Source organism: Thermobia domestica, chromosome 7 (assembly GCF_964235325.1).
Source record: "Thermobia domestica chromosome 7, izTheDome1.hap1.1, whole genome shotgun sequence".
NCBI classification, from domain to species: domain Eukaryota; kingdom Metazoa; phylum Arthropoda; class Insecta; order Zygentoma; family Lepismatidae; genus Thermobia; species Thermobia domestica.
In genome coordinates this window covers 162849859-162921947 of record NC_137460.1, presented here as the reverse complement: position 1 = coordinate 162921947, position 72089 = coordinate 162849859, and the positions used below count along the sequence as shown (strand labels likewise).

Genomic DNA, 72089 nt, shown 5'->3' with positions numbered 1-72089 from the left:
CCATGTTTGTACCCGAAAGAACACAAGTTCTCCGCGTTGTTCTCATCACCAAACGCGCAGTCCTTCTCCGCGTAGTTCTCGTTGCCGCAAAACGCGAAGCCGTTCCCCGCGTCGCATTCAGCGTCGCCCAGCGCGAGATCCTTCTCCGCGCCGTCCTCAATGTCATCGCCCAGCGTGTGCTCATTCTCCGCGTCGCACTCAGCGTCGCCGATCGCATAGTCATTCTCCGCGTCGCACTCAACATCGCTCAGCGCGTAGTCCTTCGCCGCGTCGCCCAGTGTATGTGTGTCCTCAGCGCCGTACACCGCGCAAACCTTCTCCGCGACCAAAACCGAATAATGTCTCACCGCGTCGTCATCCCGCCTTTGACACGTATGATTGTGAATTGAAAGAGAAATGCCGTGCTGACCACAGCACCAAGCCAAAATCTTGTAGCAAGAATAAGTCTTTATGTTGTTTATCGAGACACAACTCCTCCAGAGTTAAATTAGAGAAACGTTTTGATAGTAATAGAAACCAGAATGATAATGTTAAGAAGATTTTCCTTTGTTCCACTGAACAAACGAGTAATAATTGTACGAAGGTGTCCCCACCTCAGAAACCTGATCGAAATTCTGTTAAGTCTGATACAATTGGACGTTACGCCCAATTATGCGAATGTTCCACTAAGAGTATAATCGATGAAAAGGGTAAAATTAAAGTACGAATGACGGATTTAAATAAGAATTACGTAATGTTATTAGATTCAGGCTCAGATCTATCGCTTATTAAGTATAGCCATTTACGTGAGTCAATGTTGAGAAAGATACATAGATGTGACTCCACTCCAGTGCATGGATTCAATAATTTTCATGCCCATACTTTAGGTACATTAGATCTTAGATTAGAAATAGGCAAGAATAGAGTGACTCATACTTTTCATGTAATGCGTAGTGATTTATTACCTCCTAATGTAGCCGGTATAATAGGCAGAGATTTTCTTCTTGAACATCATTGTGTAATTTCGTATGACGGACAAGCTGAATTGAAAATTGATGTAGGAACTAAAGTAAAGATCCCAGCACGTACTGAAAAGCTAATTGAAGTTAAGACTGAAAATAATGGGATAGGATTTTTGTCCAAACGTACTTTGGCAGACGGTGTATTCCTGCCAGACGCTATAGTTAAAGCATCCGATAACAAATGTGTTACTAGCATTTTGAATTTGACTGAAAATGAGGTAGACGTACAAATTCCTCCAATCTCTTTAGATTTTGAACCACTTCTTGATATGACAAAATCTCATAGTGTTTATGCATTGAGCAAATCTGACAATGCAAGTCAAACTAAAGGATTAAAATCGCGTTTAGAATTACTTAGGCAGAACTTGCGATTAGACCATTTGAATCCAGAAGAGAAAGCGTTAATACTGTCGCATTGTGAAGAATATCATGATTTATTTTATTTAGAGGGAGACAAACTCTCCTATACTGATGTGATTCAACATAGCATCCCCATTCATCCCGACAAACGAGGTACAGTCGTGACTCAGAAACCGTACCGTATTCCCGAGGTACATAAGGCAGAAGTACAAAATCAAATAGATAAGATGTTAGATGAAGGTATAATTTCCCCAAGCAAGAGTCCTTGGAATTTTCCGATATTAATAGTGCCGAAAAAGATGGATGCATCAGGCAAACCTAAGATTCGTATATGTTTAGATTTTCGTAGGCTTAATCAGATTACTATTGGAGATAGCTTTCCTTTACCGAATATTACAGAAATACTAGATCAGTTAGGGCAATCGAAATACTTTACGACCTTGGATTTAGCCAGTTCGTACCAACAGATTAGAATTAAACCTGAAGACCGTAGTAAGACCGCCTTCAGTACACCATATGGTCATTACGAGTATAATCGCATGAGCTTTGGATTATGCGGTGCCCCCGCAACATTTCAGAGAATGATGAATATTGTTCTATCCGGATTGCAAGGATTAAAGTGTTTTTCGTATTTAGACAATTGTTGTATCTATAGTAGAGACTTAAAGGAACATATGTCAAGATTGAAACTTGTATTTGATAGGTTTCGAACCTACAACCTCAAACTTCAGCCCGATAAGTGTGAATTTCTTAGAAAAGAAGTAACATATTTAGGACATCAAATAACAGATCAAGGTCTGAAGCCAGACCCTCGCTTAATTGAGAAAGTGTTACATTTTCCGCATCCGAAAAATGTCAAGCAATTGCGTGGATTTTTAGGATTAAGTTCTTATTACCGTAGATTTATTGAAGGCTATAGCAATATAGCCAAACCTCTCACTCTTTTGTTAAAGAAAGATGTTCCATTCAAGTGGGAAACTAAACAAGAACTATCGTTCCAAGCTTTGAAGGAAAAATTGACATCACCACCTCTCCTTCAATATCCTGACATGAGCCGTCCCTTTATTATTACCTGTGACGCCTCAGAAGTCGCAATTGGAGCTATCTTGTCTCAGGGCCAAATTGGTCAAGACAAACCAATCGCTTACGCTAGTCGTACACTTAATAATGCCGAAAGAAATTACTCCACAACCGAACGTGAATTACTTGCGATAGTTTGGGCTGCCAAACTATTCCGCCCATACATCTTTGGAAAGGAAACAACCTTTGTGACTGATCATAAACCTTTGCTTTGGGTGTTTAGTGTAAAAGATCCTAGTAGTAGACTTTTAAGATGGAGAATTAAGTTAGAAGAATACAATTATAAGATTGTTTATAAAGCAGGTGTCCGTAATACCAATGCTGATGCATTGAGTCGTATTGCATATTTAGACCCCGATCCAGAAGGTCAACCTTCTACCCTTGACGAAGAAACAAAGAGTAGGATTCTGAAAGAGTTTCACAACCTTCCTGCCGGTGGACACCAAGGTATTCATAGAACTATAGCTAAAATCAAAGCGTACTTAGAATTGAACAATATCGATCCGAAATCTTGGAAAAGACTAAACACCGATGTCGAAGAATACATAAAGAAATGTGAGTCGTGTCAAAAGAACAAACTCACCCAACCTAATGTCAAACTTCCCATGGTTTTGACCACCACTCCCGAAGTAGTATTTGAGAAATGTGCTTTAGATCTTGTAGGGCCGTTTCCTGAGAGTTCTCTCGGAAACAAATACATCTTAACATGCCAAGATGAATTATCGAAATATTTAGTGACCATTCCCCTACAGCAACAAGATGCAGAAACCGTAGCTGAAGCATTTGTGACAAAATTTGTTTGTGTTTTCGGTATACCTCAAACCATTTTAACCGATCAAGGAACTAATTTTATGAGCGATACCTTTAAGAAAATGTGTCGCATGTTCCAGATTCAGAAACTACATACTAGTGCATTCCACCCTCAAGCTAACTTCGTTGAAAGAGTTCATAGATCTCTTGCTGAGTATCTGAGGCATTATGTGTCTGAAAACCAACTGGACTGGGACGTCTGGTTGCCATACGCTGCTTTTGCTTATAATACAACTCCACATTCAGTAACAAACTATACTCCACACGAGTTGATGTTTGGCCGGATGGCTAACATCCCTGGTATATTACAGAAACAAACTACCGACATTAATTACGCGTATGATGATTACATCAAAACCCTAAAGCAGAAGCTTCAGAACAGTTACGAGTTAGCTAGATCAAAACTGAAACAAGCTAAGGTTAAAAACAAAGAACAATATGATAAGACCGCCTCTCATAAAGAACAATTGTTTAAAGCAGGCGATCAAGTGTTACTTAGAGATGAATCTGTTAGAAGAGGACGATCCAAGAAATTGGGTTCACAGTGGATCGGTCCATACAAAGTAGTTAAAGTTAAAGGTGTTAATTGTACTATTGCTAATCGAAGAAAAACATTTGTAGTTCATGCTAATAGGTTAAAGTTATATTATTAGTAGACTATTAGTAGGTAGTGTAGTTTCCATTTTTGTTCGCAGCCATCATGAGACATCCTCTCTCCTTGTCTGCTTGTTTGATTATATATATATATAAAACTTTCTTATCTGTTCTGAGTATTCTCATCTAGAACTTTAATTAAGTGTAAACACCCGAAAACTCCACAAGGTTGAGCAAATGTAAAAATACATACATGGTGAAAAACCAAAGAGGAATATTTAATTAACTTCATAAATTTAATTTGGTTGTTCGAAATCTAAAAATTCTCATTTTGGTATTTCAGATGTTAATTATCAATGACTCTTATTTAATTATTTACGATAATTAAATCAGATGTCATTTCATATGTTATTTATTATTAAATAGTCTTTTGAAAACTATTCATGACACTGTGTTGTCTATTAAACGTAGTCAATACTCGTAGTCAGACATATATGAATTTGCATGTCATACATTAATAAAATTATCTTGGTCCATTATTTTTATCAATCAGAAAATTCTTGGTTATGTTATTAGTTTACATTTGACTGATGGTTTAAGATTTAATATGTATAAATTAATTCCATTTTCAACTGAGCTTAAAGACAATAAGTATTTCTTTATACAGCCTCAAAATCCGTAGTTGATTATTGAAGTATCAAAGCAATCTTACCATAATATTGTAAGATTGATGAACATATGTTTAATACTTGTAAGGAATTAACTTCATTTTCAAGGGTTTGCAAACAAACATTTCCGTTAAAACCTACACATAGTAATGAAGACTGTGAAGTAAAACTTATTGATTTTGTTAAATCAATTCCAGCAGATTGTAACAAACGTATAGTAGAATTAAGAAATATTTTATGGATTTCATTAGATAATAATGAATGGCTATTTGCTTCGCCATTCCCAGAAAAATTAACAATAGTTTGTGGAAATGATGTGTCGAAAACTGTTTTGATTCATAAAACTGGAAAATTAACTTTAAAGCTTATGGTCCAAATTCCTTAATCAGTTCTCAGGAAATATATGTAAGTAACAGTACAAGTAAAGATTTGCTTCCACTACTAAATGATAGCATTGATTGTTGTATATTCTCAAACTCAAAGATCAATATTAAGAATATGGAATTTACCTGACCGTTAAATCATATTATACACAAAGTAACAGATTTACAATATGCCAGCCATCGTGTTGAGGATGTTGAAAAATTAATTAATGAACAAGAATGGCAGATAAGACAAAGTAATCATGTGTTTTCTTATTCTATTTTGACTTATATAATCATGTTTACTATTTTGATATTTCTTTGTGTGTATTGTAGTTTTAAGTTTAATTGTTGTAGACATAGAAATAAATGGTGTAATTCAGACTGTATCAGAACCATATGTTTTAAGCCAACTATCATTGCAGGTGTACAATCAAATAGTCCAGCTCTTAATGCTACTTATCGAGCTGCTTCTGGTGAAATAACTTTTAACGAGGAACCACAAGATGATGATTCACCTCATCTCAATCAGAGAGTTACTAGGTCTAGGAACTATCGTTAAAATTTAATTTTGTAATTTTTTTTTCAAATTTTGATTGTAGTTAGTACGAAAAATTTTTGCCTTACAGTTAAAAATTGAAATTTTGCCTTACAGGTAAAATTTTTCTTTCCCTAGGAGGAAGGACTGTAGTGGCCGCAAATTCGCAAACTATTTTTTTTGCGAATAAATATTCTTTTTTTATTTTTAAACCTGCAACAGAATTCGTATTCCATTTACTTCTTTTAAAATACAAATTCGTGTTGAGTGTTCTTTTTTTTCTCTTAGTTAGAACGAAAGACTTCTTGTCTTCCCGTTCTGGAGTAACCGAGTTCCCCCTTCTTGACCTCAGGGTCAACCGTCTGGTAGATAACGACATTCCCTCTGTAACAGGGAGATGTCTGGCTTTTTGTCTGATATATATATATATATATTCTTGTTATTATTATTATTATTATTAGTGGTAGAATACTGTTAAGAAAACCCATATAGTTTGTGTATCTTTAAAATGTCATTTTTGCTTCTGAAAGAAGATTCTTTTTCGTTCTTCGAAACATTAAATATATATGTATGTCTTTGGTTCAAAACGAGCAGATAAACTGTCAAAGGGTCTTGAGTTCATTATGTATAAAACCTTTCAAGTTTATTACTTGAAATCTTTTATGTTTAATATATGTTTTATAGTTTAAGATACTATTTGTACAATTCTCTGTAACATCTCGATGTAACCTCATTCTTCCAGAGAAAGGGGCTCACACACCTAAACTCAAGGACTACACATCACATGCACACGCATGCGCACACACAAAATCTTATCTTTTGCCTGGCTCCGCCCAAGGCACCTTGTTCTAGCCAATCTAGATGTTAATGGCATGGCTCGTTCCAATAGCTAGCAACTCCACCCCTCAGAGTGGAACCCTTCCGAGTACTTGTGCACTCGAAGTCGTGTGCAAAGCCAATAATCTTTCTTTTCAGGATACTGGTCCCCCTCGGGCTCCGCCCTAGGTACTTTTTAGATCTCCACGCATGCTCAACCTCTGACCTTACGGTCCTCGTGCAACGTTTGCTCACGTTACTATTTTGCACACAGACCGTAAATTGGTGCCGCTTGCACCTCCGACCGAGGCCCTTAAAAACGCATGTTTTGGCCTCTCTCGTCGGACAACGTCCCTCTCCTGAACCCCTCAGAGACGTGCAGACTACGAGGAGTACGCAATTCGTTAGGCACGTTTCAGTTCAGGAACTTATCACGAAGAAGTCTCTAGTTGTCCATCCCTCTGCCTTCAAACCTCTCTGCCTCTACGGAGGCCTGCCTACTCACTCTATTGGTTACCTACCTCACTACCTTGGTTTACCCAGTACTTGGCAATCTGTTTCCGAAAGCTCGATGGCTCAGCCAGGGTTCTCCCATAATTGCTGGTCGGCTTAGGAAACTGACGGTCAAAGTACTACCCTACCTAATCCTCACAGTAACTTGGCAATCTGTTTCTGAAAGCAAGATGGCTCAGCCAGGGTTCTCCCATAATTGCTGGTCTGCTTAGGAAACTGACGGCTAAAGTTACTTCCTTCCGAACTTGGCAATCTACTTCCGCAAGTTTCGCTTCAGCCCGGACTCGCTCCAGAAACTGCTGGCAAGCTTAGGAAGTTGACGGCTAAAGTTCTGTCGCACCCCTATTTGATGTGTGTTTTGACAGACTCTAAGTTTATTGCTTAGCTGGCCTAAAACGCACCGGTAATCAAATAGTGACTCCCTGTTTGATGTCTGTTCGCAGACCGGTAGATCAAACGGTAAACCCTTACACCTTCCTTGTTTGATGTCTGTTCGCAGACCGGTAGATCAAACGGTAACCTTAATTCCTTCTGGTAACCAACTTTGTTTGATGTCTGCCTAGCAGACCGGTAGATCAAACGGTAACCTTTACACCTACCCTGTTTGATGTCTGTTCGCAGACCGGTAGATCAAACGGTAACCTGTTCCTAACCTCTGGTAGCCTACCCTATTTGATGTCTGTTCGCAGACCGGTAGATCAAATAGTATACCTCTTACCTACCTACCCACTAGGACTGATTCGTGCCCTCCCAGTCTAGTGCAGTTTTTGTTTTATTGTGAAAAGTGCTACAGTTAAGTTTATTTTTATCAGTGACATTTAGTGAGTTATTTTTAAACTACCTATTGGAACGCCGCCACGTAAGTTAAAACTCTTTTATAAATAGACACAGTACTTACACTATCGCCCCGGCTCTGGTTCTTGTAATTTGCTTAGAGCCAATAAACTGCAGGCTTACTGCAAGGAACATATTTGCCGAGTTTTGTTTCAAGAGATATCCCAAAGGATTGTTGGTTATCAAACCTTAATCAGGATAACGATTCCATTGTTTCCATTAGAAGATAAGTCTTGGCCACGGCCAACGCTACCGTGTAATACTAAGATTCTTCAGACTGTTTTGTTAGCTGAGTTCCTGTTTCCAGTATAACTTTGCCGCTCGAGTTATAGTTGGTGTTTTGCAGAAACTTTGGTTGACTAATTAGAAGTATTTTGGTAAATTACAAAACTCTCTTGTGTGGGTGCCGGTCTACGCAAACGCATACCGCCGGCCCGCCACAGTAGGTAAAAACATGATCTTATGGATTATTACATGAGTGTTCAGAAAGGTAGGTAATTTAAAAATCGATTGCCTGTGCAGTACAATATACAAATTGGTTCACTGAAATATTTAGAAATGAGATTTTAGATTCATATTGTTCTTCCTTTCAGACTATGTAATATAAGTAATAATTTTGAACAACTTTTCTATTTGTTTTTAAAAAAGGTAAATAAACAAAGTTATGTTTCTTAACGGTATAATTTTGCTTTCAATCGCTACTCCGAGAACAACGATATCCTTCTTAAAAGAAAGTTGAGAAGTGAAAGTAAATATATTTCTGGAACTCCCGGATAACGTGGTCAATCCAGCTTTTCATTTCCTTTTGTATTGTTTAATACATGTGTCTTAAATTAACTTCAATAAATTTTAACAACAAACACTTGTACGTTCCGTTATTTTCTTTTCCAAAATTCGAATATAGCTAGACGTTACTCTTCTTTGTCGCAAAATTAATCTAATTTAAGTTGTATATGACATGCTTGATTCAACTCTAGATTTTGACATTGTACAGGTTCAGTTATGAACAATTATTTCTATTTCTATATAACAAAAATATATTATTTGAATACACCCAATGTGTTTCACTTTCATAATGAAATACGGAAACAGCGTTTCATTCATAAGTGCCATGAAACAATAAAGAAAACGATGATCACAACGTTTCATTCATTAATACCTGAAACAATAAAATATTAAGATATGTATTTGGTTTTATACAGAGATATAAAGAAAGTCGTACATGACTTCGTGTTTCGATCGTGAAAATAACCTACTACCAGAAAATATAAATTTTAGAAAGGAGAACATTTGAAGAACAAACACTAATCTGATGAATGATCGGTAGAGTAGACTATTTAATGCTGCTCAAATATCAGCCAACAACGTTTCTCTAAGACTGAGTATGAGTCAAGTGATTTCGACACTTCCTCTCTCAACTTACGTTAAAGGATCTAAAACACCTTTTATGTTCCGAACAATACATTTGCTAGATACAAAGAGCATAGGTTGGTGTATGTTTCACTTTATTTTCACGTTAGGTTCCCTCTTTCAGCAACTTAAACAAAAGTTAACAATTCTCTCTTTCATTACTCAACGCAAAGCATATGTAGCTCGTGACTCGTGACTTTGGAACCCAGCAGAAACAAATTAACAAATACTGGTTGAAATACATCATGCTTAATCTGTTCATTAGATTGCCGCAGCTTTTAATAATAGAAAATGACCTGAGTGAGTATGTTTTGTACGCTTTGTGCACATAGAACATTTGCAAATCTAATACCTTGACTACAATCCCAAATCTGCAAGACAGTCATGTTTTTGGGATATTAGTCCTGTGTTCTGCAAATATGATCCTGCTTGATCCGGCTTCATCAAATATTTTTATAATTAGCGTTTCAGGTCTTGTATATCTGAGGAATTAGAGCGCAAGCTTCCAGGAGAAGAATGTAATTTTTTGGTTGATCAAAATCTTAAGGCAATTGGGGAGCAATTTGAATCGAGAGATAACGAACTCCAGTCTATTTGGTTGGTTGGATTGGACTTTCCCTTTGAACACAGAGGCTATATGGAACATGGATCTACAGTATGAGATGAATTCAAACGACTGTAATGCCGTGCACCAAAGGCGCGCGCGCTAGCCACGAAACAAACGGAGTGGGGACTTCCACTCTAGAAATCCAGAAACAATAACAACCGGAACCAAAACGCTGACCTCACAGAAGATATCATTCAACTGAAAGCTGCATGCCCTGCCGTAACCCTTCGTGGGTTATTTTATAAATGTCGATATTAGGCTATAGAAACTGCTCCCATTTTCTCCTTAAGGAGCCTAATTTTCGAAAACGCTGAAACACGCATTCCCTTTTTAATTAGAAGTTTATACGTGTATACAGAATTTTACAGCTCTAACTTAATCGAGTTCTCACATTGGCCACTTTCTGAACAGAGGGTAAAAAGTTGAATATTACAGAAATGGTTCCCCTTTCTCCTTCAGAGCCAGGGTTTTCGAAAACGCTGAAACACGTATTAAGTTATTTCTATTTAGGCTTTTATGTTTCAAGCCTCATATCTATAGCTTAAGAGATTTTGAGATTCTCTTCTTGGCAAAAACATTGAACTCCCTTAACTCTTTCCCTCTTAGGCTACTCATTTATACAAATCCATTTATCCCTTGTTTTCGTGACGAAAGGAGTTTTCTGTTCAAGTTTCACGTTTCTACTTATAGTAGGTTAGCCTGGGTGTTGATGATTAAATCAAATTTATTCTTTTATATACAGTGAAATCTCTGAATAACGGACACCGATGGGACGTGATTATTTGTCCATAAATGAGAGGTGTCCATTACAGAGAGGTTACACAAATTTAGATTACTGACAGCTCTTAAATAGATTAATATGCAATACACAGCAAATACATGAGTTAGTAACTGAAATGCCCGTTCTTCACGCGGGGAAAATAAAGTTTATGGGAAATATTTGAACCTTTTCCCCTTAGGTTACCCATTTCAATGAAAGTGTAATTATAAAATCACGTAATGTAATCTATTTTTGACATAAATTTTTAAGTTCCTCACTTTTCCTTAGAATATGTTCTTTATCAATATAACATGATATAAGCTCTTGAAGTTCGTACTAATGTTCTGAAATTCATTTCAAACGGCAATCCATTTTCTGCAATGGAGCTACAAACAGCAGACAAAGTTGCTATCAATGTGGTGAAAATATAGAAATTGTCCCTTTCCCCCTTCCCTCATAACAGGAATTTCGGAAAATGTTGGGTCACATATCCGCTTATTTGTGATGAGGAGTTTAGGCTATATTTAGAGTTCTATCTTTCTAATTTGAGTGCCCTAAAGAATTATTTTTTTGTTTTAATTTTGAATCTCCTATCCTCCTTAGGATACGCCATTTAATGAAAGTGATGATTGAAACCTAACTTGAGGTAGGTACTAAGAATGTTCCAAAATTTATTTAAAGTTTTCTGTCGTTTTCCTATGATACGATCAGAAACAAACGATAACGTCTCTTTCAATGTGCAGAAAAGTATAGAAAAAATAAAAGTAAGCCATGTATAAGCAATAAAATATTATTTAAAACTATTAACAGTTTAGCAGTCTTGCTTATATGAGCCAGAAATTTGGATGCGCAATATTTGACCTCGAGTTCTAACTCAACTATTATAGTAACATTTAAAAATATTTTATGGGAATTTTAAATGGCCAATTTTCCAAAATTACTGTATTGTTTGTTGTTACTTACAAAATTAATAAATAAAATGAGAAAATGTGGTGGGGAAGTTTAACAAAGACCTATAGTATATGCTAAAACTATTGCTTGTATCAAAATAACATATTTTGTAGGTAGCATGATTGACCGTGTACTTTCAAATGGAGTTTACCGTTCTTTTTGTTTAGTTTGTGCTCTTCCCGCTGGTCTAGTGGCTATCACACTTCGCAATCATTCACTTTCATCAATCATCCGTCTCTTTTAGCCTAATGAGCATAACCACGGGACATTACATAAAAGAAATTACTGTATTTAGTTTATTTTGAGTTAAATGTGCCTTTTCAGCCCCGAAGTTATATGTCACATGGACCTACAGTTCAAAGTGGAACTAAACCACATATTTTAGCTATGATTGAGATCATGTTCATCTTTGATTGCATTATAGCGCATAAATTAGCATCAAAATTTGCGGTCACCACTGGACTACGTTGAATTTACATCGATGCTTGTCCAGTGGCTGCTGATGGCAATAGGTGAGTGTTATTGGGTTTTCGCTTTGGATCACGAGACGAAAACCATCGTGGATTCGAATCCTACTGTAGGGCATGGCCATTTTTAACTATCTTCGATGTTTCTGTGTTTATGTCTTTGTCGTAATGGATTAAGTAGAATATTGAATATGATAAATTAGAAGACCATTTAGACAAGTGTACTAAATTATGGCAAATTGAAAAAAATGAAATTTTTCAGTAGAACGTTCCATGTTTATGCCTTTGGGCTAAGGAAGACGGTGAATAAGGCAAGTGAATGATGATGGAAGAACTGGTGGAATGAGCATGTGAGAGAAAACGGGAGTACCTCGAGAAACACATTAGCACGATATTCTTAACCAGAAACTTACTTGTCTGTGGATAAAACCAGAGACCCTACGCACTAGAGGTAAGCGCTCTGCCACTGACTCATTGTGCCCCCAAATTAAAAAGGAAAAGTGGGTAGTGCACGCACTTTTGGTGCACAAGGTCCTGGACCATATAAAGTATTGAACATATTACAGTAGTTCAGATTGCACCTTAAATCACATATTCGTATAGTCTCGGTACTGGAAAAGAACGCTAAACTTCAGAAAATGAGTGTTGATGCTGAGAAGAGTTTGTTACTGCAGTGGTGCCCATCCCCCCTCATGTCCATGACGCACCCCCCTCAATTGCCTCTCCGTAGGTGTTCTTCCATGAAAAAAAATCTTTTCGATTAATTTTTACATCCTCTCAAACATATTTATAGATTTTTAACCCCCCAAATATTTCAATGACGCAGTTTGCGTCATAGCCCCCCTTGTGGGCACCCCTGAGTTACTGATAATTATTATTAAGGATCACGCAGTGAAACTTACGAGATTGTACGTCCATCCTTTTTTGAATATTGTTTTTTCGAGAGGGAGGTAGAGGATTATCTCGACCCCGTTCGGTAATAGAGTTAATACTTTTAACGCCTTCACGGGTAATGGTTATTTTAACGATGGCTATTCATATCCCATTCACAAATCTATAGTATTCACTCCTAGCTTCTTTGCAACCTGCACAATAGCAAATATATGTTGGTTGCCTATGATAAAAGGATATACTGTATAGCTTTTTTTTTTTTTAAATGCAAAATGCCCCTCCGAATATCCGACACAGGGAATAGCAAAGTTTACTGTCTTTAGCAGAGTTTTTGCCATGCAGTCTCTTAAATGTTCACAATAATTTACTTCCTACAATTTAGATGCAGAACGTATATTTTAAAAAAGAAAAAAAGTCATTGTCATCGCTGTAAGAATATGTTAGAGTTCTAACGTGCTGCTCTAATGCGTAGGTAAAAATTCAACTTACATTCTAAAAAAAAAAAAAGAAAAAGAAAGAAAAGAAAAAAGAAAAGAAAAAAGAAAAAAGAAAGAAAGAAAGAAAGAAAAAAGTTTAGTTCCATGATAACATTATTAATTTTCCCCTGTAATTATCTTTGAGAAATTGACAACTTTAAAGAACAGTATTGTTATAAATGTAATTGCGAGAAATTATAATTAGGATCCGAACATTATAGTTGGTTATAAGACTTACAAGGTACATTCGCGAAGTATCCCCTCGGGATTCATGTAAAATTGATTCAGATGCAAAGTTCTCTGCAGGCCAATGTGCATTGTACTAATTTTAGCGGCCCATACGGGTAATTTACATATTTATTAGCCTTTATATATCCGGAATTCAATCATACACTACTATAACACTCGGACACAAAATTGCTTTTAGTTTCTTTAGATGAACTGGCCATGAATGTGGGCATATGCAGAACTAATTGGATCAAGTACTGCTTCTCTGATACATCTTACCCACCGCGGCCGCCATCTTGGATTCAACTTTCGTTTTTAAAAATGGGAATAGGTGCAAGTGATACATCAAATTCATGTAAAAGTTTCTCGGAAATTCATTTGTGTCGTTAGTTTCATCGTAGCTTGTACTGTTTGAAAGATATTGCATGTTAAATGCACTTCGCGAATAGACATTGAAGAGTAATATCAGTTACGCTTACGTTTTTGATGTTAACAAATGAAAACAATTTCTAACTGGAAAAATACTGTAGGTATAAACAAACTCTTTACATTTAATCAGTAGGATTAAGTCAAAATTGTGCATCTTATATGTAAAAGCATGAAACTTTCTGTACCTGATATTTATATAGAATTAATAATTTTGAGCGTTGTAGGCATCGGCGGATTGATCTTTGAGCCACCATATTGGAAAATAGCGGCCAAAATCAGTTTTAGCCTATAACTTTTGAATGGATAGGCCGATTTTAATTTTTCGTTTTTTTTTTTTAATTTTAAAGCTCTTCTTAAGGCAAAACTTTTTTGCCATAACAAAGATTTCTCTAAACTTTAAAGTTTCAGCACAATTTTTAAAAAAACTAAAGATTTTTCGATAAAGATTGATTTCTTCATTCTATAACTTTTATATGGTGCAGACAATCACTTTTGATCTCTGTCAAAGAAAAGCATATTTCATTATCTTTCCATTGATATATGTTAAGCTATAATTTGAACTACGATTTCCTCAGAAGTCGTTACTTAAAATAAGCATTTTAAGGAAATGTAAGGTGCTGAGTTGTAACGAACTTTTAGAATTTCAAAGTTACCCACTAACCAGTTTCATTCTTTTAAATATAAAATGCAAATTTTGACTTAATCCTCCAAACTGTAGTTAGAATCAACACTCAAGTTCTTTGTTGAGCGCGTCAATTTTTATATATCCTACAGCATTTTCTTTTTGAAATCATGTAAACAAGTTTTCTTTTGTTTAATTTTGTTATATTTGTACTAACCTTAACTTGCAGGTCATAAGTCCTTTTGGTTTTCCTTTTTATATCTTTTAGGTCTAGAGATATTAGCAACAGAAGCGAATATTTTGCAATTCCGAACTGGTGAAATATACTCCAAAGGTCTTCGCCCAGAAACAAAAAAAAAATCGTAGATCAAACGAAAGTCAAAAAAAAGAAAGAAAAAGAAAAAAGAAAAAAAGAAAATGAAAAAACATTCAAGTTAATTGAAGGTGGTAGCCCTCCACCCCCACCCCTCACAACTACTAGTACAGATTGAGAAAAATGTATTTTTTGTCAAAGAACTAAAGTTGACAAACTTACTTGTCCGGCGGACTGGAAACCCCGGAATGCAGCTTCTGGATATGAGACAATTGAGAAGAATCTCTTGTCGTTACAAGCGGTTGGGTCTTCCTGAGGAGATAGGTTCACTTGAACGACTGAACGACGGAAGTGGCATTACAGAGGTTGTTCACTCTACATTTGGCCAATTTCGACTTACCTAAAAATTTAAAAGAATCCATGGCGCCAGGTCCGTAAGTGCTCGATGTGTTTCCCTTGGCTCCTAGCAATAGCCCGACAGCGTAATTTCCACTGTAATAGGCTTCTCGGAAGAACTGGGAGGGGAATCTTCTCCCATTTCCTTTGCACGGCTTTCCGAACTCCTTCCACAGTTGTCACACGCCGTTTTCCCAAAGCCCGCTGCAGCAATCCAAATCCACAATAGTCAATAGGACTTACATCTGGAGATTTAATAGGTACCTCATTGAAAGCTATCACCTGTATACCACTTGTCTCCTCCATTTCCCTGTAGAATGCGAGGGACGACCATAAGGTATGTGATGAGGCCTTGTCCATGTGAATGCGCACCAGATTGGCGTCATTTCCGTACATTGTTGGAATCTCATGCTTGTAAATCGGCCGCATGATCTGCTCCTGAAAATACTGCGAATTTATTTTGCAGTTCTTCGCCACCCTACGAATCTTCAGTTTACCTTGGTAACAGTAGCCAGTAACGACCATGAACCATTTTGGGAAGGATTCTTTACAGACACGGACCCACCTTCTGAAGTTCTTGGCGCCTTTCTCTCGGCACATGATGGCTCTCGGTTTGCCGCAGTTGGAAAGGTAAATCCATGCTTCATCGAGAGTTACGACGTACATCCACCTTTGCTTTGCCAGATGCCGTTCGTACAACGTCCGGGCGTTACACTTTCGTTCCTTTTGGTGGGCATCCGTGAGAAAATGGCGGCGAGCTTTCATGAATTTTTCCAACTTGAGTTGATGGTGTAACGTCCGGCTCACAGTCCCCAAAGACACGTCAAGACGATTAGCCATACACCTTTGTGTTGGAGGATTTTCTTGCATTGCCATTTTGCGAAGTTTCCTCTGCATGGTGGAGGTAGCCTTGGCGCAGTCCCGCTTCCTAGGCAACTTCGTTGGTGATCTAAATGATGGAGTCCATGGATGGAGTCCAAATGATGGAGTCCATTGCCCTTGTACTTTTTAATAACATTTTTTATTCCACTTAAACTGATGTTGCAACCATTCTTCTTGCACTGTTTTCTAATGACAAAAACACTAAAGTGGGCATCATAAAGAGCCGCAACATAGCCTTCCCCAAACCGGCTTAGTTTGGGGGGCATTTTGGTCACAGAGCCGGTGGGTGATTTGCGGGCCAGAAGTAGCACGCATTATTGAGGAGTTCAAAACCCATTTAAAACACCCTGAATGTGACGAATGGTCTCATCATGATAACAGGCCACGGAAACAAACCAAGTTTTTAGATAGAGTTTGTAACTTGATCACTATCAAAGAAATGGGAAACCCATTTATAGATACCAGTGACGATTTGTTGGTCCTCAACACCAGGGAGATTATGGAGAAGGACGTTGTTAATTCCTTAAAGTCAATAAAAAAGAATGGGAAAAAATGAGTGATAAGTTTTTCACGGAAAGACTGATCGACTGTGAAAAACCAGTTGATGCCCCTATGACCCGAAACAAATTCCAACTCTTCAACTGCAAGCATAAGAAATCAAATAAATCCAATACCTCCACAATAATGAAGACTTTGAAACGGGACCGGAGTGTATTCTTAAAATTGTAGCGGTACATTGCTTGCCAGATTCGGCAGGGCGATATTGATGATTTCTTCTGCCATGAAAACCACATATATCCTCCATCCCTTTCAGATGGATCGTTACACTGTACGGGAAAGTCTGACTTTATGAAATGTTTAGAGACTTTGCTTGCAACAGAAGATGATAGTGTCGTTAATGCGTGTGATGATCCTGATGTTGACTTGATGATCCTTGATGGTCCAGCTGTTGTGCACATGATTACGCCAGAGAAAAATATTTCTTCCTTAATTATTCACAAAAGATTATCAAGTACATTGCAAAACAGTTTCAGAAACCTGATTTAAACAGAATAGACATCGTATTTGATGTCTACAAGTCAGACAGCCTGAAATTTTGCGTTCGAGCTAAAAGAGGAAAAGGAACTCGTTGTCGGGTTGAACTGTCAAAGAGAACACCAACAAACTGGTCTGATTTCCTAAAAGAATATGTAAACAAGCAAGAGCTTTTCCACTTGTTGGCTACCCAAATAGCATCCGTATCATATGAAGGAGATGTTGTAGTTAGAGGAAGATGTTATTTGCTCCTCCTCAGATCTTCAAGATATTCGTTGCATGAGTGATGAAGCTGATACCCACATAAAGTGCTAAAACCCCTCCACACATGAAGAAGCTGATACCTAAATGTTTCTGCATGCAGCTCATGACGTTGCACAAGGAAGAAAAAGAATCCTCATTAGAAGTGTGGATAGAGATGTAGTGGTTTTAGCACTACATTATTCTAATGTTCTGAATTGTCATCTACGGATTGCTTTTGGCACATTGAAAACCTCTCGCGCCCTCAACATAACAGAAATTGCTGAAGCATTGGGAAGAGAAAAATGCAAAGCTCTACCAGCTTTCCATGCCCTAACGGGCCGTGATACTACTTCGAAATTCTCAGGAAGGGGTAAAATATCTTGCTGGTCAACGTGGAATAGCTACCCAGAAGTGACACATGCACTCAGTGTTCTTGCTAGCACACTTTCGGTAAGGTTTCTTATATTACTATATGATCGTTGTAGCGAAAAAACTAGTGTAAACAAAGCCAGACTTGTGTTGTTTGCGCGGAAATACAGGAATTTGGACAACATTCCACCAAACTGTTGTTCCACGCCAACCAGTCTATATTTTTTTGTTGTACCTTCGAAGTGAAAGATTTTCATTATTACATTTGTTGATATTTGGACTCTAGTGAGTCAGAAACTACAATTAATAGTTTGTTTTGTCTAGTATTCCTGCAATTAGAAAGGCCTTATCTAAAAGATATTTCATTTGTATATGAGAAAATTGTAAAGTTTATTTTCTAAGAATAAAATAAACATTTTCAATGTGAAGCAGTGCCGGACTGGCCACGTTGGCTACTTGGCGATCGACAAGGGCCCGAGACCGAGGGGCCCCACAGGGATCACGAGGATCAAGACCTGTAGGCCTTGGTCGAATCTTCGCGATCGCAAATAGTGATGAGCGCAAGAGTCTTGGTCTTGCGGGTTTTGCAAGAGTCTTGGATGCAAGACCAAGACCAAGACCAAGGGGTGCAAGACCAAGACCAAGACCAAAACCAAGACCAAGACTCTTGCGCAAGAGTCTTGCACAAACTGGCATAACTTGAATTTTTTTATAGAATGAAAAAAGAAGGGGAAAAGATCATTACATCTTTTACTTGGATTTCTTGGCTTCAGTAAAACTGCTACTGGAATGAATGGGTTTCCAGAAGTTTATGCAATCGGTGTAAGTCGATCTGCCCTGTAGCATATAACTGCAGTATGTCGTTCTCTGAATTGGTTGCTCGCGTTATCTGTAGATGTTGCTCGTTTTCAAGCCTTACAGAATTTTCTCGGCGTTTTTCCGTTTCCTCCTGCTTTCTTCATTCCACCATTTCACTCGTTTTTCATCATCACTGTCTCCTTTAGCCTTGGTGCACAATCGTTGGAAGTTAAACTAGATACTTCATTTCATTTCAAACCATATTAGAGTTGTTCTTCTTCCAAAACTAAAGAGAAATGTAGTACTGAACATGGGTAATTTCGTACACCATAGGTGTCGACTACATGGGTATGGCCTTGGCTCTGAGACTCAAGCATCCGTTGGAAATTTTTGATGTGTGCTCATAAAATTAATATCGAAATAACGTTTTCATGACATTGACAAAATCTTAGTGCATTTGACCGCAAGTTTGATTTCATGGGTGGATGCTTATACCTTGAATAATTATTTATCAATATAACTTTTAGCCTCCTTAGGTATACGGCACATCGAGGACTGAGCGATATAACATTATACTACAACAATAAATCTATATTATAGAATTGAAAATGACTATGCTTGTGTCTCCTAATCTCTTGAACCACCTGACCGATCTCGATCAAATTTTCAACGTAGGTGAGGTTCGGGCCTGGGATTTTTTCATCATTTCACTTTGACGGTAAAACTTAGGGGAGGGGAGAAGAGGGAGTTATAAAATAATAAATAAAACTTAATAACTCTTGAACCAAACGACCAATCTTGATCAAATTTTCAATATAGATGAAGTTCAGGCCTGGAACGATTTTTATCAATTTACTTTGATGGTGCAGCTTAGGGGAGGGGAAGGAAGGACATAAATAAAAGATAAAAATAAAAATATAAGTGACTGTCTTTTGTGAGTGACTTCACCACTCTTGAACCAGCCGATCGATATAAATCAAATTTTCAACATAGATGAGGTTCAGACTTGAGGTGGTTTTCATCATATCACTTTGGCGGTAGAACTTAGGGGAGGGGGTGGAAAATGTACAAAAAAAATTTAATAACTCTTGAAGCGCCCAACCGATTTCGATCACATTTTCAACATAGATGAGGTTCGGACCTAAAATGGTTTATGTCATATCACTTTGGCGCTGCAGCTTAGGGGAGGGGAGGGAGAGAGAGATTTTAAAAATGATCGAAAATGACCGTTATTAAAGTGGCATCTATAGTTTTGGGGATCGCTGCGATAATCAGTGACACAAATTCAACCCCGTAGCTTGGCGGAGGGGCGAAGATATACAAAAATGATCGAAAATGACGAGTGTTAGTGTCGAATCCATTGTTTTCGAGGTCATTGAGTTGAATACTGACACTTTTAATACCGTTTATGACCAAATTCAGACCCGTAACTTGGGGGAAGGGGAGATACAAAAAATGATCAAAAATGACCAAATATTAGTGTCGAATTCGTAAGTTTCGGCGTCGCTAAGGTGAACAGTGATACTTCTGATCCCGTTTAAATGCAAATTCAGCATCGCAACTTGGGGGAGGGGGAGAAAGGAGATATATAAAAATTATTGAAAATGACCATTATCAATGTCGAACTCATGGTTTTCGAGATCATTGAGATGAACAGTGATACTTTCAATGCCGTGCCTCGCAACATAGAAAAGGAGGAAATATATAAATTTATTGAAAATGACCGATATTAGTGCCGAATTCACAGTTTTCGGGGTCTGTGAGACGAACAGTGACACCTCTGATGTCGTTTAAATCCAAATTCAGACCTGCAACTTGGGGAGGAGGTGGGGAGAGAAATATAAAAATCATCGAAAATGACCGATACCAGAGAGCGCTTTACTAATAGTAGAAAGTGACTGACTATCGAAATATATGATTTTTTTTTTTTAATTTAACCCAACGAAGTGGGTAATTGATGCTAGTAATCTATTTCACAAGTGAGATTTCAAATAACTTGGAGTTTGATGCCGTTATTCTGCATTTCTAATATAGGTCAAAAGTATTTATATTAATCGAGTTTAAACAAAAGACATAGACAGTTTAGTCGTTTCCAGTTCCCACTCAAATTACTCTAAAATATTAAAAGGTTTTATAATAATTATTATTATTTTAATTTTTCTCTCTTTTTTGGTAAATATTGCCAAACATATCATCATCATCATCATCATCATAGCTATTCTGCCATTATTGGCAGTTTACTTGCTGCATCTGAGAAGCTTCGAATTACGGTGGTCCTCAACTACTCTCTTCTTCTTTGACGTAGCAATTTTCTGTTTTAAAACCTTCCTTCAACTACAGTCTCCTTCGCTCCCTCCCTCTCTTTCCTTCCACCATACCCTCTAGCACGTCCCTCATAATGCAGTTTCTCTTCAGCCAATATCCCAACCAGTTCCTCTTCCTCCTCTTAACAATATCTAAAATTCTTATTTTTCCCCTACTGCTAATATTTCTAACACCTTCTCATTCGTTTTCCGTTCAACACAGCTAATTCTCTCCTTTTTCCTCCATGCCCATGTTCCGAAAGCCTGCAATTTTTTAATCGCTTTTGCGTAATGTCCATGTTTCTGCTCCATAGAGTACGTACTGGAATCAGTAAAACAAAATCTCAATATTTAATTTTAACAAAACCATGGATAGTCTTACTATTTAATTTTAAGTTTGTTTAATAAGGATTAGCTAATCGTGGTTGAAAAAGAAAAAGCTGACGCCTTAAGAGTGTAAAAATAATTTTGTAATTCATGGTATTTCAATAATCAGTGCCGTCTTGATTTTCTTTCATGAGTCTCAGGGGTAGCCTCCCCAGTTTGGGAACCAATGAAGCGTTGGATCTCTTAAAAAATATAAACAGATTACGAAACGTTGTGATTTATCTTATAAGTAGTGAAGCGTGGGCACCTATTAAAAAAATAAAGGTCATCACCTATGTTGTACACTATCATCATACTTACACGAAGGTAAAACTATATTACATTTAGAAACATACATTGTATTTCCGTTACTATTGGCGCATTGTAGAGTTTATTATCCCTTATATCCAGAGTAAAATTTTCCTATGAAAAGGATAAGATTTCTTAAATGCAAGACTTGCAAGACTCTTGCAAGCAAGACCAAGACCAAGACCAAGACCAAGACCAAGACCAAGGGTTCCAGTGCAAGTCCAAGACCACCCCGGTCTTGGTCTTGGTTTTGCATTTGCTCATCAATCGCAAATGATTTCTTGAGTCTTCCTACCAAAAAAGATTGCCTAAGCCCTTGCGCTTATTCGCTTTTACCTGTTGTCTCAATCGTACAGTGTTCATATCAGAGCCCTGAACGGGCCGGGCGCGCCCGGTTCGGCCCGGAATATGCCCCGCCCGGCCCGGCCCGTTTCAAACTGGACCGGGCCCTAACCGGACAGAACCGGGCCGAACCGGGCCGGCCCGGCTCGGCTCGGACACTCTGAAAGACGGATCGGAAACTAATATTAGCCTATGCTAATCGTAATGTGTTTGAGAAAATGACTCTTTATTCAAGACTGCAAAGTACTGTAATACTACTACTATTACTACTTCTACTACTAATACTACTACTTCTACTATTACTACTACGACCACTGCTAATACTACAACTACTTCGCGTCAGAGTTGACATGTCTGGTGGTACCGAATTTACCTTCTAAGTACAGAAAAAAAGGAGAAATACTAGTTACTATGGCCGGTCTGCGTAGAATGTGAACCGATGCTTGATCTACGAGAGACAACGGTGGCTCATTAGGAAAAACACTCACATCTGGTGCTAGAGGTCGTCGGATCAATCCCTGCTCGTGTTATGTAAGCTTTGTGGTGGACAAACACCGTGTACGTGGGAGTTTCCGGGGTGGTCCAGCTTCCTCCCACAGTTTTCATTCCACCAATTCATCCCATCATCATCCATACGCCCTGAGCCGTAGTTACCTAAAGAACGTATGATAAAGTCAAGTACTTGACCTACTAAGTAGAATTTGGTACGCTACAATTAGACCACGGAGGCCAAAACCGTGAACTGGCATCAGTAGCGTAGCTAGAATATTTTTCAGGAGGGGCCAACGAAGGGCCCAAGAAAATTTTGAGGGGGCCATCCCCAATGAACGAAAAACTTGATTCACATAAATTATATATATATATATATATATGTGTGTGTGTGTGTGTGTGTGTGTGTCTGTGTTTCCATCTTTGTTGTTCATGATTTTACTGTTTTCAAAACATTGGGGCCGCGGTGGCTCAGTGGTAGAGTGTTCACCTCTGGTGCTTGGGATCCCGGGTTCGATCCCAGCCCCCGCCAAGTGAACCTTGTGGTGGACAAGCACCGTGTGCGTGGGTTTTCTCGGGGTTCTCCCGTTTCCTCCCACTTTCTTCATTCCACCATTTCACTCATTACTCATCATCACCGTCTCCTTTAGCCTAACCGGCTTAACGGCGGGACGTAAAACTCAAAGATTTCATTTCATTTTTGTTTTCAAAACAGCGAAAATATATAAGAATTTACTACCTCAAACAACTAGGGCACATTTATACAATTGATTTCCATTCTAATATAAGTAGTTACTTAATCACGGCGTTTAAAATATGTGTGGCTGATTGATTTAGGCGGAACGTAGAAGCAGAGAAATATATACACACACACTCAAAATCAAAAGGGAACAAAGTGCCTCGTTGAAATTTGCACTTATATCATGATGCTGGTTATTTTAGGAATTTGCTGATTATATACGAAGGCAGAGCTACCAGAACTTTAGCTGTACATTCGAATCAAGCTGATATGCATACTGCTGTGTTAGGTTTTCACAAACAGACTAGTGGAAACTCCATTAAAAAAAAAAAAAAAAAAAAACTGAACTTATTCTATTTATTGTAATGATTTTTCTCACTCTCACAACAAAGAAAAATATTAAATATAACACTTCAAGCACTGGTATAAACTATACACTTTCGTTACCTTTCTAAAACTTTTAATAAACAAGTATTATTACGTGACAAAGCAAATTAGTTTATGTTGTGTTAAACGGTAGAACGGACAGTTGACTATTATTTCAGAAAAGGTGGAAGATTTATAAATTTCAAAAACAGCGCTTCGTCTATATTGTCTTGTTAAAATGGCTAATTTCACTTGTGTGCTTGACAGCTGTAACACATAGAAGCATTGATCAATACCAGTTTGTAACAGTTTACATTACAAAAAAGTATGTAGTTCATTTAGGTAGTTAATAAAACTGCATATGAATACAAAAACAAAAGTATGATCAATAATGTGCATTTGAGCTTAGCGGTATTACAATGACTTCAGATTCGGAAGATGATGTGATCGATCCATCGTGGACAAATATTTCGACTTAGGAGTTTACCAAGATTATTCCTTAGTTCACTAGCGAAATGTTTACGGCCCAATTTACTCATTTCCCTCATTTCTATTCTCTGAGCTTCGGATGTTTCAAAGCCTATTCAAATGTAGTTGAAGTAACTTAACGCTACTATCCTGTAGTCGATGCTAAATTAATATTGTTAGTTTTGAGTTTGCATTGAAGGCACAGCACTAACTAGTAGGCTTATATCCTGTTCAAAATTCACGTCACCACTGACTTACTGTTCTGCCTAATTCCTACAATGTAATTTTCTCGGAAATGGTTAAGGATATTTTGACGAAGAACAAATAGCTATAAATCTGCGATAAAATTTGGTATTCAGTGACTGAACTCACTGAATGGGGTCTTTATAGACCTCCTGATATCCCGTTCCATAAACTCCTGATATCTCTCTGATTACTAAATATCAGATAAGGTAACGGGATGATACAACTTGGGAGTAACTATAGCTTTTACACAAAATAACATTACTGCCGCGACCAACTTGTATCATCTCGGTAGAGACCTGCACGGGCCGGGCCTGGCCCGAGGCCCGGCCCGGCCCGCAGGCCGGGCTTGGGCGGGCCGACTCTGCTATTTCTTTGGGCCGGGCCGGGCTTGGGCGGGCCGACACTGTTATTTCTTTGGGTCGGGCCGGGCTTGGGCTGGCCGACACTGATTTCTCTTCACGTCGGGCCGGGCTGGGGCGATCAATTGCAATTCTTTAATAATTATTGACTTTCGTTAAACGATAATTGGAATAAAGCCAAACAATGAAGAAGTGTGTCCGTGAAAAATGTTACAAAGAATGCAATAGCTATTTACAGTTTGTGTTGCTTAGCGGCTTCACTTTCACTATAGAGGATTGCAGGCATTATGCGGTAAATTGAGCTCTGACCTTGACCTTCACTGAACTCAAAATATAACAAGAAGAGGTGAGAATGTTTTGCCTGTCGCTAAACAATATTGCCATCTTCACTTTATGCTAAAAATCAATTTAGATTTTTGTTACAGGGAATGGAGTTTCTGTTCTCTCGGTGACAGGCAAAGTTCTAGGAGGCAATGGTACCATTCGGGAGGCAAGCGTCAGGTTGTGAACCAGAGTTTAGAAAATGTTTCTGAGAGTTAGCTCAAATTAAGTACTAAATTTTGAGAAAGATTGGGACTGGAGCTAATTTTTTAAAAAATTTATCGGGCCGGGGTCGGGCCAAAAACTTTTAAAATTTATCGGGCCCGGGCCGGGCCTGGGCCAAGAATTTTAAAAAACTTATCGGGCCGGGCCGGGCTCGGGCCGAAAATCTCCAAAAGTTTTCGGGCCCGGGCTGGGCCGGGCCTAGGTACGTTCGGGCCGGATTGGGCTCGGGCCGAAAAATTCGGCCCGTGCAGGTCTCTACATCTCGGTATCTTACCTGATGATTAGTAATCAGGAGATTGTAACACTGTGATAAACTTTGGAATTTCTCTATGAAGTAGCATTTTAGCGATTAAACTACAGTTGAAATTTTTAAAGGAAAATACTTCTGAACGATTTATTTACAAAGAATTAGTGAATTTTATTACATTTCCCGAGACTTCAGTTAGTAGTATCGGTCCAAGCGCTGACTCCGTTTTCCTAGAGGCCGCTAGCCTCGCTTGTTAACATTGTACCAGAAAGATTCTACAGAATTGCTAAGCCAAGAGCGTTAGGACACTAGACGTACTAAAGACAAGACCAGAAGGTAATCGAGCAGGAGAAAAAGTATCGGTAGCAATAGTTCTTGCTCGTAGGATTCAGCATCTAATTTTTCGCAAACGATCGGAATGCGAACAACAGAGGGAATGATTATTTCACAAGTAATAAAAACTTCTGCTCTCTTCTTTTATTGTTAATTAAACAAGACGGCTCGATATTAAGATGCTTTGAAAATAATAATAATGCCAAATTATTTAATGGATGCTGTACATTTGTTCTATGTCGCCATAATCAATGGGAATTAATTACTTGGTGTACAAATTATAATAAGTAATGTACGAAAACTTCTTTCGTCCAACTCAAGTGTAATGTTTTTCTGTAGTGTGTGTTATTTGTAAGTAAGCATATCATATTTTAGTATGACTTTCAACATTGAAGCGAATGAGAATGCCGACTGATTTGATTTTTCTTTCTGGTTCTTTGTCCAAAACAAAGGAGATAACTAGATAAGGGACAGAGGTTAAAAGGAATGTTCAGGTGGTGAGGTCAATGCATATGCATAATGCATATGCATCAATGCATATGCACCCCGCAGATTTCAGTGAATTAGATCTTCCCGAACTACAAGTTAAAACGAGGAAAGATATTTTATTCGGAACGCAGACTGTTGCAACATACGGTATTCTGCAGTTCGTAATTCTGTTGTCGAGAGACGTTTTGGCATTAGTTTCACTTGTAGCAACGATCCATTCACCGCTTGTCGACCTATAACAATATCACTGTGTAGGGGGCCAAGAATTTGAGCAAGGGGGCCTGGCCCCCCTTGGCCCTCCCTTAGATCGCCACTGACTGGCGTGCTCATAAGATCAGCGCAATTTGTAGTAATGTTCAATTAGCAAGGGAAATACCAAATGGTGTTACATGTTCCTGTATTGTTTATAGTATGATACTACAAATATAACAAAATACAATTATCAAATAAATCACCAAGACGTCAGGGTCAATTAGGTGTTCCTGGAACGGTAGCTTAGTGGTTGAGCGTTCACCTCTGGTGCATGGGGTCCCTGTTTTGATCCCAGCTCTCGCCAAGTGAACTTTGTGGTGGACAAACACCGTGTGGGAGGGGGGATTCTCAGCGTTCTCCGGTTTCCTCACACTTTGTTCATTCACCAATTTCTCCTTTAGCCTAGCCGACATAACTGTCGGACGTAAAACCCAAAGATTTCATTTCCATTGCTTTGTTTTCGAATTACTAGTAATAGCAGTAGTGGTATTCGCTGTCGTATTAGTATAGTAATGAGAAGTAGCAGTAGTGGTGGTAGTAATAGTAGTAGCAGTGCCAGCAATAGTGGAATTAGCACTAGCATTCGTAATCGTAATAGTAATAGTAGTATTAGCAGTAGTTGTTGTAGTATTAGTATCACATATGGTGTAGCAGTTTTACATATTTTCTTTGTTACTCATAATGCACTAATAAGGTAGTATAAGACTTTTACGTCCATGAGCTGTATTATTGTACCTAGGTATAATAAACATGGCAGCACAGATAACACATAGACAGAATAGGGATATAGAAGACAGAATAGGGAATAGGGAATAACCGGCCATTTCTCATTTTCCATTGCATATTGAAGGATTGACTTGACTTATCAGACTTGGTTGTTCTCAGGCCGGTTACGCCCGGCTCGTTTGTGCACGACTCGTTTAGAGCCCGGCTCGTTTGTGCCCGGCCAGTTTAGGGTCGGGTAGAGCCGGGCGAGCCGGGCCTGGGTTTGCAGGGCTCTGGTTCATATACACTACCCGACTCCCCTCTACACTTCAGGCTTCTCTCGGGAAAATGAACGAGTCAACTGTAGAGGTAGGATCACGGACACATGGCATGAAGCTGTTGTTGCCCGTAATCGCTGGAGTTTGGACTGATTAAACGAAAAAAGTCTTATTCCATAAAGTAAATAAGTAATTGATTTGATTACCTCATCAAGTGAAGACCTACGTAAAAAAACTGGCAAAGTAACTGAAGTAATTTAACGGTTACTTTTGACTGTCTCAGTATTATTGTAACTTTTTTCGCGATCTTATTTGCACTACATATTTATTCAATACAGAAACTGTGATTTTGTCACTTATATTTTGCAACTGACGTGTTAACTCATATATATATATATATATATATATATATATATATATATATATATATATATATATATATATATATATATATATATATATATATATATATATATATATATACAGATGTTGTTCAGCCTACGTTTCGCCCATTTCGTTCCTTCCCCCTCCCGGGCAAAAGTGCTCACCTGACCTGGCTCGTGGCGTCCTGCAGTGTTGTGCAGTGGCTTCCTGGGAACGGAGTTGTTTTTCCGCGCGGACGACAATAACGCACAAAACACGACCATTGTTGTGAGTGCTTTGTTTAATTTGTTTCCAAGTGTGTGGGTTTCCGCTCTGTGACCAAAATGCCCCCCAAACTAATCCGGTTTTGGGAAGGCTATGTTGCGGCTCTTTATGACGCCCACTTTAGTGTTTCTGTCATTAGAAAACAGTGCAAGAAGAATAGTTGCAACATCAGTTTAAGTGGAATAAAAAATGTTATTAAAAAGTACAAGGGCAACGAAGCTCCACCATTTGGATCACCAATGAAGTTGCCTAGGAAGCGGGAATGCACCAAGGCCACCTCCACCATGCAGAGGAAACTTCGCAAAATGGCAATGCAAGAAAATCCTCCAACACAAAGGTGTATGGCTAATCGTCTTTACGTGTCTTTGGGGACTGTGAGCCGGACGTTATACAATCAACTCAAGCTAGAAAAAGTCATGAAAGCTCGCGGCCATCTTCTCACGGATGCCCACCAAAAGGAACGAAAGTGTAACGCCCGGAAGCTGTACGAACGGCATTTGACAAAACAAAGGTGGATTTCGGTCGTAACGCTCGATGAAGCATGGATTTACCTTTCCAACTGCGGCAAACCGAGAGCCATCATGTGCCGAAAGGCGCCAAGAACTTCAGAAGGTGGGTCCGTGTCTGTAAAGAATCCTTCCCAAAAGGGTTCATGATCTTTACTGGCTACTGTTACCGAGGTAAACTGAAGATTCTTAGGGTGTGAAGAACTGCAAAATAAATTCGCAGTATTTTCAGGACCAGATCATGCGGCCGCTTTACGAGCATGAGATTCCAACAATGCACGGAAATGACGCCAATCTGGTGCGCATTCACATGGACAAGGCCTCATCACATACCTCACGATCGTCCCTCGCATTCTACAGGGAGATGGAGGAGGCAACTGGTATACAGGTGATACCTTACAATGAGATACCTGTTAAATCTCCAGATGTAAGTCCTATTGACTATTGTGGATTTGGATTGCTGAAGCGGGCTTTGGGAAAACGGCGTGTGACAACTGTGGAAGGAGTTCGGAAAGCCGTACAAAGGGAATGGGAGAAGATTCCTCTCCCAGTTCTTCAGAGAAGCCTATTACAGTGGAAATTACGCTGTCGGGCTATTGTTAGGAGCCAAGGGAAACACATCGATCACTTACAGAACTGGCGCCATGGATTCTTCTAATTGTTTGGTAAGTCGAAATTGGCCAAATGTAGACTGAACAACCTCTGTATATATATACATGCGCAAGTGTCCTTTCCCCCAGCATTCTTGAGTCTTATCCAAAACATATTCAGGAAATATGAAGAGGAAAGTCCTTTCAAGCTCTATTTGTATATTTATTGATTAAAGTGTATTCTCTAATATTCGTTTAATATAAGTTATTTTCTTTTTTTTTTAAACAACCACTATCAATGTACGTTTATACACTATTTATATACAAAACTTCTTCACTCATGTCATTGAACAAGAGATAAATCGACTATATAGCATGTGCTGTAAGTCATGAATCATCGTTAATCCGTAAAGAAGAAAAAAAAAGCAAGAAAATTGCAGATATTCATGTACACAGTTAAACAAAATTATTTAAGTATACTATGCATTATTTTAAAATGGAAGATCTCTCTTCGTTTCTTTCGAGCTTCAAATTTTTATATGACTTCATTGAAATCTGAAATGCTGCTCGCCAAGTTTTTCTGAATAGAAAGCATAGCTACCGCAAAAATTTTCTGCTTATTTTCTTTAGCGTACAGAAACGCCTCTCTCTTCCGCATGCAGTTTGTTAGCATTTCTTTGTATGAATATAAGGGACAAAGAGTCCATTTTCAGCAACCACGTATTTTTGTCTGCTGTTCTAATATAAAGAAGCATGAAATCTAGAATTTTTTTCCTTCCAAAACGAATATATATATATATATATATATATATATATATATATATATATATATATATATATATATATATATATATATATATATATATATATTAGTTTAACATTCCAGCAATTTAGGCTAAAGAAGACAGATGAGTATTGAAAGTGAATGATTTGAGGTTATTTTTTTATGCTCTCTGCCGGAAGTCGAACACGGAATCATGTGCACGAAAGATACAGAGCTAGGAATTATACCAGTGGTAAGACATTTTCTGCTTCGAGACAAGATCGCTCCCCCCAAAATAGGATATTTTTTAATTTTAAAAATAAAACCTATAACAAGAATTTTCACCTTTGTATTATAAATGTAAAATAAAAACTATTGACTTCGATCGACCGCCCTCCCCCAAACATTCAGCCTGGATCTGCTTTCTGTTTTGTGAATAACTTCTTTCTTCCAAGCGTCTATATCTCACCCACTCTATCAATTGAGTCAAGCGCTGCCAAGCGGAGGAATTCGTAACTATTACAGAAGCTGACTATATAGCAGTGGCAGAAAAGGATGCAACTGGAAGGGAGCAATACGGCAGGATAGCAGCGACGTAGGAATAATCCACTTCCTCATGTTAAGAGATAGGAGGTCGCTGCCTATGCTCAATGTTACTGCTTCCAGTGCCAACGCTCACTGCAACCGGAAATGCAAATCACTCTCTTTCTTTCAGTTTTTTTTATTGAATTTTTAAAGAAATGCATCAATACTGTTATGTGCTCAAGAGCAAAGGTCCATTTTTTACTAATACACCACTTTAATACCTAAAAATATCTTTAGTATTAAAAAGTATCCAGTTGCACAACCATGCAACATATAGTACCAGCCGGGGCCGCGGTGGCTCAGTGGTAGAGCGTTCACCTCTGGTGCTTGAGGTCCCGGGTTCGATCCCGGCCCCCGCCAAGTGAACTTTGTGGTGTACAAACACCGTGTGCGTGGGTTTTCTCGGGGTTCTCCTGTTTCCTCCCACTTCCTTCATTCCACCATTTCATTCATTTCTCATCATCATCGTCTCCTTTAGCCTAACCGGCATAACCGTGGGACGTAAAACTCAAATATTTATAGTACCAGCCGCTGCTGATATATATATATATATATATATATATATATATATATATATAGATAGATAGATAGATAGATAGATAGATAGATATGGGCCTTCAAGGACCCGCGCCAAGGGCCCTCAACTTTGCCAGTCCGACACTGGTGTGAAGCTAACATTAAGTTTGAAGAGGAGCTAAACAGAAGAATTTGTTACCATTTATATCAGTTTTCAGACAGTTCATTATACTCTGTAATGGGAAGAAGTCAAACTTGGAAACATTTTACTAAAGAGATTTCGACAGAAAGTGCAACATGTAAATATTGCAAGGTTAAAATAAAACAAAAAACATTTAAAAGCACAGCAACCTACTATATTAGTGAATATAGTTTTGACGAATTTTAGATATTCAATTTTATCATCACAATTTCAGATGTAGGTTTGGATACCAAATCAAGATCTGAGATTCGTATTTCGGATCCAGATCCGAGATCCGGACCCAGATCCGAGATCCAGACCCAGGTCCGAGATCCGAATTTCGGATCCGGATCTAATTGGGTCCGGGATATCCGGAATCGGAAATTTTTGGCCATCCCTAATTCATACAGTTCATTTTAACGTTTATTTATTTATATGAATCTAACGGATGGAAGATATGGTTGAAAAGAAAGTGCTTATATGATTTCTCACTATCTCTAATTCGTGCTCTTCAGTCCGACTGAAGCCATAAGTATGTAGTTGTTGTATTACATAAGATCTTTTTGTTGTGTTTCACTTAAACTCAGTATCACGCTCTTGTGCATGCTTCTATAAACAAAACTGCCGCCTCGTAGATCCGATTAAAAGTCACCCAAGAATATGTTTATTTTTAAAAAAGAAGAAATTACGGGTCAGCTGGATAATAGACTAGTCTCACTTATTGTTTATCACGGTTGGTTGAGTCATCAATGTTCTTATTTTATTCGTAGAAGATCGAATTAAATGATTGTATCTTCTTCTCTAACTTCCTGGAATTTACAAACTAAAACTAAGCTAAACGCGAAAGGAAGCATTCACAGGATACTGACGTCATTCTCGCATACATAGCTGACGTTATTAACATTGCCTTCTTATTGGTCAGCGAAGAAAATGGTCCTTGGCCCTCAGGGAATGAGTCACATCTAGGAGGAAGAATATATAACAACTGGAAAGTACCCGCTATCACGATATTTAACTCTGTGAAGCTGAAGGCAAAACAGATCGACTATTCACTTATTTGGTAAGTAAATTACACTGATATTTTCTTTGTCTAATGTGATGGTTTGGATTTTACCGTTTCCTTAAACATCATTTAGAAAGTTGCACTTACTACTTGAAACTTGAAACTTCAGAAATCAGAGATCATTAGTTGTTTCTTACTGTATGTCGTGAATGCAAGAATATTACCATTATATTCTCATGATAATGCATAGTAATGCAAATATTTCATGAATTTATTATTATTTATTTGTTTGTCTGTTGAATTTTACCGTCCCCTTTCAGCAGCAAGGCTAAATGAGACGTGGACATATTTTAAGGTGGAATCCGAACAATTGTAATGAGTTTCAATTCCAATGCTCTCCCACTAGGAATCGAACCCGGGCCCCGCATACCAGTGCACGCGGACAAGTCACTAAACCAGAGGATAGGATATTATTATTATTATTATTATTATTATTATTATTATTATTATTATTATTATTATTATTATTATTATTATTATTATTATTATTAGATTCCCCGTAACCTCATAGTTAGCGCGTTGACTTTTCGTGCGTGTGAATATAGGTTCAAACCCTGCTGTGAGTACAACTCTTCTGAGAAGACATTCTAATAGTAGTTTGCTCCTATTTTAATAGTAAGGCCCATCCTTAATAACTTTACTGTTATAAAAGATCATAAGGCCGAATTATCAAAATTGGATAATTTTCAATAATCACATCTGATAATAGTATTAATAATGATAATGTATTTTCAGGACCGCTTTCTAACTTTAAAAATCAAGATTTTAAAGTATGAGTTGAAGAGAGAATTGTTGTGCATTCAAATAAGGGGACATTAAATTATAGTTCAAAAGTTATTTCCATCTAGGGGTGGAGTTTCAGAGTAAGTCTTCCGTCACAATTATTTCAGCTCAGCACAATTTTGGTGCCAAGTTTTCAAATATACTTTCAGCTGGGTCTTCGGCAGCTGAAAACACCTCTGTATACTGCTATGTTTGTGTTTGATCATAAGATCCAAATATGTATTGGTGGATATTCGGTTCTCAACTTGGAGGCGCGGTGGCTCAGTGGTAGAGCCACTGGTGCTTGGGGTCCCTGGTTCGATCCCAGCTCGCACCGTGTGGACGTTGTGGTGGACAAACACCGTGTTCGTGGGTTTTCTCGGGGTTCTCCCGTGTCCTCCCACTTTCTTCATTTCACTCATCTCTCATCATCACCGTCTCCTTTGGACTAACCGGCATATCTGTGGGACGTAAAACTTAAAGATTTCATTTCATTTTTCGGTTCTCAACTTAATCTATCCGTGAAATTGTCACTCTCTGAACTTGATAGGAATTTTTAAAAGTAATTAGGCCTACTGCATTATTTCCCCTGAAACTGAGTACTGGTCTTGGGTTCGATTTCTGATAAGAAAAGACAGCCGACAGAAGACAAAGTGATAGCCGACAGAGCCTATCACGGCTGTCACTTTGCCAAAACACTTTCTGGTTGACAAAGTTTCCTTGAGTTGATTTTCTGAATTCAAATTTGATGAATTAAAAGTGAAGGGATTCTAAAACTGTAAAATTGCCTTTTGGGAATATTAACTACGTTAGTTATAAATTCTATAAAAGTACTGCAGGTTTCTTTCTCTCTCTTTTTTTTTCTTTCTTTCTTTCTAAGCTTCGTAGCCATTGTTAATGTTTCGATTTTCGTTATTTTCAGAATGCCTAACAAAGGCCATTTTACGGTAAAATGAACTATATTCAAAGCAATGTGTCATGCATTTGTATGTTTGTTATGTATGACTGTGTGTGTTTGTTCGTGAAAATTCCATTCTAAGAAAAATACTTTTATTTTATATGGTGTTGCACAAAGGCGGTTCTTGAGGAAAGTCACGTCGGTACACTTTACAGTTTTGTCGCCATAATTTAAGAGAGAATTACTTATCTAATGTCCTAATCATTGTATACATGCTTTAGGACATAAAATAAGTTTATTTCTCTTAGTTTGTAGCGATAAAAGTCTAATTTTTATCGGTGACTTCCCTCAAGAGCCACCTCTGAGTCTTGGCTATTTTCTATTAAATATTTTATTTTAATAGGGAATAGAGTAGGATACTTTTGATTGTCATTAAACTAATATTTTGCAATATGCACTGTCAATTATATACAAAAATCTAATTATTTGTTACAGTTTACACTTTTCTTCAAATTCATTAATACATTTCAAGTATATGCTAAAATTATTTTCTAAATAATTTAAGTCTAACGTAACTAATACTGAAAATGTATGACGAAATGCCCATCACCACTATTTTTCTTCGTTTCTCGAAAAAATAAAAAATAAAAAAGACAAATGTTATGAATGTCAATGTTTACAAAATATTATTAATGAAGTTGTTAATGTTGTTAAGTATTCCTCCTTGACATGAAAGGAATTTTTCAAGTCTCACATCATGCATTATAATAAGCAACATTCTGAGTGGGTGCGGTACGGTGCTTGTTTCAGATATAAACCTGAGTAGTGCTGTGAGTCCCACTTAAGTTCCATCTCATATAGCTAGTGTTGAAAAGTAGTGTTAAGCTCCGATCAATCAAAACGTTGCATTTGACCACCGAAGTAGGGTAGAGGGTTGTGGGAAAACTGTGAATCTTGTGTAACATATTTTAATATCGTGAAATACTCTTATATAAAATTACCTTGAATTTTGTATTTGCTATTTTATAATCTAGACGTATAATGAAGAACGTTTGTAGATACATGTTGGTGTTCCTTCTGATCATTTTCACTATCGGACGTTAAATACTTCAAAATAAATAAATAGAAATAAATAGCTTATCCGAGTAAAATACATCGGAAAAAGACTGCAAGATTTGGCATATGGCCGATAATTCATAAAAATCAAATTTAGTGGAACTTACCTTAAACTTCATCAGAGACCTCCAAGCCTAAAAACTAATAGGAGAATTTCGATGTGTGATTTTAACAACGGCCGAAGACCAAGACATTCCAGAATACCAAGTACTAATTCACTGTAATACAGAAGCAGCTTTTCTTCAAATTCAAGGATGGTTTCTAATTTACACGTATTAATTTCAGAATAATAATTTTGAGTGCACATCCAAATAAAAAGATGCTATTAAATGATATACAAAATATGAAAAAAAAAAAAAAGCAATACAATGCTTTGTGTCCTGTATTACACGAAATTTCTCATTTTGAAAGTAAAAATCTTGCATCAAAATTCCTCTATTAGTGGTGTAGCTTGAGGCGTGGAGGCCTCTGAAAAGTTTCACCTGAATTTTTATGACTTGCTGATCTAACATGCTAAATATTGCAGTTCTTCCTGGCAAATTCTTCTATAACAATTTCTGTGCTGTGAGTTTACATACTTGATGCAACTTACAAACCTACTTTAAAATTACTCATTCGCGAAGTAATTACTGACTAACTTAAATATTTTCTACCTACAACTTTTAACCATTTCATTAATTATTTTAAATAAATTCATATAAATAGGAAGTAGAAAGGGGTGAAAGTAGGAAAAAGTTTAATTAAATAGTCACCTTGTAAGCTTTAAGAAAATAAATTAGAATAAAATACCCAGAACTTTTGATTACTTAATTAAATAAAGTAAATAATTGTTTACAGAATATGGATATAATTTGAATAATCTAAAATGTATAGTGATTCTTTGGTTCTTTGTTCATGAGCTCTTTTTAAACATATTTATTGGATAACTCTATAGTTTTGCTAGTGATTGCAGGGTTGATAATACCAAGCAGAAGGCAGGATACCTTCAGGAAGGGGAGTCATTGAAATTTTGGGGAACGAAATGACATCTTTAAATCAGCATCGAAAAATTTGTATAATTTATGCAACAACAATATTTTAATCAAGTTGTATCATAACAGATAGAATTGTCAGAGATCAGAGTAGATCTTTCTCTTCTAGGGACATATGTCAGGGTAGTTGAGGAAGGGGTGCGTCATGGACCCCCAGGGGATGAGTGCCTTTACAGAAGGGGAGAACGGTGGTACTATGGGTCAACCTCTGAAGTATTAAAGTGTACAGCTTTGTTATTTTTTGCATTTTCAAAAAAAAAAAAAAAAATCATAATGACGATTGTTCTCTTCCTTACGCAGACGGAAAGCATTACGGGAAGTTGAGCAATGAATTATGAAGGGAAGCATATAAAAGTAAACGTAAAAATATGGAGTAATTAAAAGCAGTAGAAAAATATGTAGAAATCTATAGAAAGAAGTCATGATAGTTCAGTGGTAGAGCGCTTATTTCTAGTGCGGAGGTCTCTGGTTCGGTCCCATACTATGGAAATTTATTGTGGACAGCATTATGTCCATAAGTTTTCTCGAGGTTTTCCCACTTTCTCCTACTTATTTAATCAATTCTTCGATAATAATTCACTTTTATCAATCACTCGTTTTCATGAGCGTAAATGACATGAAACGTTGATCATAAAACTTAAAAGTTTTCATTTCACGAAGTTAGATCAATGGAAATATGAGACAGGGACATAATAGAGCATATATGGGAGTATACGGCGTATACCTACCTAATATTTTTATAATCCAATGTACGCTCACCTTGAATTTACGAAAGAAAAATCGTATATGAGCCTGGATATACGCTATATTTTTGAAAACGGTCGAGTGCATACTTACCAAAAATTGTCATTACATCACTGATGGCAAAATAAAGGAAGGATAATTATGCCAATGAAAAGGAAACAAGGATTGATAGCTTGATAGTGAGAGGGAGGGGTTAGAAATGTCAGCAAGATAGAAGAATTATATCGAGGAATTACCAGGTCATTTAACTCGAACTGGCAACACTGCTACGATTGGAATGTCGTGTGGGCAGGAGACAAATGACGAACATAGTGTGTTCCGTGGATGTGTACGAGTCAGTTCAATGCTGCTGCGGTGTGTGTGGCGAGTAGACATTGTTAAAGTGATTGTTGTGTGAAATACCGTTCTAACGCAATGTTCACGGGTGCAGAACAGTGTGTGTTTATGAAATTCCAGGTAGCACGAGGGCGAAATGCTAGGACGAGTCACAGAGGATTAGTAGAGGTCTGTGGTGAAGCTGCTCTACTGTATCGGACAGTGGCGAGATGGGTTGCAGCATTTCAGGCGGGACGACAGTCAACAGACAAAATGCACGGTGGAAGGCATATGCGAACGCTACGGACGAAATTCATCTTGCAAGACTACGGACACTGCTTGACGGTGATCGGCGCTGGACTTGTAGTGAATTGGCGCAGGAGTTGAACATTTCTTCAGGATCAGTGTTCCGCATGCTAACACAAGATCTTGGCATGCAGAAAATTGCAGCCAGATGGGTACCCCACGCTCTGACCGAGGTGCAGAAGTGGCATAGGTTGGAATGTGCGCGCCTACACCTTCAACATTACAATGGGGAAGGTGGTGACTCCTTGCACCGCATTATTGCAAGAGACGAAACGTGGGGAACATCCTACGAGCCTGAATTGAAACGTCAGTCAAGTGAATGGCTCCACCCAGAATCTCCACGACCGAAAAAGCTTAGGCAAGAGCCAGCAAACATGAAGGGGTTGATAATGTCATACGACCACGAAGGCATTATCCTGTCACATCAAGTTCCACCGGGCGTTACCGTCAATGCTGCATACTATGCTTCATACCTCAGTCACCATTCGCGACCAGCATTGCGGCGCAAACATCTACACTTCCTGGAGTCTGAACCAATTCTCTTACACGACAATGTTAGATGCCATATAGCCAATCCAGTACAGATTCTATGATGATGATAGGATTGGGAAGTACTGGAGCACCCGCCATACTCCCCGAATATGAGTCCTGCGATTTTGATCTTTTCCCCAAAAATGAAAGAACCGCTCAAGGGCAAAAGTTTCAGAGACATTCTCGGCATTGTTCGTGCCTTAGGGAGCACTGTCAACCCCCTCTCACAAAGTGGGGCTTTGACAGGTATTTAACGGTTACCAGACATCTGGCGAAGGGTTCAACAGGCTGGTGGAGACTATATCGAAGGACTGTAAGCTTCCTGAGGTGAAATGGAATGTAGTGAATCACCCACAACTATGTTGCCACTCATTGGCGTAACTAGGATATTTTCCTAGGGGAGGCCACGGCCCCTTAGTTCTGAAAATTGGAAGAATCTTTTAGGCGACCTTGTTATAATGCTTATATATATAATTATTCTGAGTCCCCCTTTCCCCGCACTCATTATAGGCTCTTCAAGTTATTTAGTTCTCCTAACCTGGAACTGTCATGTAACAGTTCAGTGAAAATATATTACATCATAAATTTACTTAAAATTGTATATTTCCTATATTCAATTGCTGCTAAATAACTACCTAAAATCTACTCTAATTATGAAAACTCAATTTTCTATTACTGTTTTACTCGTGCAATTCTGAGCGAAAGCACATTATTCGTAAACGTTAACTATCATGTTCTCACAAGGTATGGACATGAATCTGTCATCCGGACATGGGAATCGAACCTAGTCCATTCGATAAACATAACAAAGATATGTTCATGCACAAAAAATTAGGTGCCATGGACAACGGAGTAAGTTCCCTGGGTCCCATTAATCCTGTTAGCACGTATAAAGAAAATCGTAGACTCCTAGTGAAATAGCTATTGCATCAACACTGTTCATTGGAAAGTCATGGTTTATAGTTCATTCTCTTCAGCATGAAACAAGCTTTCCAGAGGTGCAATGTATTGGGGTCCATAATGTAGTTTAACAGGAAAATTGGGAGAAGGTGGGGAAAATTCCCTCCAGAAATCACTCCCAACAACTTTGGACCCCTCTGGAGTGGCCCCGGGTAAAAGCATTCAACCTAAATGTATCTTGAAAAATACTATAGAGTATAAGAAATGACTACCAAGTTTTCCATTGATAGACACAATAGTTATGAGGGGAAAGCGTGTATTGGTATACAAGCTTTTTCCTCATATCTATCCCGTCTATCAATATAAAACTTGGTACAGTCATTTCTTATTCCCTATAATATTTTTCGAGGATATACATATGCATTATAACAAAATCTTCTAAAAGATTCTTCCAATTTTCAGAACTAAGGGGCCATGCCCCCCTAAGAAAATAGTTATGCCAATGCGGGACGAGTATAGATCGTATTAAATATGTCGAATGCAAGCATCACTAAAATTGTTATGCGTAAATTGAGGTAAATCAATAACATTTTCATCCAGTAGAAAAATTCTGGGGAGGGCCAGCTTTGCTTCTAGGGGGGCTGGCCCTCCTCTAGTTCCGCCTATGTTGCCACTTCGAGTTAAATGACCCTCATATATAATAGCAGAAACATACAGCGTAATCTAGATATTGAGAATGAAAACCAAATAAGTGAAGATGTGTTGTGGCATTTTTGATATTGATATTTTGATATTTTGAACTACAATCATCAGGTGTTGAAGGTATTCAACGCTGATCTTCAAAGTGTATCACGTCAAAATTTCATTCAAACCATAGCACTCATAAACGTCTATAAACTACACGTCGGTAACTAGCATACTTCATGGTTTTCCTAGGTATTAGTACAAACACTGTGGTAAAATTACTATAGTAAATTTGAGTTTAGAAATGTTAAAAATTTAAAATTAGTGAGGACTGGCGCAAGAACTATATATTCATTTCGCGGATAATGAATTCTGGTTTTTCCAACTAGAATCAACAGGTGTAAAAATTATAATAGAAATTGTGAAGAATATACAACGAAGGTAAAGAGATGTAAGCAATAGGAATCGAAACGAGAGATATGTTTACTATAGAAGTTGGAAGAAGAGAAATAGCAGGAGACTACCTAGATAGCTATTTCTGATGACATGAAGCATGAACAAGAATAAAAGAATGGTATAAGTAGTGGAAGAAGTTTTTAGGAAAAAGAAGTGTATTTTGTAGGACGTTTAAAAGCTTAAGGAAAAGATTAATCAAATATTTAGTATGGGTATTGTACTCTACGAAGCCAAGACGTAGATATTATAAAAGAGATAGAGAAGCGACTTCAAGCGGTATTTATAGTATGAATATGAAAAAATGTGAGGTCTTTTATCTTCCAGTTTTCTAGTTTTTGCTGTTCATGTAGAATTTGGATTTCAAAATCGTGGTATTATTCTTCCCTTCAATTAAGCACAAGTTGGGCCTATAACAATTTAATATTGTCTTTGGTAGTTAGAAACTTGATACCTGACTATATTTTCTTGTCAGAACTTTTACGTAATGAAAGTTGCTAGTAGTACTTATTTATTAGTTATACGAATGTCAAGGCCTCTGAAACTGTATTCTGAATAGCAATCATGTTATGATTAACTCTAATTAGAATCCATCAACCGTGAAGGTTAAATTTTAATTAGAACTTGGTGCACGAAATGTTTTCTATATTTTTTTAGCTGACTTTGAACAGTAAAAGATAATATACATACTAGAAATATGTTAAAATCATTTATCTTTTTAGTTGATTCAAAACAAAATTGCATTGTTCTGACAGTAGCGAACGCAGAATTTCATCAAATAACCTAAATTCGTATCATTTCAAGTGTTTGTATACTTATCTTAATAAGGTAAATGATTATTTTTGCATAATATTTTGCTCAAGGGGGAAGTTAGTCACATAACCTCCCTCCACTGGAACTTGAAACGATATTAGCTAGTGTTTCTGACAGATGTATATTAATAGTACTTCAACAAACGTTGTTTGAAAGCTTTGTCACTGTTACGGCTTACGCGGTTTTAATAATCTGCTCGACATTTCATGCATTACATATACACTAAGAACCGGTCGCAGTTCGTGTGATTCAATTCTAGTGTTAATCGTTGATCTATTTGGTCTAGGAATTAATTCGTGCGGGTGGACAAGAGATGGCGCAACGAACGGAGCGTCCCACAGTTCCGTGTATCCACACATGTGTTGCAAACCCCTGTCATCGCGTATCGTTCGTAGTATAGGGCAGTGGATTAAAGCGTCAACAACACCAGTTTGTAGTTAAGTGAACATGGCGCAATTTGTGCCTGATAAAGTGTTTTTGCGGGGTGTCCTGCTGCATTACTTTAACATGCAGAAAAGTGCGACTGAAAGTCATCGTATCTTGGTGGAAGTGTATGGTGACCATGCTCTAGCTGAGCGAACGTGTCAGAAGTGGTTTGCACGGTTTAGAAGTGGTGATTTCGGCTTGGCAGACCAAGAGCGAGCTGGACAGCCAAAAAATTTCAAGACGAAGAATTGACAGCATTGCTCGAGCAGGATTCGTGTCAAACGCAGGAACAACTTGCAGCAGCATTAGGCGTTGATCAAACAACAGTCTCCAAACGCTTGAAAGCCATGGGAATGATTCAAAAGATGTCACATTGGGTTCCACATGAATTGAAAGACAGAGACGTTGAAAGACGAAAAACCATTTGCGAATTGCTGCTTCAACGACAGAGCAGAAAGGGGTTTCTGCATCGAATTATTACGGGTGATGAGAAGTGGATCCATTACGAGAACCCTAAACGAAAAAAGACCTGGGTGAAACCAAGTGAACCAGGTCCATCACAACCAAAACGAGATATTCACTGTGCAAAGGTTATGCTGTGCATATGGTGGGATATGAAAGGTGTGGTGTACTATGAGCTGCTGCAACCGGGTGAAACTATGAATGGAGAACGTTATCGACGACAATTAATGCGTTTGAAGCAAGCTCTGGCCAGAACACGACCAGAATGGGAGAACAGACATGATAAACTTATTGTTCAACATGATAACGCTCGCCCACATGTCGCAAAACCGGTCAAAACCTATTTAGAAAATGTCGGATGGGAAGTTTTACCCCACCCGCCGTATTCACCAGACGTTTCTCCTTCGGACTACTACTTGTTCGATTGCATGAACAACGATTTGATTGGACAGCGGTTTACTTCTTCAGAAGATATCGAAACATGGGTCTCTGACTGGATCGCTTCCAAGGATGAGGACTTCTTTCGCCACGGAATCCGTACATTGCCTGACAGATGGGCGAAAGTGGTGGCTAGCGATGGACAATATTTTTCTTAAGGTATTTATGTATTTTATGTTTGTACTACAGCTTCAATGTGTGCGTACCAACCGCACGAATTAATTCCTAGACCAAATACATTTCATAGCTTCAGTGCTGAAAAGGAACATTTAAGTTCAATTCTCAATTAATTTAGTGAAAGACGTGCTGAAATTTATAGCGTGGGAAATTTAAGATAACTCATTTTCTAAAATCGTCATATTTCCTGTCCGATATACAATATCATTTCTAAAATACTTTATTATGCACTTTTAGGGTAGATTAACCTTTCAAAAATAAGCAGAAAAGAGAAATTATTAAATACTTTAATGAGCGCCAAATCCAGCTAAGTTTAGGAAATAGGGCAGGATAAAGATATGGTAACCACTATTTTCTGTAACTGAAACACTGTGAATGTAGTTGTAAATGAGGTGATAAAATGTTAATATTTATCAAGGATTATTATCATCATCATCATCGAATACTATCTACCGTGAAGTGCGTTACAAATCTTATTATGCAATATCAGGTAGATAGGTGTGTGTTATTTCCTAATATACAGTTTAGAGTCCCAGCAGATTAAAAATGACTGTTTCTATCTAAAGAGACATATTAATAGAGATGAAATACATTAAGAGTGAAAAATACTTTTAAGGGAACCTGCATTGAACGGAAACTTGTATTTAACAAACAGAAACGCCTCCAGAATTTTTCTAGAGGGAGGGGAAGAACGACACTCACAAGCGAAGTCGCAAATATACACACCTTATTGCACCTAAATTAACTCATCAATTAACTGGAAAGGCATTACACTTGATTGTTGGCCTGGTTTAACTTTAGACGCTTTCTATAATTGATTCTGAGTTCCCATGTAGGAAATGGATTGAAGTCAAACTACATAAACAGCAAAACTTTGATAAAAGTTCATGTATTTCGTTTAGATCGAATAAGGCACTCCTGCGTGGATGTTAAATAATATACTCTTCATTGGCGACACTTAAAGAAACTCATGTCGATAAAACTCGAGCTTTTAACTTTTATCGTGCATAAACTAACGGAAGAAAGTTCGATTTTTACAGGTATGACTTCCTTAAAGAGCCTCCATTGATACTTTTAGAAGATTAAATTAACAGAGATGATATGCATTAATCTAAACATGTATCATGATCTGCTGACTTACAATCCATTGCGACTCACGATTCACAGTGTCACACGACACACCACATCATGGCTTCTGTAACCCATTCATTATACACTGGCTATTAAAGAAAATATTGATAGTTTTTTCTGTAGTTTATATTTTAAAGATAATTACTTGTTTACGGAAGTAGTACTTCTGCATAAAACTAGCTCTCTTTGCATAAAGCGATAAAAGTGCCTAAACTATTCAGTTCTACAGCAAACTTGAAGGTCGACCGTGTTTACGTGTAGTCTGATTTTTTAAAAAGTAACAAAGATGTTTATAGTACCTTGACCTACGACCCACCCTTTATCCCTTCCGTTAGGAAATTTTTTGCATTGTTAAAGTATCCGTGAATATAATATTCTTTTTTCCATTGATGGAGTCATGATAATCAAGCGATTCTAGGAATCAGGTTAATATTAAATTAATGACTATGTCTAATTTAATGACCATATCATTTCATTATATATCATTTCGAAAATAAAAATGAGTGAGAAGGAAGTATTACACGTAAATAGTATTGCCTACGAGACGAAAAATTTCTCGAGTCTCATGGACGACACTAATTGACCAAAATCATAGATCTCATACACTGTTTTATTGTTACATGATTCACAATAAAGTGCATGAAATACACTTAAAGATATGCAAGTCATTACACGAGGTTTACATGTTATACCACACCTTTCGTGGATCCCTCTTAAATAAAATGAAATGAAATCTTTCATTTTAACGTCCCACGATTATGCCTGTTAGGCTAAGGGAGACGGATAATCAAAGACAAGTGAATGATAATGGAAGAATTGGTGGATTGAACATGTAGGAGGAAACAGGAGAACCTCGAGAAAACCTACGGACACGATGTTGTCCACCACAAACTGAAATTAGGGTAATGACAGCTTTACGCAGTCATTTCCAACTAGCCGATGTCTCACGTAGGAGCGCATTTTAGACAGCAGAGATAAACACAGTGACGAAAGGAGTGAAGTAAGAGAATTAAATACAATAGGCCTAATTGTTGGCGCTGTTGTACGCCATAGTCATGGATCCACAAGTGCTGTAATTGCAAACTCACCTTCTACGCTATTAATGATGATGATCGTCTGTCTACTTTTTTTTTTTTTTTTTTTTTTTTTTTTTTTGTCAAGTTGTCTGTCAGTTCCTTCCTCTCTCTGTGAGATTTATTGAGAAATGGAGCCAAAAACTATGCGTCACGGAGCACTGAAATGAAAATTACTGGTTTAATGTGAGATCTAAACTACATGAACTCCAACTGGGAATCCAACCTATGTTTTCTTCATCGAATGCACGATGCCACGATGCAAGATCGATGAGATATATTTGTGATGGTTCCGGAAACTTCCATCTCGAGTAAATTCTTTAAATAAAATTTGTTTTAAAGATATTGAAGATTATATTTCATTTCAAGTGCCTACATCATGCTCTCTCAAAAATACAGAAACAAATCCACCCCTCTTTTTTACGGCAATACAGTACAATACAATAGTTTACAAGATAATACAACAACATGAATGTAAATAGACGGTTTCTAAAATATTTTTCTTTTAATGGTTGTTTTATTTTATGATAGAATTCGTCTTTCAAAGCTCTGAATTAATCCATTGTATACTTATTTATTATGAACTTGGAACTGTGTTTGTCCTTTCTTATCACAAATGTAGTTTAACTAAGGTCGTGATGGATGTGCAAGGCACTCATTCCAGTTCATTCTGATTGAGTAATCAGTTTTCTTTTTATTTCTTTTTTTTTTAATTTTTTTTATTGGAGTTCAGAACACCATTATGGTTGACATGATTACTGTATGACGTTTTGCTTTGTAGTTGCTACAAATTTCTGTACGTACGTGTATAATGTTTATACTTCTGTTGCAGTTTAATTGATACGAAAATGTACCCATCACTTTCCTTAAAGTGAGATCTCAACTGTTACTCTGGCCCTCCTCTCTGGCTTAGTGGCTATTGTGTGCGTCTTTGATTCATTGGTCTTGAGTTCAACCCCCGATGGGAGAGTTTTGAAATGTAGACATGTTTCGAATGTTTGGATTCTACTTTAAATTGAACGTCTCATATAGTCTTGGTGTTGAAAAGGGATAAGAAACTTACTAATTATTTTTAAAAATAACTCTCAGGTTAAGGAATTTAAACTTCCAACCACATAAATGCATAGATTATTCATGTTCTACGATTAATCAGTATAATCAGGGCCAGGGGTAAAAATGAGGGGGAACGCGGGCAGACGCCGTTCCCCCGCTTCCAAAACACTATCTAAGGCGTCCCTCCACTCCCGAGAAAATTACAATGAGCCAAGATAGGCACGGGGGACGGTGTGACATCATGCGTCCTCCTACGTTTTTCATCCACTTTTACCCTTGACCAGGGCTATAGTTTCTCTAAGATGAAGGTTTCAATTATTTTTTCATATTTTTTTTTGCCTGCTAGAAGGAATTTACTTTTTCACAAATTTTCCAAGTAAAGCCATGCATATGTGGATGCAATTTCCCACTCAAGCGTCGTCTCGCATACTTGGGAATTCTCAGTTTAGGATGTTAGTTTTAGATTTCACGGTAATGGTAATTTCACTTTAGCATGGTAATTTCAAATACCTCGATTTAAAATAAAACAGGCGTTAAGTACTTTAGAAATAAAAATTAGTAAAGTACGTGATAACATAGCGACGTATTTAAGTTAAAGCAAAATCATCTGAAAGTTCATAATTTTATGATGATGATAATCTTTATTGCATTGGTTTGGTACAGGATAGAACCAATGTTTGAAGTAAGATTTATTGTCCGAAAGATCGTAAAACTAATTTAAAATTTAAATAAATAATTAACGTTTGATATAAGGTACTGCTCAGCCTGATGGTCTCCCTTTTGCTGTTGAGAAAAGGAAGAAAATTTCTAAACATGCGTAATATAAAACTGAAAGTAAATATTTCTGAAAAATCAAAACACCTAGTTCGAAGGTCGTATTTTATTGCTACAATCACTTGCAGTTAAAGTCAATAGATTTAAATTACTGTACTTTGAACAAATGTCAGGAAGTCAAAATCCAGTAACTATCAAAGTTCGAAATAACTAAGATCAACAAATTATATGCAATTCACTTTTAATAAATTAAAATTATTTCAGGATAATTGAATAATAGGACAGCTCATTTATTTTTCTTTGGTGGTATATTAAAAATTTAAAGAAATCTATTCAAACATTAGTTACACAAGAAATAGATATTTATCAGATATGGAATTCTATACTAAATAGAAGTATACTGATATATTTTGTACTGCCCAATTCTTAAATAAATTCTTTCACATATACTTGGATGAATACATTATAATACACTAAATTAAACCATAATTCAGCTATTCAATAAATCATCAATGTATTTACTTTCATACAAAAATTATCTACATTTTCATTCTGTCGCAGAAATCAATTATTTTCTTTCGTTGCTTAAATAAATATTTCTACATAAAAGATTTTAACTGCAAAGTCAGTATATAGCTGCTAATCAGTAATCGAAGAAATTGTTTTTGTATTGCAAATAAAATATGATGATGTTACGTAATTCTCAAAACAAACTGCTGAGTAAGTAAGAAATCACAATTAGGGTCTCGTAAGAAATGACTTTTGTAAAATCTGAGATACGGTAATTTATATTTTTGTATCGACCTTATTATTGTATTTACACATTTGAACCTAAATTATGTAATCGAAGACATGAATTTTGTTGCAATATTCATAATTTCGGACATATCGTGAATTTGATCAAAGTATTACGTATTAAACGTATATTTGGCTGTGACTATGGAAAAATAGAAGACTGTAAAGTACTTTGACATAAAAAGCTTTCTTTGAAGGCCAGAGATTTTTTGATCCCACTTCGCAAGAATGACCTGTTTCGAACAATAGTTACAAGGAAAATATCGAAATGCCGCAAATACACCATGAAATGTTCGCAAGGTAAGTCGCAAAATAAGCTTGGAAAACATCCATTTCACATGGTACTGGAGATACCGGTAGACTCCTCGCTAGATAAGTTCCCTCTACCAGTAGGTATAACTGGGAGATGGTCCAACGTTTATCAAGTTTAATGGATATATATATATATATATATATATATATATATATATATATATATATATATATATATATACGAGGCCTGTCTAAAAAGTATCCGACCTTAATTTTTTCCACGCAAAGTAGTGATTCTCAGGCGGCGCCACCGTGCATGGTGGAAGGAGGAACCTTAATGCGCATGCTTGAATTTTTTCACCGCGTTCGCGTGTGCCAGTCGTGAGCTGGTGGTCGCGAAGTGAGGTGCTGTTGGTAGTGTTCGTCGGATTTAGTGTTTCTCGCAAGATGACTGAACGAATTGAGCAAAGATACTGCATCAAATTCTGTCAAAGGCTGGGTCATTCTCAAAGCCAAACAATTCGTAAGATTCAGCAGGTGTTTGGAGAAGATGCGATGGGTGTAACACAAATTAAACAATGGTTCAACCGATTCAAAGATGGCCGCACATCAGTCGAGAGTGAGCAGCGTAGCGGCAGGCCCCAAACTGCTCGGAATGTAGCTGTTGTTGAGCGGGTGTGAAATTTGGTGATGGCAGATCGCCGTTTGACAGTGCGGGAGATTGCAGAAGATGTTGGAGTGAGTAAAGATTCAGCACATGCAATTTTGCGTGACGATTTGAACATGAAACGAGTGGCTGCTAAATTTGTACCCAAGTTGTTGTCTCAGGAACAAAAAGACACCCGTTTTGACGTTGCACAGGACCTTCTGGACACCACCAACACTGATCCTGGGTATCTGAATTCCGTGATAACTGGAGATGAGTCATGGGTGTACGGGTACGACCCAGAAACAAAACAACAATCGTCTCAATGGAAGCATCCCGATTCTCCAAGGCCGAAGAAAGCGCGGCAGGTGCGAAGCAAAATCAAGGTGTTGCTGACTGTTTTCTTCGATGCCCGTGGAATTGTGCATCACGAGTACGCACCGGAAGGACAAACAGTGACAAAGGAGTACTATCAAGATGTTCTCAGGCGACTCCGTGACGCAGTCCGGCGCAAAAGACCAGACATGTGGACAGCGAAGAACTGGCACGTCCATCATGACAACGCCCCAGCACATTCATCCCAATTGATCTACACGTTCTTAGCCAAACATGGAATTACAACCGTTCGCCAACCTCTCTACTCTCCAGACCTGGCTCCTTGTGACTTCTGGTTGTTTCCAAAATTGAAGACGCCTCTGAAGGGATCCCGTTTTGAGAGTAGAGAAGACATAATGCGGAACACGACGACGGAGCTGAACAACATTCCAAAAGAAGACTTCCAGCGGTGTTTCCAGCAGTGGAAGGATCGGTGGGCTAAGTGTGTGGAAGCACAAGGGGCCTACTTTGAAGGGGATTAGGGTCCCAAATCTGTCAGGTATTCGCAACTATTTTTCTTGCCAAAGGTCGGATACTTTTTAGACAGCCCTCGTGTATATATATATATATATAGATATATATATAATCTGTTTAGATTTAGTTCGTCGAATTTCTGTAAATTGAGTAATTTTTCATAGTTTTTTTTACCGCAGTTTTAATTGTTTCCATTTATGACTAAATTACTTTATCAAAATCAAGTGAAATGAAGAATTTTACATAAATGTAATTCCCTCGGGCAAGAGTAAGAGAAACTGCTTTTGGTGTACAATTACGAACGATTATCTTGTCTTGTGCGAAGGTAAGACAAGAAATAGATCTACATAAGTTGGATCATATGCAAATACGTATCTGAATGATGAATCTGAAGTTTAACAATTAAGAACATTTCAAACAATATACTTCAATGCAATATGAATGAGAGAATATTCATATCAAAATATGTTAATTATTAATAATGAAATAACGTATATCGTAGATTAGCATAAATTCTAAGCCTCACTCAGAGATAATGGACCTTATGCAAAGTCGTTTTGACTTATAATTAGCGTCATACTAAAGGCCTGACTACTGCAGGAAACATGTTAGTCGAACTCTTTAGTATGGCACTAATCACACATCAGAACGACTCTGCATAAGACCTTATGTATCTTATTTCGATACAGAAATATTATGGTTTCACAGTAGTTGCTATGAACACTTCTAGGATGTCAACGAAGACTTCTATGTGGTTTTATTTATTTATTTATTTATTTATTTATTTATTATTATTATTATTATTATTATTATTATTATTATTATTATTATTATTATTATTATTATTATTATTATTATTATTATTATTATTATTATTATTATAGGCAAGCAGAAATGAAGACATTAAGTGTAGTAGTTTTCCTGGTGGCCGTCGGTTATGCTTGGGGTCATACTTACTCTTTAGGCAGCTGTCCCGATGTCGAACCTTTGCCAGGTTTTGATGTTGACAAGGTAAGTGCATAATGCATTTTAATACTATTACCTACCTGTTTACGTGGATTATTGGTATTATTCCTGTAATAATTTAAAGCTCGCAATGAGTAATTTATTATGCCAGAGCACAGTAAAGCAAATGCCTTCACATTTTTTTTCTTTTTTAAATTAAGGTCCATTCGGAGAGCTCCGTGGTTAGTATCCCAGCTCATATCATAAATTGAAATGCTTTCCTTAACATGTAATTAGGCACTAACATAATAATGATGAATTTTAATCCTAGATGAAATCTTAAAGGAAATGCTAGAGGAGCGGTACTTACATATATACCGAGCTGACATTAGTTAGTGATTAGCTTTCTCACTTTCCTATAAGTATGTTTGAGTTTAAATTCCGCGAACTTACATCCTATCTGAGATTTCCCAAGGTTTTCCCTAATTTTTGTTACGCAAATACTGGGATAACTAAATATTTTCTCTGGGTAACAAAAAATCCTTCCGATGTTTTGTTATAGGCCTATATTTTTCTGATTCGGAACTTTCTTATTAAAGAAATAAGTGAGCAAGCAAGTTGTGATATGGGCATTTTTTTTTTTTTTTTCATAGTGGCGAGAACTTCAATATAAACCTAGATCGTATAGTAGGAAGAACATTCATTTCACTAGCAAAAATTCAGTGTGTAACTAAAAAATAAATAAAATAAAATAAAATAAAATAAAATACAAAATAAAATAAAATAAAATCGTTGGCTGAAAATTGTTGGAATATGTATGTGTATTTGGAAAACCACTATTTTTGATCAGTGGATAGGCGTAAGCAGAAGCGACTTGTGAGGGAGGAAGTCACACTACTGTTTTTTTTTTTAACTTTCTCTTGAAACTAAGAGAATGAAGGTCATCTAATGTATTAATTGTTGTCTACAACAATTAGCACAATAAAAAGGTTCACTTCTTTTCGATTCAAGCGAAGTAATTTTCACTTTTACCAGTGTAACTTCCCTCACGAGCCGCCTCTGGGCATAAGTCACGCCGATTTCCTCTTCTTGGCTGTTGTGATAAGATGAGGTTTTTCCGTTCTTCCAACATTTTTACATCCATACGTCTAATTTCGTATAAAAATAATTAAAGATTTTTGTTTAGCTTTGAAACATGAATGGAGTGTTGTTGCCCCTGAAAAGGTTAGGCATTTTTAAAAACACAAATTAGAGGAAAGAGAGGAAAAGAAACTATAAGTGAGAATTTCTATTTCACGAACACGTTCTGTTTTAAAGAAAGGGTCAATGTTCCGTTAAGGGGGTCCAGTGTCTTTGACACCACTTCTTTCTACTGATTTTCGTTTGGTTACATAATATAACGTTATATTAGGTTAGGTTAGGTTAGCTTAGCTTAGCTTAGGTCAGGTTAGGTTAGGTTAGCATAAGGGGTCAAGTGTAGTTTTGGACCCCCTTAACGGAACATGGACCAAAGAAAGTAACTACGAACTTAAAATAAGCTCCTTTCTAAAGGAAACATTAAAAATAAGCCTATCCTTGTAGCCTCTAAGGATTGATTCTATCCTTCAAACAGAACTTGAAAGATTTGCTAGGAGCTTTCAGAAAAAAACTAGAAAATTGTAGTAACAACTATAAGGAAGTTGTACTAAAATTCATGCATTCGTTCCAAGGTTATTGACGGAATAATATGTAAGGAAAAATTTGCAGTTTTGCCAACAACTATATAACAAACACTCTCATAATTTCTAGCATTGCAAATATAGATGCAATTGCTTTCAGTTTTCCTTTCTCTTATGTTTCATTTGAAGTATGTAATTAAGCATACCATTTACAAGTAGTATTTTATGTGCGTATAGGAGTATGTGTCGCATTGTTAGGAAAAGACAACAAATAACAATAGATTTAATCTACTGGTTAAAAGTGTATTTTGCTATATATATATATATATACAGTGGCGTATTTAGGGGGGTGGCTTCCGGGCTTAAGCCCCCCCGAAATCTTCCTTAGTATAGTAAAGTAAATGAAATATCTTGCAGAATTTTCACATTTCCAGGCAAAGCCCCCCCCCCCCGAAAGTTAGCAAAGCCCCTCCTGAAACAAAATCGTAAATACGCCACTGTATATATATCTTTATATATATATATATATATATATATATATATATATATATATATATATATATATATATATATATATATATATAGTACGTAAGTTAATAAAAATTCCAGCAAAATAAAAAACTATTCGTATTATTTTAGCGCCACAGAAGCTCTTTTTTTTTTTCAAAAACTATGCATCAGAATTTACCCTCAAGCATTCTTCTCATGTGATCTTCCGACTGATATATGTTTTATCATTGAACAATATTTTGTTTCAACACAAATTAAAATATAAGAGTTAATGATAATTTAAAGCTGTTATCTCATTAACCATACTATGGATTGTTACCTTCTTAATGAAAAGTTTAATGGAAGATAAAAGACATTTCAGTATCAGCTTCACCTGGATAAAGTGGCATGATCTTCGTATATCATTTTTTTTTTCAAGGTTTACAGGAAATGGAGAAAATTTATTTTTCTCCATTTTCTCAAAAACTATGAACGAGATTTTACACTTATGCATATGATTTTGTTCTGCTCAGTTCTAGTTTGTTTCAACTTTCAACCTTTTTGTTGTTGTTGTTGTTGTTGTTGTTAAATGCTAGTATTATTTTTAGATTTATTGTTTCGCTGTTGTGTGTTCATATTTAAGTAGTCAGTGTGTTGCTCCAATTATTCATTTACAGTAAATGTTTAATGAAGGAAGCACTAATGAGAATTGGGGATATCAAGATTGGGGAGGAAGCAGATCATTAACAAGAGTAGGTATGCGGATGTAGTTTTATAGCTAGAACCGGAGGAGGACTACAGGAGATGATTGACAAAATAGTTGATACTGGAAAACTATATGGAATGGAAATTTACATCGAATAGTCGAAAGTCATGAGACTATCCCGTGGAATCACGTCCTTACAGATCAGAGTAGAACAAAGAGAATTTGAAGAGATCGATAATTTCAAGTGTCTGAGAAGTAGTTTGACGAGAGACGCTTACTACACAAAGAGATCAGGTCAAGACTTACCATAGCCAAAGAAGCATTCAACAAGAAAAGATCACTCTTAACTTGCAAACTTAATATTGGGGTAAGGAAGAAGTTGATCAAGTGATATATATGGAGGATGGGACTGTATGGTTCAGAGATTTCGACATTAAGGATGTTAGAAAAGAAATATTTAGAGAGCTTCGAAATGTGGTGCTGGAGGAAGATGGAGAAGATAAAATGGACAGAGGATGTTTTGAAACGGATAAGAAAGAAGAGGACACTTCTAGCCAGCATCCTTCGTAGCAAGGCCAATTGAGTTGGACACATCTTGAGAATAAATTTTCTTCTTCATACCACCATAGAAGGAAAGATGGAAGGAAAATAAAAAAAATAAAAAATAGGAAGAAGAGCACAACTGATGGATGCTTTGAAAAACAGAAGAAAATATTGGGAGTAAAAAGAGGAAGCTGAAAATTGAAAAACGTGAAACATTTCCAAGCCTAAACCTAAAATTGATATATAAAGTTGAGTATTTAGGGGGCTTTCAGTATATACGTATATTGCCAGGACCTGCCAAAAGGCAGAATACTTATAATAATAATATTTAGTGGAAACTTACTTCCTAAATTACTGAAATAAACTTCCAGTTTTCGATAAGCCAACTTCAGTTTTAACTCCAAGGTTATTACTTTGACACCGACAATTTCAAACTCCAAAGTGACTCTCAAGGATTTGGACTTCTGGATTTAGCAGTTAGCCTACTTTTTTCCATTCTTATATTTATCATAAAGCATTTAGATAAAACCAAGCACTTAGAGTGGTTGGTTTGTTAAGCAAATTTGCTTTTAGTGCGCGTGATCCGATGTTTGCATGGGCGGAGTTATAGGTCCTTCAATTCTCATTTGTATTTACCTCCCCCCAGTAGATAAAAAATCTGCCCCAGGAGATAATTTCTAACTCCGCCCATGGTGTTTGGTTATCGGTAATTGTACAGTCTGGATTAGCATATAAAAACTTAACAATGTTAGTTAAAATGATACGAAATACTAATAATAATAATGAAAGTATGTGTCCTAAAAATGTTTCGTAAATTCTCCAAAGTTGAAAGGAAAATTCTTACATGTATTGTATGTTGTTATTTTATAGAATACTAACAAAAATATTATATAAATTGCACATGTTAATTTTTCCTGGTGATTACAGTTTTTGGGCAAATGGTACGTTATTCAGAAGTTTTCAACTGCCAGCAAGTGCATCACATACGAGTTCAAGCGAGATGAGGACGGCCAACTGCAGATTGAGCAGACAAGTGAACATTTCCTGTTGGGACTCACCAGCGTTGATCACAAATACCGCTACACTGGGGAGCTCGATGTTCCAGATAAATCACAGCCAGGAAAGATGGTCGTCAGATTTCCGTTAAGTAAGTAGGAAAACATACTCTCCAGTTATGTTTACAACTCAAGGAACATCAAATTTATAATGTTTGTGTGTGTGTGTGTTGTGCGGTGTGCCACTAACCTGCTTCTTGCTTCTTCCCCTAAAATTCAGGAATGTGTGCGAATTATTTTTCACATTTTTAACGCTAAATGAAAAGGGAGGAACAATTTCACAAATTCAGCTTATCCAACATTTCTTTCATAGACTATAAAACAAATTGACAAGAAGATAATGAAAAGTCAAATAGAAAGCACATGTCCTTTATTTGTATGATCCAAGATTCGATCCCCATAAAAGGTATAGTAGGGATTCTTGGAATCCACGCCAAACTATCTTACGTAACCTTAGTATATAAACAAACCGATAAGCATTGTTTAGGTTTTCCTTATCCTTCACAAATGTTCGTCTCATTTATGAGGTCCAAATTATAAGGAGTAGAATTTATAAATAAGCAGTAGTTCAATTTTAGCAGGGTTTTATGTTTTCACATTTGTAATTTTTAGATTTAACAGGAGTTTGTTTTATCTAATCGTATTGAGACTCTGTGTGGTCATTTCAATGTTTAACAATGATCAGTTTTCGTTGAAGATAATGGAATGATTTTATATCCTTCAGATATGAAACAGTTTACACATACTATCATATTTCTCAGTTCTTCTACCTAATTTTTAATAGTTGTATTCAGTTTTAAATAATTTATATGCTACACAATTATCAGCATTAAAGTTTGAATGAAAACACGCCACTTACAAAAAAAAAAAAAAAAAAAAAAAAAAAAAAGAAAGAAAAGAAAAGAAAAAAAGAAAAGAAAGAAAGAAAATAAAAGAATGAAGAAGCACTGAGGTGGTCATTGACCATAACTGTTAAGGATAACAAGTTAAAGAGTAGTAGTTGCGTGTACAAGCCAATGAAGACAAGATATTTAATGTTTTACTACATGTAAAATTTATTGCCAGAGCTTTCTAAGCTTTGAGGCAAATAGTTTTGTTTTCAATCTCGGCAAGGCTTCAAACAAATAGTACAATTTAATTAAAAAGTAATGAAGCAACTTAGATGAAACTCCGTATCCAAATAACTTTTATATAGTATATATAGACTAATGGCACCAGATCGAGAGCTTGCAACTGTTGACGGGGGAGGGGGTAACTAATCTTACTGTGTCTATTTGTCGATATTGTTTGTAGTATCAGTCTACTCTGAAGTTTATAAGCAAATAATTAATCATACAGGTATATCTTGTTACTAGACGTATGAAACGCTGAATTCTTAACTTCAAAAATATACATGAATTTTGTTGCACTTTGGCGGACTCATTGATGTAGTAGATATACAGGGAGACTACAAGTAAATGCAATTTTCAAACTTTGAAAATTATTTATTTCATCAAATACAACAAACAGTTTCTAGAAATGTGGGATATAAAACACGTCCTTTCAAAACTATAAACTGGCCAATGGCGGTTTACTCGGCAATATTTGCTCGACAAACAAGTTTAAAAAAAAAAAAAAAAAATCAGAATTAGTAAAACAATAAATAAATAAAGTCGGCTCTGTAAAATATTCGTGTTTGAGTCGTACGGTGTGCGGACGGTAATAATAATAATAATAATAATAATAATAATAATAATAATAATAATAATAATAATAATAATAATAATGTCAAATCAAGTATGCATTATTTTTAATATTAGTTCACAGCATCTCGAATAAGAATGGCCATGAAATAGTAAGAAACACATCCGATGAGAAAAGGGAGTGAAGCTATGTAAACGGGATTCGAACCGTAAAGAAATACGGGAAGAACCTTCTAAACGTATGTTTCTACATCCATCTTCTCTCTCTCTCTCTCTCTCTCTTAAGGAAATGTTAACACTTCGATTATAGTTGTTACTTCAAGGACATATCACTGTTTATTTTTCAAGGATATATCAGTAGAACACGAAATAATTCCGCCTGAAAGAATTAATGGGTGGGGTTCTTTTGGCTTGATAGCATGGGGCAATAGAGAAAATGCATGAGGTATGAAGGTTTTATACATGAGAAATGCATGAAGCGAAATTATAACTATATAGAACTCGACGTTTCATAGGACGTGTACTGAATTCGCTCCTCACACCTACGCTAATTCATTTGTACTGCGTAAATGTATCTGTCGAAGAGTCGATTTATTCATGGGTCAACGATTCCCATAGTAAGAGTAGAGTAATTTACTTCATTGGCAATATAGAATTTGAAGATAAGAGAGAAAATGTCTAATTCGGGCAAGAGTAGTCTTCGAAAGTATTTGTGTGTGTGTCTGTCTGTGCGTATAATGCTGTTGGTCCTACAACAGTTCAACATCGAATGCGAAAATCATGTGTACTGTAACCAGGAACTGAACCCCGCACGAAAGGCTAAAATGCTAGACCATTTAGTTACAATGTAACAGATTATTACCACTGTTAATTGCCTGTAATGATAAATGATTACATTCTCACAAACAACAGGACAGGAGAAAGCTTTCATTTTACCTACTAATTTTTATTTGTTCTATTGTAGTTCTTAAATCGTACGGCAGATAGCAGCATTTACGTTTAGCATAGGCTGGCATCTGGCGGAAGATATCTCAACTATGTGGTCTTTCATTATTCTATGATCAAAGTGTGCAATACACTTCATCATTATTAAAAAGAATAAGAATTTTATCAGATCGCATTTCTCGCTCATTTACGTTAGCAATATAAGTATCTTCTGTTAACTTCGGCCAAGAAATTAAAAATCGAATATTTAAGAGCAAAACAGCAAGCAATACATAGTTTTAAAACCATTACTTGGAATACAACTCCGTGTGACATGGAATCAGTTTTGTAGTAAATCAAATTTTGGATATTTATTTAGCTCCATATTTTCATCTTTTTATGTGATGCAGAATGTATATAAAAACTTTAAGAAAAGTTATTTTGCTGAAATCATATTCCTCTTATGTCAATTATTCAGTGAATGTTCTCGAAATAATCTTACATAAAGATCTAAACCACTCTCTTTTAGATTAGAAACTTCGTATCCGTAAAGGAAACGTAACTGAGTGTCCACATCAAACTGAAATAATTGAGTTGTCATAAGAATTTTAAAAATATTGTAAAACTTTGTGTAAATTCGTCTCATATAAGGAAGAGGTAGAGCAGATAATAAAAAGAGTGTCCGGAATCGACTCCCACTACCAGTTTTATTATAAAAATATGAGTATTTGTACAAAATACTATTCAATTTGGTCTCTATTTAAAAGGGTGAGTAAAAGGTAGTCTTTGACCGAGTGGTCGCAGACAGGATCTCCAACAGAGCCCCGTAGCAGGCTAAGAGGAGTGGAGTTAGGGAACCAATGCTCCGTAGCAAGCAGAGGCAGGTTAAGTTGCCAACAGAGCCCCGTAGCAGGCTAAGCGGCTGAGGTTGGGATACCCAGACAGAGCCCCGTAGCAGGCTAAGCCAGGAGATAGGATAGGCGTAGTCCCGTAGCAGACTAGAGGCCTGGGGTTAGGTTACTCCAAGAGTCCCGTAGCAGACTAGAGGAGGGTCACCAGAAAACTGGTGTCGAGTTGCCTTCGTCCATCCAATTTATAGGGTCCTTTTGGGTGGCGGTGGCGCTGCTGCTCCGATGTCGTCTTCTGCTCCGTGGGAGGGGCCAGAAGCCGTCGTCTGCATGTGATTACAGGTCCCTCTGGTGGGAGATCCTCTTGCCGAACCATGTGGTGTTGTTTGTAAACATTGAAGCGTGGAACTGCTTGTTTACGACATCACATAGGATATTACACCCCCCTGGCTTGTTTAAAAAATAAGCCGAAGGGTTATTTTTCTTTATATGAAGGTTGGCAACACTGAGGTATCACACACACAAAAAAAGCACTAAAACATTAATAACACTTGCAACACACAAAAAAATCACTTTTCGGAGCAGTAATAAGGTAGCGGAAGAAAGCACTAAACAGTTAGTCCCTAATCACAGGCAGGATCGGCGCATTTTAATATGTCACTTCATTTCCCTCGAGGTAGGGTTGTTTTTGGCTTGGCGTCAATAAATATATACTAATTCACTTATAGTAAGTGGGGTTGGAGTCTGTGTTAGCTGTTGCTCCTTAGTTGTATTATTGGTATTAAATGTTCCATCGGAATTGGAGGAGATATTTCTAAGCGAGGCGTTTTGGATATTTTTTTTTTGTAACGAGCGAAGACGGATATATAATCTATGTAAAATTATAAGAGTTAGGAGTAATAAAAAAGCTACTATGGACACTGAGATATAAAGATAATTTATATTGGAAAGTTCTGATTCGAACGGCGAGATTTCTTGGTCACCCTGTATAAGGTGTAAAATTTCTAAAATATATGCGTGAAAGATATGTATTTCAATAAAATAATCCAATTTTAAATGTCAATGACAATAGTAATGATGGTCCTGAATTCCTGATCACCCTGTATAATGTAGAAGTGGTCATAACTTTTGGAACGTCCTGTAGAATATTTATATTCTATGTTGGTGGCACTATTTAGCTCAAAGAATAAAGAAGTTGTATGATTATAAGTTGATTGTCCCTGTGAAGGTCAGTTGCCTTTTAAATGCAAAAATGGAGATGTCAGCATTCTTTTCTTCAGCCGTAAAATAAATGAATCAGCTTTTTATAAAACAAAAAGGAAATGAATGTTTGTGTCGTCATGAAGAGTGTTTTATCTGCTGAACTCGCGTCTCTGTATTTTCTTTCTTCTTAGTGGTGAGTACTGCATTTTTTTTTTTTCGCTCGTGTAGAAAATAAAATGAAGTTATTTATTCTTGTTCTATATGATCTCTGTATTCATGAAATGGCTTGATACGTTCCACTGAAATCTCCTGTATTGTTTGACGATATGAATTTGGAAATTTGATCTTATAAAGATTAGGATTAACTCTTTCGATAATTTCTAGAGGTCCTACATATTTGGATGAAAATGATTCTGGTATCCCAACTTGACGATTGGGAAAGAATACAAGTACTTTCTGTCCCTTATCAAAATTAGTTTGTTGATGTCTGCTGTCAAAATATTTTTTCTGTTTATTATAACTTGCGATTAAATTATCCTGAACGATCCCTCGTATCTTATTCAAATGTTCTTTGTTGACACACAATGTTGGAGTTGACGCTAACGCAATATCAGAGATGGTCTTAGGTTCATATCCATACATGAGGAAAAAAGCAGAATATTTAGTTCCGGCTTGCACAAATGTATTAATAGCGAATGTAATATATGGTATCAGCTTCGGCCAAAGATTTTGGTTTTCTTGCACGAAAAATTTAAGTGCATTCTGTATTGTCTTGTGGAATGTTTCCACTACCCCTAGGTTTTTATGGTCGTATGCAGGGCAAAATTTAAATTCAAAGTTATAGCATTTTGCCAAATTTTGCAGCCTCTTAGCGTTATGTACTGGATGTCTATCCAGGTATAAATATGAAAAAGGTCCAAATTTGAGTATGATGTCATATATGAGAAATTGTTCAATTTCTTCCGCTGTTATGTTGTCCACAACCTTGGTCACACAATATCTTGTGCACATTTCTATGGCCACTAATATGTGTTTAAACTGTCCATTTCCCACTGTTATTTTTCCAATAGAATCATATTGCCAAGCTGTTGCGATCGGCTTAGGTGGGTGATGGAGTAATTGACCCGCTGGTTTAACTGGTAATTTCTTGAGTTTCTGACAGGAAATGCATGTTTTAATTCTGTTGGCAATGTACGCTTTCATATTAGGAAAGTAGTATTTCCTAAGCGCCGAATGATATGTTTTGGTATATCCAAAGTGTGGTGCCATTGGGTTATTGTGTAAGGCATCAAACCACTTACTTAATAAAGATTTCGGCACACAAAGTAGATATAACAATCCTAATTGGGGATGCTTCTGTGTTCTGTATAATATCCCGTCCTTTAGAGAAAAATATTTTGCGGCCCGAAGAGTAGACAACTTATTAGGTTCCTTATTTTCCAAAACAGTGATGATGTCAGAGAATGAAGGATCTTTCCTTTGTTCTTCTGCTAAATTTGGTAGGATTATAGGTTGTTCAATTTGGAGAGTAGTGTCTAAAGAATGGGATGCAAATACTTTAGCATCTTCTGTGTCCGAGAAATTGTCAATTTCTTGTTTTTCTCCCTGTTTAATCTCCTGTTTATCTTCTAAACGACTAAAGATGTCCGCTGGGTGTAATTGACTTTTAATGTGTTGTATTTCGAAATTGTAGTCTGCTAAGAATATTCGGTAGCGACTAAATTTTCCAACTTTGTCCACTTGTGTTGTGAGAGATGTCAAGCATTTGGCGTCTATAAATAATTTAAATCTTCTATTTAGTAGGAAGTATCTAAATTTTCTCAAAACATAAATTAAGGCGTACAGCTCTTTTTGCCAAGTGGATGCTTTCCTTTCACTTGGTGTAAAACGTCTACTAGCATAGGCAACAACACGTTCTTGTTTCGTTTTTTGGTTATAGCATGCTAATAAGCCTCCTGCGGAGATAGAGGAAGCGTCGGTATACACACGTATTTCCAGTGAGGGATCGAAGTGAAACAAAGATGGCGCGTGTATGATGTCAGTCTTAAGTTTCTCAAATAATTCGTCATGCTGAGAGGTCCATTTAAATTTTGAATTCTTGTCTAAAAGGCACTGAAATGGTTCTATTTTTTCTGAGAAATTTTTGATATGTGCTCTTAAATAAGAACATAATCCTAAAAAGCTTTTCAGAGTTCTTTTAGTAGTTGGTTTCTTAAAATTTCGAATCTTGTTAGCGATTTTAGGTGAAATCTTGATTTCTTTCCCACTAACTGTGAAGCCTAAAACGTCCAATTCTGTGTATAATAAGTGGGTCTTTTTTGGACTGGCACGAAAATCATGCTTTCTTAATCTTTTAAAAAGTAATTCTAAATCCGATAACTGTTGTTTCCAATTTTTACTTCCTATGACCAAATCATCAGCGAATGCAGTTATACGGGGTGGTAGGCCCTCTAAAAGCATGCGTACAGCTATACTGAGTCCGGCGGCGGAACTGGAGTGACCCATGGTACACCTCTGGAATTTATATGCCTTTCTAGTATGGTTGACCTCAAAAGTCATGTATTTTTGGCTTTTGGGATGCAACAATAGCTGGAAATAGTAGGATTTTATGTCGATTGTGGATATGGAGTTTTTTCCTCTTAAAACGTGTAGAATATCCTCCGTATTTTGAAATGGTATACTTAGGTAATGTGAGAACCTATTACAAGCTTGGAGGTTGAGAACTAAGCGGAACTCTGAAGTATTTGGCTTCTTCACTATGAGAAGTGGCGATGAAAACGAACTATCGCTAGTTTCCTTGATAATATTTGCGTCTAAGAGTTGCTTAATTTGTAAGTCAATTTGAGGTCTTACTGCTAATGGAACCGGAGGAGATCTTTGATGGAAGGATGCTCCTTTGTCTATCCGTATTTTATGTATATAACCTCGGAAATATCCAATGTCTGTTGGTGTGTAGGAAAAAACATCTCTGTATTTAAAGAGTAAATCTTGTACGGCTTTCTTTTTTTCTTCTGATAAATCCGGGTTTATGTCAAACAAATTAATATCAAAAAATGATTTTGTTTCTTCTAATCGATCCTGAATTTCTTTGTCTGATCTGTAAAAAGTTTCGTCATCATGGCCATTATCTTGACAATTACCCTGTAAATCTACTTCTTGAAGATTCTCTTCTACGTAAGCAATTGGGGTGCTCTTTACTAACGTTACCGGTCTACTAGTAGGATTTGATATCAATAAAGTCAAATTATTCTTAGGTACCTTAGTAGGTAACGTTTGTAGCCCGTATTTGTCCAGCAAATTTTCTAATGGAGAGATGAAAAAATATTTATTATTCTTTTGCCGATTCTTGACACTAATTGGTAAAAAGAAATGTGACCTGGCTGGTATGGTAACCTTTCGAGTTGTAAAAACATCAGCCGACTTGTGCTGTTTTATTGTATGCATAGCGTTAGCAGATAATTTTTCCTGGGTATCAATTTCAATTGGATACTGCGGAGGCCGTGGTTTCTTGTATACTGACAACATGTTATTCTTTAAGTCAATTTTGGTCTGTAATCGATTTAGAATGTCTTCACCGAATAAAGGCAAAAAATCTCCATGTTCTAAAATTCTGAAATAATGAGAAAATGTTGTTGAGCCAATTCTGAATGTAATCAAAGCTATATAGCGTAAATTTACGACAGAATTCTCAATTCCTCGTAGATTAGTGCTAAATGGAATCAATTTTGTGTTTGGTGGAAGCCAATTTTTAGGCCAAAGACTCAATGAACTGCCAGTGTCTATGATTACAGGATACTTCTCTTTATTAATTGTTACATTAATTAATAATTTATGTTCCTGGTTTAACATTTTAATGTTCTCCCTTCTATCTGATAACGGAGCTACTGCATAAAGTGATGTATTTGTCAATCTTTGTTGTTCACTTTTTTCCTGGTTCTCGGCCCTCAGAACATGTTCTTGAGAGGGTGTGTCCTGGGGCCCCCCTAGGCGTTTCCCTGCTGATTGTTCTTATAACATGTACTGGAAGAATGACCTTTCTTATAGCACGTACCGCATACTGTAACAGTTTCCGGCCTAGGATTACTATTATTATCTTTATTATTATTTTTAGAATTGCTCTTATTTCCATTTCTCTGCCGATTTTGATTTCCGTTATTTGTACTTTTCGACCTATAATTGTTACGGCCACCTCTTCTAAATTGTGAGTTCTTAATGGCATTTTGAGCTACAAGAAGAGATAGTTCAGCCATTTGATTTGCTAATTTAGTAAAATCTAATGAATTGTTTGCACTGGAATTACTAGATGTGCTAGGCGCGGGGGGTTCGGGAGGGGGATTCGGATTAGCAACTTGGGGGGAAGGATTTGGAATTATCTGATTTTGTGATGCACCCTGTAGCTGTGGTGCTGAAGGTGTAGGAAAAACTGAAGCTGGTTGCTGGTATTGATTCCAACTAGGTGTTGGGTTACATATTGGATAGGTCAGTTGTTGATGATGTACAGGGAAGGAAGCGCCCGCGACTGCTGATGAATGTAAACTGCTGACTGGTGTACTCTGATCGCAGAGTGAATAGAATGCCTGTTGTAATTCCACGTAATCACGTTTCTTCATGAGGTCATTTGCTTTCTCGAGGTTGTGTAAATGCGTTTGTAAGGCGTGAACAGTTGTAAATGTTTCTAACGCTATCTTTTGCAAAAAAGTTTTCTTTAAACCTAAGGATAAATAATTTATTTTCTGCTCCTCGGTGGCCTGAGGCAGAACTTGTCTAATGACCCTTAATTTTCTGAGAAAATAAGCATCTACTGGCTCGTTTTCACCTTGTTGGACTTGAAAAATTTCGAATTCCGCTCGATATGCCGGTAATCTTGGTCTACTCAGTGCAACTAATTTGTCTTTTAATTGGTCATAATTAAGCGCGTCTAACTGATTCTGGGCCTTTAACTGTAGGACTAAATCAAGTGCTACATCTTGTAAGTACATAGGTAATAGTTCTTTCTTTTTCTGTTCATTCCATGAATGTAATAGTGCCAAATGGTCAAAGAGCATAAAAAATCTATCGGGGTCTTCCGTAACGTGTCCCGAATACTTAGTGAGGTGTGGTATATTAAAAGAAGGGCGCGAATTTTGCTCCATGTTAAAAATGTTTTCTGGAAAAGTGTTTTTACCAGTTCTAGTTTGAGGCATAAATAAAATTCAGTTCACTTAAAAGCACTAACACTTTAAAAAATTCACATACCTTCCACAGAAAAAAAAGTCCACTTCTGGTTAATAAAAATACTGTCCGGTAGGGGAGTATTCAGAGTTTATTCTGAGTCGGTCAAGCCTCTACCATGTAAAACTTTGTGTAAATTCGTCTCATATAAGGAAGAGGTAGAGCAGATAATAAAAAGAGTGTCCGGAATCGACTCCCACTACCAGTTTTATTATAAAAATATGAGTATTTGTACAAAATACTATTCAATTTGGTCTCTATTTAAAAGGGTGAGTAAAAGGTAGTCTTTGACCGAGTGGTCGCAGACAGGATCTCCAACAGAGCCCCGTAGCAGGCTAAGAGGAGTGGAGTTAGGGAACCAATGCTCCGTAGCAAGCAGAGGCAGGTTAAGTTGCCAACAGAGCCCCGTAGCAGGCTAAGCGGCTGAGGTTGGGATACCCAGACAGAGCCCCGTAGCAGGCTAAGCCAGGAGATAGGATAGGCGTAGTCCCGTAGCAGACTAGAGGCCTGGGGTTAGGTTACTCCAAGAGTCCCGTAGCAGACTAGAGGAGGGTCACCAGAAAACTGGTGTCGAGTTGCCTTCGTCCATCCAATTTATAGGGTCCTTTTGGGTGGCGGTGGCGCTGCTGCTCCGATGTCGTCTTCTGCTCCGTGGGAGGGGCCAGAAGCCGTCGTCTGCATGTGATTACAGGTCCCTCTGGTGGGAGATCCTCTTGCCGAACCATGTGGTGTTGTTTGTAAACATTGAAGCGTGGAACTGCTTGTTTACGACATCACATAGGATATTACAATATTTATAAATGCTTTTAATTTTTAAAACATTAAATAATATAAGTATATGGAGATTTTTTTGTGGTACACTTCTTGGCTTTTATAGTACAATAAAATTATTGTATGTGCGCTCATTATGTCAGCGCACGCATACAGCGAGCGATCCGAATCTAAATTTTTGAGATTTTAAACCTGAAATATCAATGTTACTTCTCATAACTCAGCGATCTACGTCTTCAGAACGCTGAAAATCTAAGTTGAGGAAACTAAATCATATTACAATCCAAAAATAAAGGTTAGAAAATGGAATCTTTCAATTTAACATCTCACGGCTATGCCCTTTAGACTAAGAGAGACGGATGATTAAGGCAAGTTAATGATGATGGAAGAATTTGTGGAATGAGGATGTGGGAGGAAACGGGAGTACCCCGAGAAAATCTACGGAACAGTGTTTTTTTACCACAACCAAAGTTGAACACTGCTTAATGAAAATAATAAACAATTTTTGAATGTCATAATTCTAAAATACTTTTCCCATTTTGAGAATCGAAATAATTCATTATTTCGTACTATTCTAATAGTCTTACGGTACAGAAACTTACCATATTATAAAGTAGCGTGTTTTAGAGAATCAGTTGAAAATGGCTGCTATTACTGCTGAAAGCAAACTCGCGTAATATTTAATTAAACTCTCAACTTACAGCGTTTACCAATTAAAAGATCTTATAGGAGTTATTTAGTAAGATATAATTAATTAACATTAAATTTATTTGTACCATTAAAATAATCCATAAAAAACAAACTTAATTCTTATTTAATTGCTATGATTTTGGTATCATTCTTTGTGAATAGAAATGCTCCTTTTGCTCCTTCAATCATTAATTTTGTTTTGTTTTATTTTATAGGTGTTGCTGGTAGCGCATCTTACGTTGTGTTTTCTACAGACTACGATAATTATGCTGGAGTATATACATGCCAAAAAATGGCCTTCGCAAACCGTCAATCTGCTTCTATCCTCTCTAGAAAACCCACACTTGATAAGATGTATGTCGACAAGGTAAGGATACATTTTCATTATAGATGAGCAATAAGAAGAAAAGTAATCACATATAAACAATAATAAAGCTATATATAAAATATAAGGTTTCGTTAATGTAACATTCAGAAAACATCAAATGAATTAAATTTGAAACTATCTTATTTTAAGATACTTCATACACTATTGGAAAGAAACACTATATTATTTCTGATCTAAATGATCCTAACAAAGATTTACATCATAGTTCACTAGCAGATATTTTCACAAATATATAAAAGGGAGAATTTAATGCGGCTCGTATTATAGTCTTCAGATGAAAATTTTATATATATTTCAAGTGCCAATTTCAATAGTGGTACTTTAAACCTCTGTTACAAATTGGAAGTTTCTTTTATTATTATTATTATTTTGACTGGAAAGTAATATTTTGAATGGAAAATGGTACTAAGATCTGAAATTACGCAAAATATAAACGATTCTCTTTTTAAAAAAAGAAAAAAATTTTGGCTTCAAAATCATATTGAAAATGCAATGGACAAATAAGCTCCACATATGTATATATGGCACAAATCCTCCACCCTTCTGAAACTGAGAAAAGTAAATTATGTCAAATTGTTAAATGATTTGATACCTACTTCCTGAATACTCTACTAAGTTGTAAAATTTCAACAATCATAGCAAACGGGAAGCTTTCTTTTCGGTTGCAAGTCAATAAAAATTTCTTACTTGCGTACACTCTGAATAGATTAAAATTTACCAAATTCCATAAAAAAAAAAATCTACTTCTGGTCTGAACAAGCTACTTCATCTGTTCTTGGAAGTTTAAAAATATCAAAATTTTTAGAGCCTGGTACGAATTAACTACCCCTCTCATACAGTGTTGTGTGTGTGTGTGTATGTAGGTATGTAATATTCAGTGGCGTATTTACAATTTTCTTTCGGTGGGCTTTGCTAACTTTCTTCCTGGAAATGTGAAAATTCTGCAAGATATTTCGTTTACTTAAATATAGTAAATGCAAATTCGGGGGGGCTTAAGCTCGAGGTCCCCCTTAAAATACGACACTGGTAATATTAATTAGAAGTCGCATATTAATAATATTAAGGTAGAAATTATTTTCCTGAGATTTCGCAAATTTCCCAATCTTAACACTAAATCATTGTAAAGCTACAGCAGTAAACCAATTCGATCAGTAAATTGTTATACTGAAGCAGTTGAATGTGCTGCTTTGGAATAACCAGAATAACCACTGGATTTCATCTTTTAAAAAGAAATACAATTATGATGAGATAATGAATAAAATAGCTTAAAGAATATAGCTTGTAATAGAAAGAAACTAAACAAGTTATTACTAGGTAGTTTGTACTTTACACAATTTGTAAAATGAGCAGCCTTTGAGTTTAACAAAGTTGGAAATAGAACATGCTAATATTTATATTTGTTAATGGATTGAAAACTGTTAATTAATAGACATATTAGAAACCTGTAGTAAGCAGAAACTATTTTTGCTCATTAATACGAATTAGCTTCTTACAAAATACAACCGTACATTATACATTTTCATTGAATTTTTATTGAAAGCGACTTGTATTGACCCAACCCCACTAAAACTTCTCAAAATTTTTACCGTATTACCGATTTATTTCAAGCACGTAGATTACAACGACTCACCAAAGGTAGTCATCAACCTGGTTCGGCTAATAATATAAGTAGATTTCGAGTGGTAGTAATTGTTTACACATTAAAATATCTTCCGTGATTACATTTACTAGTATTCTCTTATATTGAAATCACAAAACGATGATACGTATTAAACAATTTTATTCGTTGATTTTCTTTGAACGAATATGCACATAGACTGAATTGCAATCGTACATGTTTGTTAGGTATCTATCAACAACAACATAGCAACTAATTATACTATAATGTATGTTTCTTACATATATTAAAAACATTCTTCTTTTGTTATTATTAAATTAACATTATATCTGGTATAGTGCTTATGTAGAAGCACTTTCTGCCCAAAAATACAAGTAATTATCAATTTATACAAAGTATCTCGTTGTAAGATCACGAAAATATAGAACTGAACATAATCCAATTACTTACGGTTTTCCGAGAGGACTGAATTGAGATCTTATTACAGATTTGATGGATCAGAGCATGAGGATTTCGAATAACAAATTCTCTTAAAGTCAGAAATCAGTCGTGAGTGTACTACTGGTTAGAAATATTAACCAGGAATTAAGCTAGAAATTTCAACTTTTTCGCACTTACTGAACATTTCTTTTAGCATTTTAGAATTTTCTGTTTATTATCTGGTTTATGAAGAAATTCTATGTTCGCATGCTAAAATAGGATAGAAGTCAATTATTTTAGTAGTTGTACGGAAAATAGAAATACACATTTTAACAAATTATGGAAGTTTCTTTGTTTATTAGTTAGAAGACTAATGTAGCCAAATCCTGCCTATAAAACATTATAACTTAGCAATATAGCTGCGTATTATTACTTTACCTAATAGTGAATAAAAATTACTTAAATTTGTGTTCCAATAGGTTCGCAATAAGTTGAACAGCTTTGGTGTTAACCCTCACGACTTCAGCATCATTGATCAACGAAACTGTACCAAAGAGGAAGACTCCAACTTCAACATTAACATTGACGATGACACATTCAGCGCTCATAACATCGCGAGTGTGGTGAGAACTGCAGGCGAGAAACTAGGGGATGGTATCGAGACAGCTGTAGAAGGAGCCAAGAATGTTTACGATAGGATTAACAGAAATTCAGGACTTGAGTCTATGCACCCAGACGCTGAGTGGATTCCTTAACTCGATGAAACCATATCGAAACTAGTCATATTTTCTTTTTTTAATATACTCTTTCTATCCCAAACACTTTATTTACTTAACAGTGAGTTTGTTTGTTATGCAGTGAATGTCAGTGTGTTTTGTATAGCCGGTATGTACCATGTACTGTACGTAATTGTGAACATATTACATGAATTCCATAAAAAGAATTGAATAATCTATTTAACATGAAAAAGGAATGTAGTTTTTCGCGTGACGATTTTTTGAAGATTTTTGTTCCGATATCAATAAAACAGTTCTGAATTGACGTCACGGAAGTAATGCCATTCAATCAACAGCGAGTTTTTGATTTGATAAAAACTCCGTGTAACGATTTATCGCATGTAAGGAACTTCATTTTTGTATCCTGATGCATTTTGACCGACATGCAGCTTTGCGTGTGTACTTCATTCATATAGATATATAGTATGTGTGTGTGTATGTGTGCGTGACTTTATGTATGAGATAGTATAAACATTAGCAATATCTCACAACCAAATCTGCTAATGTGCTTCAATATATTGTATTGTATCCTTCGGGAAACATCATATTGCTACTTCATGACTCCATTATTACAATGTTGGTGTAACAAATAGTGATAGTAACTGTCGCATTGCTCCTATGTGAAAGAAAATTACTAAGTACTTCAGAAAAAGTTTGGTCTTCGCTCTTCATTTTGCTGCTAAAATTAAGAAATGAAATATTTTTAGAAACAAAATATGAACATAAATTGTTCAAAATACGAGTACATGTTAATATAATGCATGATCTTGTTTCACCAATACCCACACACAATAGTTGTTTCTTAGTGATCTTCGAAGATAGATAATCTTTTCTCTAAGAGACCAGAAGTTACAACTGCAGGTGGGAAAACAATTTTCAAAAAATAAACAAACAAACATAATAGAGATACAATCATACTATATGAGAAAATTAAGCTGATCCTCTAATTAAAACCATAAGCACCGTATTGAAGATTTTTAAAATTGTAGCCAAAGAAATCAAGGTTGAATAAACGATTCCACTTATGTCAAAGAGTACAGATCTTTCCAAATAGTGGTAGATGAATATCTTTTTAAGAAAAGTACGTTGTTCCATCTCAAATGTATAATTTCAACTGTATATGAGTGTGTCCGAAAGGCTAGACCTATTGTTGTGAGCATTGTTATGTATTTCATTTATCAGATAATCACTTTTATATTTTAAAGGTTAGTCAATAACAGATTCTTGCTCATTGTCATTTTACATACGTGTGTACATAGAGATAAGAACAAAGAGACATATATTCGTTGGTTCCTGTATGAACGTGTTTTATACCTTGAAATAAAAAAAAATGAACTATTTAGAATTTTATTTTTCTTGTTACTTACAACCCTAAAGACAGCAACGAATAACTAATTTTCAAAGTAACATGAAAACAAAGTACAAAATCAGAATTTGGGTTTCATAGCAGTTATAAACAAAGTGCTTTCTGAATTCGGAGTATTGTCTGTCATTGCGGTTATTTTTTTGCCCGTTACTTATGACATTACAATGAGGGATCAAATTTTGAGCTAGTAAACAGCAGCAATCAGCCATTACTCTGTTGCGTATAGGATTTAATTTCTAAGTACTACACTAACATCAAATTAAAAGTTTATTTTTGTTAATGTTGAAACGTGTGAAAAGGGAACATTTACGCTAACCTCTTAAAAATGTTGGTTGAAATCATTTCTTACATTAACAAATCTTTAAAAATATTGCAAAAAAAAAAAAGTGTAATTTATAACGTACGAGTAATTTTTTACTTACAAGTAAATTTTGCATTGTTACTCGATTGTGACGGCATGCTATTTTATGACGTATCTATCATTAAAAGTTTCGTGAAAACATTGCCAAATATTATTTTTGTTCTACTTATAATGCGAATTTTCAGATCTTAGTTTGGATCTTATTAGAAAGTTAGGAAACATATCTAGGGCAACTTATATTTTAGAAGATTGGGCCTTTAACGTCTTGTTTCCATCCAAATCAAACTTATATAAAATACTTTCTATTTCAAATGTTAAATTTTATTTGTGTATAATAGTATCCGAAAAAGTATTCTGTCTCTCTTTTGTTCCCGTGAGTCTTTACGGTTTAATAATAACAGTGGTAATGGTAACTTTTTCCAGGTTCAATTCCTGGTGGGGACACTCGATCGAAAAGGTGTAACAGCTTTCTCAAGCCATCTATTCTGAAAGCTTTTTTCCTGGGTTTTCTTCATTCATACTAGGCAAAAGCCGGGATAGTACCTAATATACAGGTTCTAGGCCGCTACCTTCCCCGGATAGTGTACTCGATGTGGGATGCCATCCTTGACATTTGACGTGATTAAAGCCATAGATGCCGATAATATCCAGAAATATGTATAAGTAATTAAAAATACTGTTATAAAATGAATCAGTATTAACAGACCAAAAACCATATTCACGAAGAAATTAAATGTCAACTAAAAGCAGGGAATTCATGTTATTATTCAGTTTAAAATTTTTTGTCTTCGCGAATCCTGTCGAGAAATTTGAAGCTTAAAATACATAAAATGATAACCATGCCTGATGTCCTACATGGTTGCGAAACATGATTGCTTACTCTGAGGGAAGACCATAGACTGAAAGTATTTGAGAACAAGATCCTCAGATTAATATTTGGACCAAAGAGGAACGGGAATGAGGAATGGCGGCAACTTCGTAACGAGGAACTACGTCATATATACCGTTTACCGAACATTGTTAGGGCCATCAAATCTAGGAGGCTCAGGTGGGCAGGTCATATGGCCAGAATGGTAGAAAATAGGTACGCTTTTGAAGTTTTAACTGGAAGTCCAATCCGAAGACGACCATTAGGAAGACCTAAGTGTAGATGGGAGGACAATATTAAGATGGATGTCGCAGAAATAGGAATACAAAGTAGAAACTGGATCCAGTTGGTAAAGATAGAAGTCGATAAAGAGCTTTTGTGAACGTAGCATTGAACCTTCGGGTGGTAAAATGAAAAAAATACATAAGTGTAGGACGGAGACTATAAAAATATTAACCGCTAAGTGATGTGTGTATAGTCTAAATCCATTTTTTACTCCACCAAAAAAAAAAAATCCTTTTTAGCTTCAAGTGACAATAGGAGGGAAGAGAGTGTGGTGATCGTGGGAAAAATCGGATTCAAAATTTCCACGGATTTGTTTCATGGCCTCTATATACCGAAAAAGTGATTTAAAAAAAAATCGTGTTCGTTTGTTCGTCCCGATGTAAATGTGTTCACTTGCCTGGAGGCCGTACCGTTTAACGTATCTGCACTAAATTTTAAACTTAAGATTTTTATAAAATTCCCTAGGGGAGTTTTCGAATTTTCTTCCTATCCCCCAAAATTAAGAATAGTT

The 72089-nt window shown here is 36.5% G+C and overlaps 1 protein-coding gene across 1 annotated transcript; it reads left to right on the top strand.

Moving 5' to 3' along the window:
- Nucleotides 1-31981: 31981 nt before the first annotated feature.
- On the top strand, nucleotides 31982-70043 carry LOC145690549 (apolipoprotein D-like). The gene is made up of 5 exons (XM_081765538.1): nucleotides 31982-32139; nucleotides 49656-49782; nucleotides 54040-54259; nucleotides 65712-65863; nucleotides 68402-70043. The coding sequence occupies exons 2-5, from the start codon at nucleotides 49666-49668 to the stop codon at nucleotides 68675-68677; spliced, it is 765 nt and encodes a 254-aa protein (XP_081621664.1). The 5' UTR covers nucleotides 31982-32139; nucleotides 49656-49665; the 3' UTR covers nucleotides 68678-70043.
- The last annotated feature ends 2046 nt before the right edge of the window (nucleotides 70044-72089 follow it).

Coding starts and splice junctions, on each gene's coding strand:
- LOC145690549 (XM_081765538.1), top strand. CDS start 49,666: ATGAAGACATTAAGTGTAGTAGTTTTCCTGGTGGCCGTCGGTTATGCT. Junction 49,783..54,039: donor CAGGTTTTGATGTTGACAAG/GTAAGTGCATAA, acceptor TGGTGATTACAG/TTTTTGGGCAAATGGTACGT. Junction 54,260..65,711: donor GGTCGTCAGATTTCCGTTAA/GTAAGTAGGAAA, acceptor TTTATTTTATAG/GTGTTGCTGGTAGCGCATCT.